The sequence below is a fragment of the Pholis gunnellus genome (genome assembly GCF_910591455.1).
Source record: "Pholis gunnellus genome assembly, chromosome: 10".
In the NCBI taxonomy this organism is placed as follows: domain Eukaryota; kingdom Metazoa; phylum Chordata; class Actinopteri; order Perciformes; family Pholidae; genus Pholis; species Pholis gunnellus.
Window position 1 is genome coordinate 14015817 of NC_136537.1, and position 72089 is coordinate 14087905.

The 72089-nt window shown below is 43.0% G+C and overlaps 4 protein-coding genes across 5 annotated transcripts; 1 reads left to right on the forward strand and 3 right to left on the reverse strand.

Moving 5' to 3' along the window:
- Positions 1-204: 204 nt before the first annotated feature.
- On the reverse strand, positions 205-11225 carry LOC306702625 (uncharacterized protein; the record flags this gene model as incomplete). The annotated part of the gene is made up of 17 exons (XM_079168265.1): positions 205-1311; positions 1511-1729; positions 1813-1866; positions 1948-2078; positions 2607-3267; positions 3441-3659; positions 4502-4831; positions 4937-4990; positions 5102-5224; positions 5412-5528; positions 5737-5892; positions 6263-6352; positions 6496-7923; positions 8037-8525; positions 9216-10022; positions 10604-10745; positions 11089-11225. The coding sequence occupies 16 exons, from the start codon at positions 11223-11225 to the stop codon at positions 1601-1603; spliced, it is 5067 nt and encodes a 1688-aa protein (XP_079024391.1). The 3' UTR covers positions 205-1311; positions 1511-1600.
- Positions 11226-12529: 1304 nt separating this feature from the next.
- jakmip1 (janus kinase and microtubule interacting protein 1) lies at positions 12530-33436 on the reverse strand (the record flags this gene model as incomplete). The annotated part of the gene is made up of 22 exons (XM_079167063.1): positions 33135-33436; positions 27557-27888; positions 26574-26906; positions 25864-26025; positions 24268-24480; positions 23546-23659; positions 23096-23242; positions 22780-22950; positions 22022-22081; positions 20730-20858; positions 19499-19627; positions 19207-19290; positions 17534-17596; positions 17119-17217; positions 16134-16235; positions 15994-16047; positions 15834-15899; positions 15572-15640; positions 15257-15334; positions 14029-14238; positions 12794-12859; positions 12530-12580 (listed from the first exon to the last, which is right to left on the reverse strand). Exons 2-22 carry the CDS (start codon positions 27710-27712, stop codon positions 12530-12532), a joined length of 2556 nt encoding a protein of 851 aa, XP_079023189.1. The 5' UTR covers positions 27713-27888; positions 33135-33436.
- Positions 33437-38192: 4756 nt separating this feature from the next.
- Positions 38193-45776, forward strand: wfs1b (Wolfram syndrome 1b (wolframin)). Its single transcript, XM_079168105.1, has 10 exons — positions 38193-38331; positions 39155-39550; positions 40612-40688; positions 40886-41030; positions 41135-41308; positions 41477-41557; positions 41651-41823; positions 42100-42336; positions 42494-42612; positions 43050-45776. Exons 2-10 carry the CDS (start codon positions 39157-39159, stop codon positions 44593-44595), a joined length of 2946 nt encoding a protein of 981 aa, XP_079024231.1. The 5' UTR covers positions 38193-38331; positions 39155-39156; the 3' UTR covers positions 44596-45776.
- Positions 45777-49091: 3315 nt separating this feature from the next.
- LOC306702097 (serine/threonine-protein phosphatase 2A 55 kDa regulatory subunit B gamma isoform) lies at positions 49092-67201 on the reverse strand (the record flags this gene model as incomplete). 2 transcript variants are annotated; one of them, XM_079167604.1, is made up of 9 exons in its annotated part: positions 49092-49386; positions 50360-50451; positions 53128-53297; positions 54299-54463; positions 55287-55464; positions 56132-56244; positions 57102-57267; positions 57582-57679; positions 67126-67201. In XM_079167604.1, 9 exons carry the CDS (start codon positions 67199-67201, stop codon positions 49092-49094), a joined length of 1353 nt encoding a protein of 450 aa, XP_079023730.1. The 2 variants fall into 2 exon arrangements, with proteins under 2 accessions (XP_079023730.1, XP_079023729.1); XM_079167603.1 differs by lacking the exon at positions 67126-67201 and adding an exon at positions 63855-63936.
- Between the last annotated feature and the right edge of the window lie 4888 nt (positions 67202-72089).

Sequence of the window (72089 nt, forward strand, 5' to 3'; positions counted from 1 at the left end):
AAATTTGGAGACATGTTTTCTGGACAGGGACGCATTATCCAAAATGCAAAATCTCAACTCTGGATTGATTTAAACAAGCATTTGTAAACCAAAGCTGTTTAAGTGTTTTAGCACAGTTCACAAACACACACAGACACTGGAATGACGGTCAATATCATAGAAACATTTATTCTCTGCACAGTCGTAAAGGAATCAACGGGGGAATCAATATTACTGATAGAAAAATACCTTTGCTGCACCATGATTACTGCACACCTGTACATACAGTAACAAAAGAACATTGTGTGTGTTGTGAACATTGTATAAAACAATACGAGCGTGCAAACGTGACATCAATTAGGTATGAAAAACAAAGTGTCACTCATTCTAAAAGACATACAGTTTGTGGTACATTAGCATATTTATATAATATTCTCTACAAAAAATATCAGTGATAATCTCTTTTAATTTCATCTTCCGATATCAGATATAACAATAACTGTGTGCAAATGTCAGAACCTAAACAACTCCTGTGTTTGGAGTAAACGCGTAGACCTCTGAGGAGAAGCAAACAGATAAGTCTTTGGAGTGAATCTTTTTTTCCTCATATTTGGCTTCATGTGTAAAAATCAAGTCAGATGTTATACTGCACACTTTAAAAAAAAAAAGGCTTTTGATACAGTACGTGTCCCTTTTAGCCAGCTGTTGATGTCACAGAGTCAAGAGAGGCAGCAGCATGGATCTCCGATGAAGCAATATGTCACGTGATCTCTCGGTGTTGAACACAGTGTTAAAACGTTCAGCAGACGTCCCTCCAACATGTTCTGTCTTGGTGGAACAATGTTATAAAAGTTGGTGTCACAGGCAGCTTTTGACAACGTGATTGATCTCGTCCTATTGTCTGTGATGAAGGATCACTTTTTTTTATCAGTTAATCTGGATTTGTTTGATTAGCAGCCACTCTGGCTTTTCACCCAGCAGTCGCAACATCCGAGCCATTGAAGAGGTGGATCCACCGGGTGGCAACTATGAAACGGGAAGTTCTTCCAACAACGATCAAGCACCTGCTTTTACATGCAGATTAACTCTCAGGGCCGAGGCAAGAGTTTTATTTTGTATGACATCTTCAGTTAATCTTTTTGAGGTTTAGCGGCCGGCCACAGGTCAACATGCGTGTTCGTAGGCTGGTAAAGTGAGAAAACGTGAGACTTTTCTGATTGGTTGACCCGAGCCTGAGGGTATCCAAGCAGCGTGACGGTGTCTCCCTCGCTGTCTGCTGAGGTGGAGGTTAGGACGGCCCCTCGGAGAGCTGCAGCTATAGATGGCTGTGCACTGAAGGGCGGACACACAGGACGAAGGAAAAAATAGATTGTCACACAGAACACAGAGGAGAATGAAAAGTGTTGGTATGAAAAAGTATCTTTAAGCCCTCTTTAAAATATCAACTTGATCAATTTCACTTAAAAGTCATAGTTCTTTTTTTTTAATCACAAGACAAACACTGTTTCACAGACATATACAGACAATTTACCATTCAAACTTTGGCCTCTGGCAGTGAAGGTTTCCACTGAGAAGGTGCAGTAATCCTACACAGCCACCAGTATGTGTGCTGCACTGAGACTCAGTGGAGGTCGATCCTGACTGAAGGCCTGTACGTGGTGTGGACAAAGGCTGAACTGACACCATTAGATCCCAGCGTTTGGACACTGATGTGAACTGGGACACTCAGATCGACATTCTCCAGAATACACTGTAGAAACAAAAAGTTGAATATGAATTGCTGTTATTAAGTTTCATTTTAGGAGTGATAACAGCTTTTAAAGAGCCTGGTACCTTGGTGCACGCTGAGCTCATGACAGATTTGTGGAAGTCTCCGTCTACAAACACCTGAGAGGTGGAAGGAAATAATAAGCACAAGAAGAAACAAATAATAAAGTCCACGTGTCAGTCGGTGTAGTTTCTGCCTACCCGGTATCCGTACACAAATGTGCCGTTACTGCAGCCCAGCTCGTCAAGTGGCGGCCTTTCCCAGCCAATCATGAGGCGGCTCTGGCCCACTGTTTTGATTACGTCAACAGATCGAACCTCAGCTGGAGCTTCTGGAGGTGATCGGACAAAAAAAAAAAAAAAAATCAAGCACAGTGCTCTATCTCTTTCTTGTACAATTCAATGCTTGTAATGCTGTGAACACGAGGTATAATACAGCCTAAATGCACTCTAATCTATGTATCTCTTTGTTAATTGGCAAGTCTCTTTTACTTTGAAATTCTACCAGAATAAAGTAACATAACGAGGACTCACAGCATACTGAACTTACTAATGAATCCGAGTGATTTAGTAAAAGTTTATCATAATGACATTTTTCCAATTACAAGAAACAGAAACAAAGAATGGTCCTTATCTAGACTGGGTATAATCACATTGCAGCAGTATGCAGTATACAAGCAAAACAGTAATATAACCGCAAACTGCAATAATATGCACCGCAGCTATAACACGTACTCGCACAAAGTTTTATTGTCAAAAAGAAATCAGAAAAACAAGAATGTGTTGAACCAGGACTTTAAGCAATGACGTGCGTGTTCCGCCTCTGTATAAATAATCTCAAACATTAAATAATGCATTACCTGGTTTGGGTCTTGCTGTCTTGGCCTTTTCTAGAGCATCAGTGGATTTTCTGTCAGACTTGTTGGATCTCTCAGGAGAGCGATGAGCAGGTCGAGTGCAGGATGCAGCAAATACAGGTCCGTGATATGCAGGTGCAGCACCATCCGTTTCAGAAGGCATGTGAAAACGATGAGCCTCGGGAGCAGTTGTGTCTGAGGCAGCGGTTTTTGGCGAAGTGTCGGAACATGTCAAGACATCAGAGTCAAAGGTAGTGGTCCTCAGAGTTAAAGGAGTAGAAGCTGTGTGTTTAGCATCAGATTTAGCCGGGATAGCAGTGAGTTTCTTTGCCAGCTTTGGGGATGTTACATTAGTGCCACAGCTTGAGATGGATTTGGCTTTGCAAGGTGCCATTGTGGCAGAAGGAAAGTTAGAAGAGCCAGATAGAGCAGACGATGTAGTTTTAGATGCGTATGCTTTAAAGTTAGCAAACATGTTGGGATTCAATGTAATATTAGCGGATCGAGAGGCGACTGCATTAAAAAGTGTTGTTGACTTATTGGTGGTCGTCACTGTTGGAGTGCGCTTAGCTTGGCTCGAAGCAGCGGTGACTGGGAGAGAGTCGGTAGCTGAGAATGAGAGACTTTTCCTGGGCTGCTGTGACCTTCCTCTGCTCACTGGAGCCTTGGAATTAAGAGAAAAGCGTTTATTAGACATGTACTAACAACATTAAAATCAAACCTTGTAGGTTTTCACAGACAAAGGAATTTGTTTTTGTGCATACAAATATGAATATATAGTCTTCTGTGCATACATCCTCATGTCTGATGATGAGAATGTTCAAAGCTTCAGTGTACCTGAGAGCTGCTCATTAGAGTCTTCTGTAGTTGCTCCTGCAGGTTAATAATCTTCTCAGGACTACTCAGCCTCCTGCTTGGACTGAAACGTGTGCTGGAGGAGGGAAGAGTCGGACTCAGTGAGGATGCTGTTGAACTGGTCGGATCTGGGGAGGACTTCCCTTTTGTATCTGAGTGATGAGATCCAAATTTCTCTGGTCCACTGGCAGAGGGCGAGGGCTGTGGTGGGATTGAGAAAAGGCAGATAGTAGTCTTTCTCCCAAATTAATTTACAATTTAAAGTACAAACAATTTAACACTAATCTGTTAATGTCAAATTAACTGAGATAACTTGTAAAGATGGCTGAGACTGTGGCAGCTTCGTGCTCATATGTACATGGGAAACAAGGGGAATTATTACACCAAGAACAACCTCTTTCAATAACATATGGGCCCCTGACTACTGTTTTAAGAAACACTTGAAAAACTGTGACCCGATCTTTTCATGCTAACGTTCTTATTAGGACGTCATTTCCCATAAACCCAGTTACCAACAGAATATTTGACCCTTTACTGATAATAATAAATATGTTGAAAGTGATTGTCAGGATTTTTTTACAATCTGCCATTTGTGAAAACATAAAAGAACAAACTATTGTAATTAGATTAATTCAGGCATGGTAGCGGGAAAAAAACAGCATACTATAAAAGCCAGGAACTGTGCCTATCTTGTTTATGTGTGAGAATGATTTCACAAAATTAATGCAGTAATAGTTTACTGTTTTGCTATCAAAATGCTACATGAACAGCCTTTAAGTCGAAGTCAATTAAAAAAGGATTTTTGAGCATCACCTCACCTGAGCTCTATTGGACATGAAGCTCTCTTTTAGTGCAGGAACAGGTGACGGTGTAGCTTGGACGCTGGCATGCTCTTGCACTGGTGAGGTTGGCACAGGTGAGTTGGCATTTGTCTTTTGTATTTCTGTTGGTGCAGGTGTGACTCCACTACGGCAGTCTTGACAATTTGTTTCAGTGGTGACTAAAGGTGTGTGTTTTTCACTTTTTACTTCACTACATTTTACCCCGGACTCCGGTGTGAATCCGTTTCGGTGTGGCTGCTTTACAAGTGGGGGTATAGTAGAGCACGTCTGATCAGGTGTGAATCCACCGGTGTAGTCTTGGAATTTGGAAATAAATCCCCAAGTAAACCCGGTGGTGTAATCTTGGGTCTTTACGTTGCTGCATGGTGTGAATGCTGCGGTGTAGTTTTGCAGAGCAGCGTCACTGAGCAGCTGCTCCACCTGATGGGTGAGTGTGGAGTCCACACAGCCGCGTCTGTGCATTGCCTTCATCATCTGAACCAACAAGCTGTTCCTCTCCTGACACTTCCCCACCAGGCAAGACAGCTTGGCCTGTTATTGGACAAAACACCTGTCAGTCAAACTCAACTGCTCAGAGCAGTCCAACAGAAAATGTGTAACATGACAATAGGAAAAGCTATATCCGTCTTTCCTCACCTTTAGAGGAGCTATTTCCAGATCATTCTGGCTCCTCATTTTCAGTGCGTCATACTACAGTTAAATAAAAGAGAAGAAACTACAGTTTATCAATCACAGTTAAAATCTCATCCGCTCACAACATAGCTGCTTAGACCGCAAAGCCACAGCTGACTGGTTACCCACCTTAGCTCTGATGTCGTTATAACGTGACCTGAGTGAGATGAGAACAACGCTCAGATCATCTTTGCTGCCCTGCCCTCGTTTTAGAGCAATATACTCTGAGTTTAGCTCCTCTAGGGCCACCGTCTGTGAGGTTTTACACACACACACACACACACACACACACACACACACACACACGCACAAACGAACACATCTGTAATAAGAACTCTCATTTTTATGTATTATCTATTACTGCTCACTTTTAAAGTGGTCTAAACATTATCAAAAGTGTAGAATGTGAGTGTGAGTACATAACAACCTTAAACTATACCTTAGCTTTGAGCTGAGCTGTGAATATTTTGTATTGCTCCTCTATTTGTAGCTTCAGTGACAGAGCATCAGTCCTCTCCCTGACCAGGCCCGTCACTTTGCTCTGCAGCTCCTTCACCTGCGGCAGACACAAACACCGGTTAGGTCTCACGGATGAATAGGAGACGGACACAGATGACAGACGGATAATGTGTTTATCTTAGTTGGCACCTAGAAGTAAAGTTAGTGAAAAGCAAATCAACCAAGTGTCCAAACTACGAGACATATTTACAGCTTAAACCCTACGTGTGTTTTTTTAGTTTTTTGCTGTCTATATGGTTAAATACCTGGGTTATGAGGCTGTCATTTTCCTTTCTGGTTTCTTCCATTTGATCAGCTTCATCTGTCAACCTCACCAACTTTTCATCTGCTTCGGCCGCCTTTCTCTCCGCCTCCTCCCTCGCGGCTTCTGAGTGACACAATTCACTGCGAAGCCACTTGGTCTGAAAATGCCACAAACATTAACATGAACACGTTGAGTTAGTGAGATCTCCAATGATGCAGCGCTGTCCTGTAAATAGGAAACAGACAGCTAAAGACTAAAAAAGATCTGTTACTAAGTGACACCTGCATTTCAACTTCCCATGAAAAACCAAATTCCAAGCCAATAGGATGCCGTGTCTGCTCTTTAAGGTTAAGATTAACCAACTAAATGCAGTGAAAATGATGAAAAGAAAAACACTTAAGTGGACCTTGAGTTGGGAATTCATATTATTTAGTTTAATCAACGGAATGTCTGAAGTCAATATTATCTGGAAACACAACAAACATCCACAAACGTTACTGAAGAAAAGATAAGTTGTGTAAACTCACGTCTACATGGCTCTTGTCCAGTTCGTCCCGTGACCTCTTTAGTTCTGCTCCCAAAGCTTCAGTCTCCCTCATCAGATCACTTTGCTCCTCCTTTCCATCAAAAACATGTTGCATAAGTGCACAGTGAGCCAACATAACGACACACTGTGGGCAACAATGCTTAAGGATATTTAACTTGACACAACAGGCACTAGCACAAAGCACAACGGCATGAATCACACCACTCTTAATACCTGTACAGAGCTTCCCCTGTGGTCATGAGCCAGACATCTTTGTGTAGCTCCTGTTCCAGCAAGGCTCTCCGTCTTCTTTGTCGTAACGGCACACTTTGGATTCAGCAGATGCTGCTTCTGATTGCTCCCCTCTGTTTGTGTTTGGCTGGGCAGAGCAGCTTGGAGGACGTTTCTCTCCTCTCTTAGGCCCTGAAGTAATAGCTTTATCTGTTCTTCTTCCTGTTTCAAACAACTGATTGAACGTTCAATTCTTTCTTTATCTTCTCTCAAACCTGATTGTATTAACTTGTCGTAGTCTTCTTGGGAAGTGTAAGATGATCGTTCTGTGTCTCTCTGCTCCTTCAGACACTTAAGGGAATTGGTGAGCTCATCTCTTTCTTGTTTCAAACAGAGCACCGCCTGGCTTAACTGGGCACTCTCTGTCTGTAAACTCTGTAGCGACTGCATGATTTGATCTCTCTTTTCTTTGCCACTTGAGAGAGATTCTAACAGTTTCTCTTTCTCTCTTTTGAGACCTGATAAAGACGCTTTCTCCTCTTTCAGGCCACTCGTAGACCTTACGAACTGGTCTCTCTCATCCCGCAGCCCACAGACTGTCCTGGTAAGCTGCTCTCTCTCTTGTTGGAGACCAGCCAGAGATATCGAGATGCCGTCTTTCTCCTCCTTCAGTCCCCAAACTGTCCGAGTTAACTGCTGTTTGTCTTCTGTTTGTGTTTGGACTGACAGAGCTACTTCTCTCTGCTGCTCTCTGAGAGCAGTTATGCAGCCTGACAGTTCCTCTTTTTCTGTTTTGAGGCTCTGGACCGACTTGGCGAGCTGGCCTACTTGATCAGTCAGTGAACAAACATGCAGACTGCTTTGCAGGCTGTGCTGCAGAGGATCATAGTGATTATCATGCCGAGAACCAGGTGCAGTCCAATCGTCTGGTTGTTGACTGGACATCAACTGTGGTTCTTCCCCATTTAGCACACTTTCCACCAAACTGTCCACACATTCTTCTACGTTGTTCTGTTGAAAACGTCCAGATATTGCAGCTGTATATTCACTTTGCAATTGAGATCCACACAGTTTCTTGGCAACCTGTGATTCCTCCGTACGCTGCTCACTCTCCACTAACCTTTGCTGCAGATCCATGATGGTATTGAGATCATCCTCAGTCTTCTTGGTGAGTTCTGTAATCAAACACTCGTGCTCCTGGTTCTCCTGCTCCAGCCGGACTCTGTTTCCCCCTAGCTTGGAGATATGCTCCGTCAGCTGTGTTTGCTCCCTCTTGATCTCCTCTTCTCTGAGCTCAATGTGAGCCAGAAGCTCCTGGATCCGGTCCGCCAAGGCCCGGTTCTCCTGATTCAGGGCCTGGACAAGATCATCCTGGGCGAGGGTGAGAATGACGGTATCTTCATCTCCATTACTGGCAGGTAGTGGGTTAATCTGAGTATACAAAGAGGTAGAATTTGGGATATTTTGGAAAACTGTGTAACTGAAAGTTCATCATTTCAGCTGAATAAAAAAAAAAAGGGAATATTGCAACACCTGTGACATACCTTTTCTCTTGAAGTCCCCTGCTCCGCCTCTGATTCTTGTCCCTCTTTCCCGAGTTGTAATTTCAGTTGAGCATTCTCTTGAGCCATCATCTGCAGCTGCTCCTGTGCGTGCTCCAGGGCAACCTTCAAGCTGTCACGTTGTTCTTGAAGTGCTTCGAGATCCTCCCCCAAACCCAAGCTCCTGTAGGCTTCCCTCAGGGCATCAGATTCCTCACTGGGGATTTTCTCCAGGTTTAGGATCCCTCTGGAGCACCAGGTCCCCAGTTGGAACTCCTCTAGTGTCTCTGTAGTCAAGGAGAGTGACTGGAGGCTGGGGTTGGTTTTGGAGCCGAGGTGGGAAAAGATTTTAGGTGGAGTTGATTCAGATTTGGTGGATGAGGACCGATACTCTGTGTTGTTCTGCAGTCTCTCTGGTTCCTCCTGGTGGTGAACTGGTGGACCTGCAGATGAATGAGGCTGGCTTGTTCCCTCACTCGACGTTAGATGTACCTACACAGAGATCAGAGTTGAGGGACATGAGTTCAGAATCATTCATGCGAAAATTGAAATGTCAAAATAGTTGCAGACACAAAACACAAATTCATGTCTCAGTCGGCTATAGTGATATATTTATATTTAGATATAGCTGTATAAGCATTTACAAAAGGGGAGGTGGTTATATAACACCCTAAATCCTCACAAAGGAGCTTTCGTTCTTCTGAGCTTATTTATGCCGTAATACCTAAAAAGTAACAGAAAGGAATTTACAACATTGAGCCAATGTTAACACCAGATCTAATATTAATGGAGCCTTCAGATATTTGTATTGGACCTGAAAAACTGGTTAAATGAGACACGTAAAACTCCAAAATCTACATTCAAAATAAGAATCGATCAGTTGAACAGTTAACTGTCTTAACGTTTTTTGTTATCAACGAATACAAGTTGAACCAATAGTTGTTGACTGTAAATGTAAATACTGAACTTGGGAAGACTTCCACTACTTCCAGTACTTTGCACCTTGTTAATCAAATGAACGACAAATCAAATGGATGTCTCATCCTATTGGATGAATTTAAACTTTTACTTTTGGACCTTTTAAGAGACGTCTGCATTTTGTTGTTTGTACTCAGGTCTTGATCTCAATGAGACTACCTGATTAAATAAATGTTAGAAAAATAATCATCATGTCTTACGCACCTCTCCAGAGCTCTCCATGGCAGTGGTATATAAGAGGGTGTTGGACCCAGGACTCGGGCATGTGGACTCAGGCACCGTGAATGACTGACTGGCTGTTTGGTTAGCTGGATCCCTCAGCATCTGCTGGAGTTTGTGGTTCTCCTCTTTCAGCTCTTCAACCTCCTCCATCAAGGACTTTTCAGACAGCGTCAGCTGCTGCACCTCTGCTTTCATCTCCTCCACCTTGCAGCCGAGGAAGTGTCTGTTCTCCTGGGCCTCCTGGAGCTGCTCCATCAGTCCCCTCCGCTCTGTCGTCCCACCCTCCTCTCTCTCCAGCAGCACCCTGAGATCTTCTTGCAGGCTCAGGATGAAGCCTTGCAGCCTGGCTTCATTGACTCTTTCTCCTTGAATCTCTTTCTCACCTTCTAGCCCTCCTTCTCTCTTATACCCCACACTTGGCTGCCATTGCCTCCTCCTCTCCTCCTTTCTCTCCTCCTCTCCTTCACCCTCTCCTCTCATGGGAGGCAGCCTCTCTTGTTCTTCCCAGCGTGTTACAGTCCCGGCAGTAATTCTGACTGCACTGATCGTTGCGATGCCAGTGGCGGCACTCACAGTCATGTCCAGCAGCTGCTTTTCTAAAGTGTAGATCCTGTTCTGTAGGCTCTGCTCTCTGTCCCGGGCCAGGCTGAGCTTGAGCTGGAGTTGGGTTTTAAAGTTCTCGAAGTACTGCGACTGGCGACTCATCTCCTCCTCTTTGGCCTTCAGCTGCCTCTGACAGCGCTGCAGCCTGTCCCTCCAAACCTGCTCCCCTCGCTCCTTGTCCTGGCTCTGGGTCGGTGGGAAGAGAGAAGGTTTGAGAAGGAGAAAAAATATTAAAGACAGAGCTGCCACAGTGTGGCCAGCGAAAACCAACTCCTGAGTTGTCTTTCCAATCCCAACACAGTTACTCAGAGCTTGCTTTACAACATGTTTAACCCTGGTGGTCTCCTGAGCACCGGCGTCCTCTTAGAATATGGATTAGTTTGTGTGTCAGGGTTAGCAGTGTAGTCGCAGACCTTACTGTAGATGTTATCTGTTGTGATCTCTGTCTCTTGTTTTTGACTGTGCATGAGCAAACAAACCAGAATTAGTTAAGTTATCTATCTATCGAACCACCACAGTGTAGTTACTTAAAAGCAGATGTGTACAATGAAAAGGTATCCTTCACACAGAGAGTTAACTGCATACTATACATAGTATCATTTCTATAATTTGACCATTGAACAGGTATTTTAGTCCAGACCTGTTGTAGGTAAAAACCTGTGTAACTAAAGTCAACCTCACAAGACTCAAACAAACATTACAGTCTTCATGTTTTACAGTTTGTACATTCATGCCTATTGATGCATTCAGAGATCCTGAGCACTCACCATGGTCCTGACCTCCTCCCTGAGCCTGTGTAGTCTCTGGTCCAGTCTCTGGGAGTGTTGCATGCTGGGGAGGTGAGAGGCAGAGGCTAGCTGATAGAGCTGTAGCACCAGGTTCCTCTCCGACCTCACTAACTCTCTGATCCTAACACCACAACACAAGACAGCCGAGCTCACGTTACATCGTATTCACTACGTGAACACCAATTTGGACATTGACATAAAGCTGGAAGGTTTACTCACCTTCCTCTTTTAATTTGATCTCAATATCTACAAATTTCATTCCGTTTTACCTCCCAATGCGAGAACCGATGAAAACATACAAATAAAATCTCCTACGGCGAGTAATTCCAGGATAGATGTTAGCGGCAGCGTGCTCGCATGTGCAGTCAGGTGTGTGTGATATGTGATATCACCGTGGCCAAAAGTGAGTATACAGTAGCAGGTAGGTGTGTGTCACTGGATCCCCCTCTCCCCCAGCCTCTCACCTGTTCCTCAGGTAGCCGTCAAACTGTTGGGTTGAACCTGCACTCTGCTCCAGGTCACTTCCCGTGGAGTCTGTTGCCACGGTAACAGAACTGCTTCCGGTACCCGTCGTGTCTGATGAGGTCATCTGATCCTCCATTGGTTAGCCTGTGCCCACTAGGTGAGTGTTACCTGTGGGACAGGGAGTGATGGTGTCAGACTTAAGCAAAACAGGGAGATCTGTTACGTATCTTCTCTGTGATGCTTGTTTAGTTTTTTTATTATCTACACGTCCGTCATCACACACACTGACGAAGATAAACACGGACAATCCAAAAAAAAAAAAGATACACAAGTACAAAATACAGTCATCTATTATTCACCACGTCAACAGCTTGGTAGCAAGTTTGAGGTATCGCTCGGGTTACCCCGCCTCCTAATCATCCCGTCTCCTCCTGCACCTCCGAACACATCTCACACATCCTCCGACCCCAAAAACGTAGCGGACAGGTTCAAACTCTTACTAACCTCATATGTAATTACCTAATAAGTAAGCTAGCGAGCAGGTCTGACTAATGCATAACTAGATACAGGCAGGAATACAAAAGTCAATGGATAACAAAGTCACATTCGTATCAGAAGAAAATCATTAATTTGCAGATTTTGTATTCTAAAAACAGTTTAAATCAGCTGCTGTAGCGATTAATGTACAAAGGAGTAAATTCTCAAAGGTAAACTGAAAACACAACCTGTTTTTTGCGTTCCTTTGATTGTAGTTTCCTCTTCTTAATGCAGCGACGAGCCTCCAGTAAGTTCAGCTTCAGCTCGGAGAACTCCGTTGCACTGTTGTTTCCTTAGAAACGCCTCAGACGTTGGTCTTTGCCAGAATCCTCCATATCCAGTTGGCACTCAGCTTGCCCCCCCCCCCTCACTCAGCACTTTCCCTCTTCTTCTCCTCCCTCCATCCATCTCTCCTTTTCTATTGTCCAGCTGGCCCGTCTTTCAGCTGAGGCTGTGGCTCTTGTCTCTTTAAAAAAAATCCTCTGATTCAGAGTTTTCTCTCAGTAAATCCGTGCGTTTGCTTCTCACAGAGGAGTTTTTATGTTCCAGGTCCAAGAACCACGATAGTAAATGTTATTCATAAATAAATCTCACTTTAATCTCATGTATATCTGGTTACTTATTACAGTTTCAAATATGTTTGCATTCCAGGTATGGGTCAAAAGTGCACATTTATCAAAAAGGCAATGGGGTTTCCATGAGCTGTCTACAAATGCATAAAAAACAACTAGGTTTAGTTTCGTCCTCGCCTGCTTCCAAAGCACCTTAACACCTAAGAGAAAGGACACAGTTGTAGATTCTTTCCTCATCATTATTGTTACTAGCAACACTATAACTGTCATAAATACTGACATGATACAGAGAATAAAGGTGCTACCTGATGTGGGTCCACGGTCACTTTCATTAAGGCCAAAGAATAAATGCTAAAGAGAAAAACAAAAAGAGGAACAAAAACTAAAGGAACAAAAAGGGGTTTAATCAACAGGTGAAAAAGGGGAAAGAGAAAGACAATCAAGAAGTTAATATAACAACACACATCATCAGTACAGAAGATGTAAACTCCTTCACATTCTCTCTTGATAACCTTTCTCTTGTCACGTCACACACAGACTCTACCAGCCACAAGAGAAAGCTTCCAAGATCGAAACAAATAACGTGAATATGTACCTTTTCCTCTATTTCCTTTACTTGTCTCTTTTGCAAATCAAGCCTGTCCTCCAGCTCTCTAATTCTCTGCAAGGCAAACACAGACGTGGTTAGTGTTCACAAACTCTGTGTGAATACAGAACTAAGACCATTTGGCCAGATCTCATACAATCTAACAAAAGAAACAATTGTTAAACAGTTAATAAGACCGGAATCCAACTATTCCCGCATATGCTCCAAATACTCTGCCTCCTTCCCATCATGCCTTCTGTCTCCATGGTAGCTGCATTGGGTAAGAATGAGCTGCCATGGCAACCGAAGAGCAGATTTAACAGTGAACAGTGGAAGTGACTCCATCAGTGAGACTTGAAGCCCGAGCAGCTTGTTCACTGACTGCAGAATAACATGTTGGTGTTAAATCTTTCATCTAGCTAGAGTATATGTATAAGATACAAATTCATTGGCAAACACACAAGGACAGACTTGGAATTATAAAACTAAAAACAGCTTTTTAATTAAATACCATCCGCTCCAAATGTATCTTTGGTGGAGCTGATGCTAAACGCTTCAACCAAAACACAGCTTTACCATTCTTTAAGGTAAGAAAAACAAGCAGCTTCAGTCTTAATTACTGGAACATCGAGTCAGCCAGGACATATAAAGCCCAACTGTGGGAAAGAGGAATACATTTTACAGGACTTTTGGATCAATCTATAAACTGAAATGGTAGTTTCCAGAAACATATTTAGTTAGTAAGTATATTTCATGAGTAGCTGATTGTGATAAGTGTTCTGTGGTTAGAGATTAGGAAAACCATGTTAGTAAGTTACAGTACAACTGATCCAAATCAAATCTAAGGTGCAGTGGTTGTTGATGTACTTGATGAATCACATATACTGTACGAGCCATGGGTGTAAAACTAATGTGAGGACTGCAGAGTGGAGGGACACAGGAGGAGTGTGTGTGTGTGTGTGTGTGTGTGTGTGTGTGTGTGTGGGGGGGGGGGGGGGGGGGGGGGGTATTCAGATCACAATGATATACACACACTCACACACACACAAAGTCATTCCGTCTCATCCTGTCACTCCTCTACATAGAAACGTACAGCTAGGGTTACAGGTTGCACACACAGGGATACTGCATCTTTCTCATAGCACCAGAGGTCTGGTGGGGTCAGACGTTTCAGACAGGTACCAGGGGTCAGATTGAGGGAGGGCAGGACTCAGTAATCTGACTTTATTGGTTTTAAGCCTTACCTGCTGGGCCTGCTGTAGGAGCTCCATGCGCTCCTGTAAGATCTGACTGTCAAACTGCCGGCTCTGCCGGAGAATCTGACGCCGCAGCTTTTCCACGGCGAGCCTCAGCTCCTCCCTCTGCCTGTCTGTCAGCGACTCGGCCACCGCCTGGCATGCCGGCTGCTCCTGCTGCAGAGCGCTATACAGCGTGGCCTCCAGCTCCTCGATCCTCTGCACAGCCAGCCACATACGGGTACACAAACATACACACACACACATGGACGTGCACATGCGCATGCAGAAACACACGCAGGCATGCACAAGCACACACATGGAGGCACGCATACAAACGGATACACATATGCACACAAACGCACACACACACATACACCACTGTGACCATGGCAGATATGAGGAACATTGTTCCACTTTATATTAAGAGTTATTTAGGCTCACATGGCAACTTCATTATATCAACAACACAAACCGTGTTTTTATTCTGTCCCCTACAAATTAACTCAAGTTGCCTGGCTGTTCCAGCAGAGTTACCATGTAAAAAAAACAAGCTTTCACCAACACAATATAAAGTGGAACCATAAAGACAAACCAAAATAAAACTGACCAAGTCAGATGGTTAGAATTATATAGAGAGTGACCTCAGTGTTCACTTTTGTTTTCTGGGTGCAGCGTATTTAAGTCAGGAGGGGGAGAATGTTTTAAGATCATGCATGCTAACAAAATCTAACTTTAAATCTTATTACACCCATCCTGTCTAGAATATTTATTCAACTTCACCAGTTGTCTACTTGAATCAAGTTACACAGGATATTCATGCAGGCATTTCAACTTCACATGTTCTACAATTTTAGAGGAAGTAGATCAATGACTGGCCTTCTCAGAAGATAAAAAGAGCATTAGACCAATAAACAAGAAGCCAAATATCAATTCAGTGCCTAACATTGTTGACAGGATTTAGACTTCAGAGGTAAAAGATGCAGTATCCCGACACAATTTAACCTTTATGGAGGACGTTGCATTCATGAAGTTAAATGGGGTTCCAAATGTTTATGTCATGCCAATGATAATGTTGCACCTATGCATTCCTGAATCATTTTATCACGCAGCTTTATTCCTTGTATACAACCTTGGTTAATGTTGTAATTAATGTAAATGAGTGCATTTTGTCTATTTGAGAGGCTTTGGTCAACTTTTGTTTAAAAAGGGACAGATACTGCTCCAGGCTCCGTACCATGTAGGACTGATCCAAGGCCTGCTTCCTGTAGTCCAACTCTTCCTCGAGGAATCCCTTCTGCTTGCTGAAAAGCTCCTGCAACAAGATGTGATAATATTTAACACAGGACATGGTGTCACAAGTGAACAGAAGAGAACAGTACATACTGTAGAATCAGGAACATTTTACATCTGGGTGCTTTTTGACATTAGAACAGCACAAAAAAACAAGCTTGTTTTGTTTATACAATAGTGAATGGACTTTTGCATCGTAAAGTTGGACCGTCAAAACAAAGACTGTGTGCTCTAAATAAATGGTAAATTGATTATTCACCTTTTCATTTTCCAGGTCGATCATCTTCTGTGTGAGGGCGGTCTCTGTGCAATCTATCTGCTTCAACCACTGTACAGGGAGGAAAGGCGAGTGATTCGTGCGTTCTCAGAAGCTAAGCTAGCTGTATTATTATCATCCATCTTTAACTTTCCAGTTCACTCGAATATAGTGGCTGTTTTCAGAATAAATGAAGTATTAGAGAATATGTGTGTCCACTGGGTGTCAGCAACAACCCAACATGTCTGAGAGGCCTTTCACTCACCTTTTCACACAGTGAGATCACTGTCCCTGCTTGGATCACCGCAACCTGCTCCTCATTTCTGAGATTCTACAGAAAACACAACAGAAGTTATAAGAGTCTGGAACACCACAGATTAAAAAAATGTGTTTTTATTTCAATCCAACAGTGTGTTTGAACTCACCCCGTTATCCCCCAGGATATCCAGTTTCTTCATCAGCTCAGGAATGATTACATCCTGCAGGTCAAAACCAGACGACATGTTGACTGCGCGTCGTCTCAAAGGGAAAATAGTTTGTGTTTGTTTTAAGTGTGTTTTATCACCTTGACTCCCTCCTGGTGACAGTAGATCTGCAGGGCACTGCTGCTGTTCTCAGGGAACGCAGACATGTGAAGATTGAGGGCAGGAGATCTACGCTCCCTTTCCTAAAGAAAGTGCATACCATGTGAATACTCACACACACACACACACATCTATAAACTTCATGGCATCAGCCAGACTACAAGTCCAACTGTATTGCAATAGCTCATCTTAACATTGATGGAGGCGCACTGCGACTGACAGATACTGAATGTAACTGAGTGTGAAAAGGGAGTGAATGAGGGATTTACTTACATGACACTGAAAACATGGTCGGGATCTGCCAAAATGAAACCCATAGATTTAAATGGGAAACCAAACCACAAACAACTAGGGAGTTTGAAAACACATGCTGAAACTCAAAACTGAGAATGTGATCTCAAACAGATGCCACTCCGTCTACATTCAGACACACCCGACACATGAACAGACGCAATATCAACCGATATGAATGCCTTTCAACCTCTAGATCAGTAACCTAACTTGTTTATTAACACTAATACTAAAGAAAAAAATATGAAAATCTGTAAATTACACTTCACTGTTCATCGTTCCTTAACTATCCATGGAGATTAGCTGTAATCGTATGGAAAATGTAAACAAAACGTAGGACATACATGCAAAAATGAGAGACAAAATGAACATAGATGGGATTTAATATTAAACTTAAATACATTTTTATTCAATTAAAAATTACATTGATCTTAACACAACATACTCTCATTAAAAAAATATTCCAGTTCAGTGGAGGGGGTGGTGCACACAGCTGCCATGCAAAACAATGCAAAATACAGATGCATAAAGCGGAGGACTCAAGTGTGTGTGAGTGAACAGTGCGTCTGTCTGTCTCTCCGTCTGTCTGAGTCACTGTATGTAGGTCTTGCGTCTGGAACTGACATTGTTGTTGTCGCCTCCAGGTGACAGTTTGACAATGGTACAGTCTCTTACTTCCAGTTCAAGCACCCTGAACTCCAGCAGCTCATTCTGATCCCGGGCATCCTGAACCTCGGCCTGCAGCTTCGACTCCGCCTGCTGCAACACGCACATCTACACACACACACACACACACACACACACACACACCTTTGTTATAATGGTTTGACAAGGTTTACAAAGCATTATGAACACTAGATAAGGAATGTCCTGTAGATATCATAGTTTAGATAACTAAGAATCATCCCAAATGATCTCATAATAGCATTGAATCTTCTGAAAATGAACTTAACTTGTATGGTCAACTCATATTACGGGTTTCAAACCTTTTTGGGATCAACGTATGTACAATTAATAGAAAATTGTCAAATGCTGACAGCCGGTATTGAATACTTGCCCAAAATAATGAGTATGGACTAATGCAATCTACCTTCTCGCGAAGTTCCTGGTTGGTCCTGAGCAAGTACTGCTTCTCCTCCACCCACTTTGAATCCTGCCATGACAACCAAACACAACATCAGCAACAAATTACACTGTCAGGAAGAGGAAAGGAAGGGAAGCATCCACAACACCATCACATATACTTCCAAATGACACATGCAAATGAGACACCAACACACAGGAACAGCGTGGCAGTGGCAAAAGTTTATTGATCCAGAGAAATAAAGACCTCTCTTTAGATAACAAGTAAAGGAGCTGCATTCACAGTCATCAAGAGTTCACAGTAACAGAAGGCAATCCGAGGTGAAAAACAGCAGAGCAGCAAATCAAATTCACAGATGGATCAAGCCAGTGGAACAGGCAACATGCAGAAAACGTGCAGTGACAAAGGGAAAAACTTCACAACAAAGAAGAAACAAAGAGTAGTGATATGAGTCATAATCATTTTAATGTCCCTGATGATAGTCAGTAGGTAATAATTAAGGTGCTAAATTATAAAGTTATTTTAATCTACTAGCTGTATGTCTTTGGACTGTGGGAGGAAGCCGGAGAACCCAGATAGAACCCACGCAGACTCCACACAGAAGGCCCGTCCAGCCTGGGAATCGAACCCAGAAGGAGCCAGGCATCACATTCACATGCAGCAGCATTTTCATAATCAGAAAAGGTAAAACATTACTGATTCAAGATTTTGTATATATGTATTGCATCTTTTTTTTCATCTGACCTGCCGTTTTCAATTTTTGCAGAATCCAATTTTCTTTGTAGGAATTATAATTGATTGTTAAATGTATTATTGAAAAATAATTTCAACCGTTCTTAGGTCACTGTGATCCGTCAAAAAATGTAAATGTTGTCTTTTTACTTTATTGTCATCTACAGTGGTTAGTTACATAAAAAAACACAATCCAAATGATTAGAATGTAAATGATTATCTAAAAACTTTTGATAAAAAAAATTCTGTGCAGTAGTAGTTCTAACTATGTATTACAAGATGTTTAGAGCTAGTGTTAGGACGTCAAACCGGTCAAAGGCCTAGTTCCCTCTCCTACATATTTTTTATATATTGCTGTAAAAACATCTTTATTTATGCATCTTTTTCACAAAATTATATTTGAATACATCATGATAGTGTTTTAATTTACCTTCGCCTAATACTCATTTTTACTGAAGTGCTGGAACGCATCATAATGCAACCAAATGCAACCTCCGTTAACATTAGCTGGGCTGTTGTTGCTCCACGGCTTATTTTGGACTGGCAGTTGTGCAGTTGTGACAATTTGTGAGCTTTTTTCAGTCACGTTGAAGAACTTCCACACTGACACATGGCCGATCAGCTGAAAACCGAACGGTAACAATCGGCAACCGATCGATTGGTGCATCTCTACTAGTGTGTCAATGTCTTCATAGCTGGCAGGAACCAGAGTGGTTTAAGCCTCCTCTCAAGGCTCATCATCACTGAAAGGCCCAATAATAAGAAACAGTACCAACAAGGAGGGACAGAGTGTGCGGAAAGAACATGCGGAAGTGACATCAGAGGATTCTGCGGCAGACCCGGTCAGCATAGCGCCCGACTAGGAGCAGAGCAGCCAGACAGACATGCAGGAGGCCCAGCGAGAGCAGCACCAGGGAGCTCCTGTCACCATCCCCCGTCTTTGTTACCTGCCCCCTCTCGGCCAGGGCCTTCTCCAGGTCGACCATCTTGGCCTGGCAGCTGCTGAGCTCAATCTGCATCTGCTCACGTGTCTGTGGAGGGAGAGATCAGCAATCAGGGAAGATGCAACTTTACATTCCTGAAAACATATACTTTAATAATTTACTAGACTTGGACGTTACAGTACATTCACTTCCTGATGTCCAAAGTACGTATAGTTTTTTTTACAAAAGGAAAGAAAAACGTTTGTTGTTGGATCATGGCTAAACGGTGCAGAGTGATAAATGTGGTAGTACAAACCCTGGCCTCCCTCTCAGCATCCAGAGAGCCCCCCGCCTGCTCTTGGAGAAGAGCGTAGGCCCGCTGGAGAGCCTGGTACTCTCTGGTCAACTGACGGAAACGAAGCTCAGACTCTTCACGGCAAAAAGTCTTTATGCAAGGAAAATATAAATGAAAGACATTAAAGATATATTAAAAAGAGACAGGGTCAAACAAACACACAAACCTTTACCGAAACTAAATATAAGCCCGTCAGTTGTGCTCAGGTACTACACTCTACACGCTGGAGCCCCCCCAAGGTTGAGTGCTGAGCCCACTGCTGTACTCCTTATACACATCAGACTGTTTGGCCAAACACAGATCCAACACCACAATAAAGTTAGCTGATGATGACACAGTCGTGGTGGGCCAGATCTCAAATAATGACGAGGCGGCATATCTGGACATCAGTCAAACCAAAGAGCTGATTGTGGACTGTGCCAGGAAGCGTCAAAGGTCCACTGGAAATCAACAGGACTCCAGTTTGACCAGCTTCAAGTACCCTGTGGTGCATATTATCGAGGACTATAAATGGACTACCTCAGACAGCTGAGGATAATCAAAGTTTCACAGAAACCCATTTCCTTGACTGCACTGCAGTGAAGAGCATCCTGACGGAGAGATTAACCGTCTGTTATGGCAACTGCTCCTCTCAGGATGGAGACACTACGTGCACCGCACTCCCCTCCCTGCAGAGCCTACGCAACAGGAGGTGCATGAGCAGAGCGAGGAGAATAAAAGGAGCCCCACCTTCCCAGAAATGGATTGTGGACACACAGAGACTGATTTTTTCAGTTCCCCCCCCCCCCCCCCCCCCCACAGGCTATCAGAGCCTTGAAAAATGAACAATAAAGTCTCGATGGAAAATATACCCAAGGACATTCACCTATGTATATACCTGCAATACAGCCATTTACAGCCACTTCACATATTTACTTTCCCATTAACTTTAAACTAGTTTGTATACGTTTACTAATTTGTATATTTAGCTCATTCTGGTAAATCTTTTACAGGTGTTTTGTTTACTTAGCTATTTATAATTTCTTCTACTTGTTCAACATTTCACTTTAAGTAACTTACTTGCATGTATACGTGACAAATCAAATCTCTTGAATCTTATATGTCAATATTTATGCAGTACATCTTTTCGTTGTTAGAACTGTAGAATATAGTTTAAATTGATTCTTTCAATGTAGACAGAGGGTTTTCTTACCTCTTCCAAATCCTCCTCTGGAGTTGCAGGCGTGCGGTCAGTGAGGTCAGTGTTGTAGGAGGTCAGAGAGGAGGTCTCAGAGTCTATCGACTCCTCATCAAATCCAAAATACGTCTCCACAACATGCCTCTGCAAAAAGGAAGAGGGGAAAACAGAGAACAAGCACATTGTTAAAAAAACAAACAAACATACATTCTGTTTGAATTCAATAAAGCTTTGAAATCCACCACACACAAAAAAAAAAGCTTCATTTTGTACAGTTATTGCTTATTCACCAACATTTTAGTAAATCTGATCATATCAGATCAGGTCTCCGGTGCTCGTTTACGTCTTTGTTTCTATCAACGTTTTCAAAGCCCACCGAGTCCTTACCATCGTGTTTATAAGTCATCTCCTGGCAACCAGAGAAGTACAGGCAGACGAGGGCACAGAGGCAAATAAAGGCCGAGAAGTAGAGGATGAGTAGGATGTACTCCGTCATGTTGCTACTTGGCCAAAAACAGCAACACAAACCTATAAAGAATATCCCCAAAATACGTCTATCGTATCTTGGGCTGTACCAGCTGATATGTACGGAGCTCCGGGGCCTTTCGTAACGTCCAGAAAGTGCAATTTCTTTCCGTTGCACTCCCACACAAAGTGAAAAAAACAGACAACAAAGCTTCTGGTTACAATCAAAGTACTCCTACAGAAAAATGCCAGCTTCTCCTTTTTGTCTCCAAGCTCAAGTAAGCAGTCCAATAAAAAAAAGCCGCTCTGCCCAACCCTGTATCCACCTCGACAAGGTGACAAACTGGTTCTAGCAGGAGAGGTGGGAGAAAACAACTGACAAGCATCTACAAACTCCTCCTAGCAACATCAGAGAAAATGTCCCCTGGTGTTTTAGCCCAAACATGCATACACCCAATTAGTTACCAGAATCCCTTTTCTCTCTTTATTCACACACAGGGAAGCACAGATAACAAACTGTTGCACACAAGTTAAGTTAAACACGGTCGTATGATACATAAAAATACATAAAATAAAATAAAGCAACATCGAAAATAAATAAATAATTGTCCTCTAGCTGTGGTGGTTGGTTCATGCAGGAGCTGCATGTGTGCTCAGCGTGATGCTCCCACCTGTGAGGGATACTGTCATCACCATCTCCTGAGCCCAATTAAACACAAACAGGCTCAGAGACACACACACACACACACACACACTCAATTAAAAACCTTTCTTAAAGATCAGTCAATCTCAGATAAGGTAGTTGCTTAGTTATGCACCACTGGCCATTTGACGACACTTACTTTAGACAGTTTGGGAGGTTTCCTCCGGTTCTTTTTGCTCATCACCAATCGGTCACGTTCCTGAAGGCAAACACACAGTCGATCAGCCTCACGTCTGAGCTTTAGACGCGGTGAGCTGCATAGGCTTCACACAGCTCCATCAAAACGACAACCATAATCACAACATAGTATTTCATGCAGCAGTGTCTGCAAATAAGAACACAAGAAAATCAAAATCAAACTGTACTGATAATTGAGATGAAGTGATAACGGTGGACAGCAAACAATATTATCAGAAGAATGAAGCATGGAGGTCGACTCCCTTGTGATGAGTCGGGCTGTGATGAAGGTACAGAAAATAGTGTTGGAAGATGAATAAATGAGACATTTCTCTGCTAATTAAGAGATTGTGTAGAAATGTTCGGACACCAATCATACACTGCACCAAACAACTGCCTCTTCTGAAAATATATAACCTTTTCCTTTAATCCACAGGGATCCAAAAGGCACAGAGGAAGAAATGATGGGCTAGTGCTGGTAGTCCCTGATAAACCAAAACGTCTTATGGAGACAAACTCACAACACAGATTCAGATAATCCTAATATCTGACAGCCTCTATCGGCCAGTCCTATCCCATTATACGACAATCTTTGATTCTCTTCCAGAAAATCTTCCAGGTTATATGTTAAAAACAGCAACACTTGACACACATTAAAGCCAATTAGAATTCTGATTTATTTCTTCACAAAATATAATGTGGTTTGAGTAAACTCCGGACCTGCGTGAGCTCATCAATGATGCCACGTTGCTCCGAAACCTGCAGCTTCAGGAACTCCACTTCCTGTTCCTCGTGGGCATGACTCAAGTCTGTCAGGGAGCTTGGCCGCTTCAGCTGCGACTGAGTGGATTGTTGCTGTGGGGGGGGCCGAGAGGAGGCGGCTTTTTCCTTCTGAAGGAGAGAGACAGAGAGAGAGAGAGGCGTCACGTAATGATGCTTCTCCTCAAATAGCTAGCTAGTACCTTTTTGGTGATAGAGAGAAGAGGAAAACAACCGATGGGTAGTGGTAGTAAAAGATATTCTGAATGCATCTCACCATCTCGGCGTTGTCTCGGCTCAGGTTCTTCAGTTTCTCCTCCATGCGTTGCAGCGTTTGCATGAGGTCGTCATTCTTCTTGGACAGCCGCTTGTTCTTCTCAAACATGGGCTTCATCTGGCTCTCGGCCTCTCGCACCCGCTTCAACTGGACGGAGGAAGGAAACGGGGAGGGGAACCAATGTAATCTTAAGTCTTTTAGTGACAAGGAATTTACAGTTTGAGCAGGAGAGGCAAGATGAAGGCTGGAGGGCTGAGAAAATATGTTTTAAAACACATTTCATAGGCATGTATGTTTATTTATGTGTGTGTTTCTGTACTCTTAGTGTAACAATGTGTGTCCTATAATCACTGCATGTATTTATGTCCGTGCGTGTGTGTGTGTGTGTGTTTATTTGCATCCCTATAATCACTGAATATGTGCTCTTCTGTGTGCGTTAGTGTTTCTCACTAGCTCATTCCTCTCGTCGGCCAGCAGCGCATTTCTGTCCTCCAATTTCCTGATGATCGAGTGGAGCTCCGCAATCTTCAGCTGGAACCTCCTCATGTCCCGCTCCTCCACCTCCTGTGGAGCGAGGGGGAGAGGAGAGGAGGAGGAGGATGAAAACTAAAAAAGGGAGTGCATGCAGGCAGGAGGAAGGCAGGTAATCGAGGTGGATGGGAAAGAGGAGGTGATGGGATGAAGGATGAGATGCCATTTCACTGTGAAACTGTGGACCCGTGTGTGCAGTATACACAATATACACAGTATATCCACATGCTTCTCATGAATGTATGAGCTGTGTGTGCAGGTGAGACTTAATGTACAGGTTTACGATATTGTTTATACGACATATGATTGATGTTTTTCCTTGTAACTAGGGAAAAATGAACAGTCAAAGTCCCGGAGATTCATTTTAATGAAAATGGTGGGGTGGGTCCTGCCATAAAGACTTGCTAAAGAAACAAAAACATAATTTTCAATGTTTTAGAGCCCAATTAAAGGTTAAATCAAGGACTAAAAAAAGTATAGTTTTTTTCTATGATGAAAATAATATCTAAATCACCAGTAAAAGAAAAAAGCCTTCAAGAATTCATGTTCGTCTAATACTGTGACATAACTTTAATTCCTGTAATTTGGTCTCATGTGCACATTTGAGAATGACATGCACCTGTACAGATGCATGTGTATACCTGGTTGTTGAGCAGGTCCGAGTTGTCCCCCAGCCCAGGCACCAGCTCTCTCTTTGGGCTGCCGTGGTTGTGTCTCTCAGCCTCTCGTACGTGACCCAGCTGCTCGTCCAGAGCTTCCTTCTGAAGCTGAAGCTTCTGGGCGTAGCCGGCCTGCAGCCCCAGCTCCCTCTCCAGGGCACACATCACCCGGTCCTTCGACTTCAACTCATCCATCTATCAGAGGGATGGATAGGGACACGGTGGTGGAAAGACATATTAAGATTACTGGAATAAGGTGTATTATATAGTGCACATACTTCCGAGATCATGTTGATGGAAATACATGAAAAACGTTTATGAAATTCAGCAAAAAGTGTGTCTGGTTCATATGAAGTACATTGTTCTTCTGTTTTATTTATGTGCAAACAATTGGGTTTAAGTCCCACACTGGCTACACCTTTAGTCGAACAAGATGCATGCTCCGTTGGCTCCGTGAACAGCTTAAGAGAGCGACAGTGTTTTAACTTTTTATAAAATATAGTGCTCCAGCTGTGATTCATTTATGAAGCTTTGCTCTTGCTGTGTGTGTTCACGCAACTTCTTCTGACAAATGTTCCCTCTACTTCCCTCTGTATTATATTCTTTAACGTTGTTTTTTTCTGCACTGCCTGGTCTCCCTCAATGAGCCATGCTTTACTATTTTACTACTCTGATTCCAAATATTATTACGTCTCCTTGCTCAAACATTCATTTACAAACAATAATACATGATGTAGTCACACTGTATGTAATGGGGTTAATGAGTAACTGCAGCATGTATACAGAGTTCTATTTTTGCAGATAAGAACCACATGTTGAGATAGACAACACAGCAATTAGCCTCTAGCCTTCATTCAGGGTCAGTGAGATAAACTTCAGAAGCAGGAAAACGGATGATGGTGGACTCTTGGTGAAATTGTTGTTGAGGCAGACAAGGAATAAATAACAGCTGCAGGGTTTGTCAAGCTAACCTATCCCAGGAATAATATGATATGGTTTATGGAGTCATTTAATGAAGGTTAGCTTATTGTGACGGTGTGACAACAGGACACTCTGCAGCGAAGGCCCAAGGAAGTGATCATATACTGTATGGGATTGAATTTTAAAAGGCCCTGAAGACCAATTTTCTCAATGAGCTTCGTACTTATTGAGCATTACTGCAAACATTTTATGACAGAGATAGAACAGTTATTTTAATTTCATTTCAGAGATGTCTGTCAACAACCTTTTAACGACAAACTAACTTACTACTTTAACTACATGTTCATTTAAATAGGATGACACTTGTGGACGTTTGCCTGGTTTGCTTATTTGGGCCCGGGCAAGTAGATACTGTAAATATAAATATGTGAACTAACCTACGAAGGTAAATAAAGGTTAAATAGACTAAATCATTTCGAATAAATGTAAATGATTTGTAACATATTTTATGCTGTAAAAGAATCACCAGCAAGTGTACTGTCAACTGTGTCTTAAGGCCATATTTGAATATATTGCTAGTGGCCTTATCCGTTAAAGATAAGACGTACTGTATGCAGTGTCTCTAATGTGTGTCGTCCCAGCAGCATGAGGCCTCACCAGTCGGCGGATGTCTCTCTCACAATCACGTTTGATGCGGTGCACCTCATCCTGGTGCTGCTGGTAGGCTGTGCGGAGATCTGCTGCTTTGGCTTTATCGGCCTGCAGAGCATTTGCATGCGCCTCTTCAGCTTGCTTCCTGACTGTCTTTTGCTCCTGGATCTTAAAAAAAAAACAAAAAAAAAACAGATAGAAACACATAGACAATAATATTAAGACACACAAAACCCAAAACAACAAAGAGAGTGACACTCACACATGTATAAACACACGTCCTATCCCATTAGACAGTTGTAATGATAGATGTCCTGTTTGTCTGGAAAGACTGCATCGAAAACAATAGCTTGGCAACAGGCTTTTCCACCCTGTTTCCTGTTTTTCAGCAGCAAATTCACAAAAGTTGACACAGTCCCACACCAACAAACACACACACACACACACACACACACACACACACACAAAATACACATGCCAACAAAAAAATGTCTTATATATACAATGCCCTCAGAAAATATCCAATCTGCAAAACTCATTCTATAACAAAACAAACAAACCACCGAAGTGGACCGAGCTCTAGTTTATTAGAAGCAGAACATACTAGATACGGTTTGACAGCAGAATTACAGTTAATACTTACCACGTTCACATTAGTCTCTATTGAAAACATAATTAATACTGCATTACCGTCCCCTATACATGCTATGACCTACCTCCTGCTGGAGCTTTATCCTCTCCCCATCAAAAGCTCTCCTGGCCTCCTCCCGAGCCTCTCCGAGTAGAGCGTTTTTGAGCTTGTCGGCGGCTCCGTCTCTCAGAGCGTTCACGAGCCCCTGGAGCCTCTGCGCCTCGGCATCCTTGATCTTGATGGCCCGGGCCAGCTCCACTTCATGCTGCCGAGCGAGGGTCTCGCGGGCGGCCGCTATCTCGCGGAGCTTTTCTTCGTGGAGTTTGGCGCGCAGGTCGGTGAGCGCCACAGCGTGCTTGTGCTGCTCAAGCTCCCGAGCCTGCCGCTGCTCCTGGAGCCGCTCACGGAGCTTACATACCTGCGGAGAGTGGGACATTTTGCCGTTAAAGTTGCATTGGAATTCAATCAAGCAGTCATTATCATACAAATCACAGGCCGCCAGTGTGTTCATCTATTTGCCCCCAGACCAAGTGCTGGCAGTCTAAAACAAAACGGATGTTTATTCCTAAACAGGGAGCAATAGACACATAGAGAACAGATATAGCTGAAATGAATGTTAATTCAAAAAGAATTTTGCTTGCGTGCACGTCCCAACATCTTTGTCTGCTTATCTTATCATGAACATCTATTCCATTCAATGCATCTGTATACTTGTCCCACCTTAACTGCCAATATTATACTTTATGCCCTGCTGTTGGCATTACATCCGTTGCTCCACATGCCCTCTTGCAGATGTTTTTTCATGCTCAGTGCATACGTTTAAAGCTTGCCCCAGTAAGAGCTGACTCCAGGTCCTGTTACTGCTAAGTACAACCATGACGGATGCAGAGAAGTGAACAGAGGCCCCAGAGAGGTGGTTTGTGTGTCAATCAGATGATACAAGGAGAGGCAAACCGCCCAGACAGCTTTTCCAAGACTATGTACAGTGATAGCCTGCACATAGTCAGGCCTAACAGCCACTGAATAAATATCATGCTGGTTGGCCATGTGGCGTACGCTCCTCCTCACCTTGCCCCGCTCTTGCTGCAGCTCAATATGGGTGTCCAGGACTTTGCTCCTCAGTTCCTCGTTGGTGGCCTGCACCGAGTCGGTCATCGCCTCCGATTTGTCCAGCTTCCTTCCCTTCTTAAGGGGCGGAGCCGCAGAGGGCGTGGTTGAGGACATCGCAGTACGGCCGCCCAATCAGGACGGACATGGAATCCAAGGTGTGGCGAAAAAAGGAGGAGAGAGTCAATCGCTGCTCCACCTCCGTGCGTGGCCCTGCATCATCATCATCATCATCATCATCATCATCATATCGTTGTCAACTCTACATCATTGCTGGAGGTTGCTGAGAGTTTCTGTTTGAGAGAGAGAGAGAGAGAGACGGACAAACAGAGAGAAAAAGAAAAAGTGTGAGTCCGTGTTAAAAGCAGGGTTACACCAAACTACTCTGCACAATGCACTGGACACAAGCCACATGACGCACTACAGCCTGGGGAAAACAGACTATTTTTGGGACTACCATTTACACTCTCGGTCACCCTCCTCTCTAATATACACATGTGGCGTGGGCCATTTATTATCACCTTATTCCAGTCCCTGGACTGTACTTAGGAGCCTCATAGTGCATGAAAATGTGTCTGATGGTCTCTAGCCTCTCAAATCACTTCTCTTGACTAATAAATGAAATAATTAACCTTCATCCTGCAGTCTGTTCTGTACCTGCTCACATATTATACAGAATAAAGAGCCGTCGTGTCACTGTAGTCCACTTAGAAATAAATGACTGTTTCAAATAGATAAGAGATTGATTTTGTCTTGAATCTTTGGACCAGGTGAATGTAGAGCGCAGTTGCCTCGATTGCTCTCATTTGATCCTTCCACTTCATCCATCAGTGCAATATAATTGCAAGATTTGTCTCCACCTTTCCTTTTCTGATCATACAGGATTTACTGCAGAGAGCGTTATTTTTCTCCTTATATGAGCCATTATACAAAACATCAGCAGCCGCAAATCTTCTCAAATGAAAGCTAAACAAGAGAATGGTCACAATTATTTGATTATCAAAACAGTTGCAAACAATAAGGTTATCAAAACAAGGCAAATACATGAGGATCTATGATGACTAGAAGTTCTCTCTACTCATTCTTTTTTTCCCCACTGACTACCGTTGTGTGATCCGGTGTATTTTGGGCGTATTTCGTTATGAATGACACACATTCCCTGAGGTAAACGTAGACTCCTTTAATCTCTCCCTGGAATGAATTGTGACCCAGTAACCTTCCAGTTCTTTCTGCTGACTATTAAATGAATAATGCAGCGATAAGGGAGCTAAAGCATTAAGACTGCGTGCGTGCGCCTCCATCTTTAACCACACGCACACACACACACACACACACGTTACCAAACATTCATACAACATACACAGATGGCAGCAATAGTTACCAAGGCAACCCTTGCTCTCAAAAACTCCATTCCTCTCAAAGGATGACGGGAAGGAGGAGTGTCACGGTGGATTTGAAACAAACAAGAGATACACACAACGGCGTCGTACAGGGGCTGAAAAAACACATGTACACACACACACACACACACACGATTTTGTTATCTGGTTCAATCTCTGAGGTTGACTGAGAGACAGAAATGCAGTGATGCTTGAGGGCGAGGAAGCTTTCTTCCACATGGATTCTTACAGAGCACACACAGTCAGACATTGGAAACCCATGGGGATGGATGGAGGAGGATTAAGCCTATAGGAGAGAGAAGAGCAGGAGCAAAGTGGAACGTCTACCAGAGAGGGGAACCAACCTTCCACCATCTCCCCCCCCCCCCCCCCTCTTACATCCCTCCACCCCCAATTGCTGGAATAGTGATGGTTACTGAGCCGAGGCAATCAGTGATCTCGCTCTCATTCACAGAGACAGAGAGAGAGACAGAGAGAGAGACAGAGAGAGAGACAGAGAGAGAGACAGAGAGAGAGACAGAGAGAGAGAGATCATTCACACACAGAAAGCACTGACACAAGCACACACTCTCTCACACGGAACAACTAGAGACGGATACAGCTTTACATCTATGCACACAAAAGCTCTCTACACTTATTCTCATCACTGACAAACATGTCTTTATTTACAAGACGTCAATAGAATTGACTCACATGTGTAGCGGAATTTGCGCACGTAATTTACAAGGACAAAGAATTGTTTTGCGTCCACTTTCCACCCTGATACTGATTTAAGCATGTTGAAGCATGTTGAAGCATGTTGAAGCATGTTGAAGCATGTTGAAGCATGTTGAAGCATGCCTATGCCACCATCAGAGACCAAGTGTACCCACGCTAAGATGGCCAAGAGGCCTAGTGGATGGTTTCACTGTTTTTTCTTTATCTACATGTTTCACTTGATACGAGTCCAGATTCGTATATGCCGTCAACCACACACAGTTCCCACAAAGTGCTCTGCAGCCACACATGTTCCCAAGCTGGCAGCCAGAACCAAACTCTAAGAGTTTATAGGGGAAACTGGGACATTTTATAGATACAAACACCTTTAATGTTAGTTCACGAAAGCCAGCACAGGCCACGTAGCTTAAACTACTTCATGTACGCCAACACATAAACAATTTTATGTTGCACTAGAAAACGCAAATGTTTAACAAAAACCTTTCAACAGATAAGATCAAAGAGTCACCATCGACCCCGCTATCACCCACATGTAGCTGATGTGATCCAATGTTCATAACTGCAGAAAATGATGACTCATCAGTTCAATCACAAGTCATTTTGTGCAAAGAGTAAAACTGAAAGAAGTGCAGCTAAATGCAGACAATCAGCTCAAACAACGGAGCTACATCAGTCGATGGTGAGTGCAAGAAAGAAGTAATGAAGAAACTCTGCAGCAGCTGAGCAGTTTCACAATCAAGCAAATTGCAGCTTGAGAATGAGACTCTTAAAAAAAAAAAAGAGTCTGCAACAAAATGCGTCGATCAGCATCAATACAGGAGCGTAAGAATATTAGTTGGAGCTCTGCATAATCAAGGTTTTATCCTGGTACCCGGCTACGATGTTGAAATCTTGATCCCCTTACAACTGGCTGAACAAAGAGTGACAAACCTATAGGTAGGTAGTTTCATAACCGCCTCAGGAAATCCCTGTTCTCGCTGTAAAATGGCGTGCCTGTGGTGTAACGGGGTTACAGCAGTACACAGGAAGATTTAGATTTTGGAAAATAATAATAATCATAAATGAGTGGTTGCTGAAGAATGTCACCGTGATGAATAAACACGCATACTGGGATTAGATTTAGACTTCCATAAAAGGCATGATGAGGAGATATTTGTCCATAACTGGCTACAAAAAGAGAAAAAACCTACAATTCTTTTGCGTAAACACAACATTTAATGTAGATTTAAATGAGTGATTTGATTACACGTCTGTGTTGTAAAAATAATATGTAATAATGCACTTTAATAAGGCTTTGTTCTTTAGCAGAGGTTATTAATAGGTTATTTATATAAGTATTGTATGTATAAGTTGTTTCATATGAAGTAAAAGCTGTTGGGTACACAGATGTCTTTGCAATGAACACAAGTTTATTACACACACTCACAGATGGACCTCCTTGAAGCTAGACAGACCACACACACACACACACACACACACACACACTCCCATAGTGTCAAACATTAACTAGACTTCAGTGAGATACAGAGGCTCAATAAATAGATAAAAGAGCTGCAAATGGGAGCTGAAACAAAGACTCATTGCTTCTCAATCTAGGTAACAAAGTCAACATATATATACTCCTGTTTATACAGCACATTGGTTACAATGCCTCATAGGCTCATACGTACATATCGACACACATGCATTCTCATTGTAGTCATATTAGCATCAGCAGAAGGTAGACTGTCAGAACACTCCAGACACACACACACACACACACACACAGCAGTCTAGCGATGCTCCAAAGACACTGTAAAGATCCCACTGAGAGGCTGAGCAGCCAAGTGCAGCACTAGTGGAGCATATGATCTACAAACTACTATGTCGGCAGAATTATTGACCCCGATGACTAGTCAACCCAGACATATCAACACGAAGAAGTCTCTCTCGCTCAGTGTCTGTTTCACATACATACATGCCACCGACTCACCGTTATGCTATCGTTAGTCTTATTGCTCAGGGTTTAGATCTATAGCACCTACTAACCTGTCATTCATTGCTGGAGGTGTGCCATTATGGGCCGTGCATCTATATATGTGCACGTATAGGTTTGCATGCGTGGGTGCATCTATGTGTATGTTAGCAGTAATAGCCTCTTTCCCCTCAGGAACACATGATAGTGCAGTCAGTAATGTGATTAACCTTGCGCCTCTCTCTCTCTCTCTCGTTCTAACTACACAGCCAGCACATTAATCAGTACTGGCTGGTGACGCAAACATTAATACACAGACATTTACCTATCTGTACCACTCTTTGCATAAAGAATACCCTCTTAAGACATGAAGAAGTAAGATGTGGGCATAGCTCACAGGGATTAACCTGGTAGCAGCCCCTTACTCAGGAAAGCATGTGTGTGGACGGTAAGATTATGAATGACGAATAAGTTGGATGAATTAAATTAGGGAGAGGAATGTGGATTATAGGGCAGCGGTAAACAGGACTCCTGTGAATGTCGGCATTCACTGATGTTATACCTCTAGAGTAGAGAAGTCGGTTGAGGTCAGGGTGAAGAAAACAACATGAAACCATCATAAATAGACAGTAAGAATAGCGTCCTGTCACAATAATAAGCATAGATGTGTTCCAGTGCCTGCATGAGAGCGATACCCCTACTTTAAAAAAAGACACATCATTAGCACAGTATGTATGCATCATAGTTTTAACAGGCTGATCAAACAGAAGTGAGTGTGCAACACATGTTGTCTGTCCACTGGGGCGGATTTACGAGCCCCTGGAGCAGAGCTGTTATCACAGACAGGCAGAGTCCATGCACGGCAGAGGACTGGTGTGGTATAAGGGGACATGGTGGCGATGTTGGCGATGGTTTAAATGCCAAGTGGCCCGCTCTCTAATGAGCTGTCAAATGGGGGATTATAGGCTAGAGGAGCGCGTCTACACTGCTGACAGCCTGCCTTGTCCGGCTTGCCAACCACACCCCACGGGGACATGCATGGGGGCTGCAGCTGCAGCAGCATCCTCCAGAAGTCCCAGGTCGGATGTCCGCGTGCACTCTGTAACGTGTTGATGTTTCCGTGTGTGTGTGAACCGACTGTCATGTAGCATTTCCACCGTGCTGCTCCCGGTGTGACCACAGACTATAATGTGATCCACGGGGGGGGGGGGGCGCTAGCTGGTAGAGTCGGCCAGAGACCAGAGAAGTCCCACAGGTTCACGATGCAGACAAAAATGTGGGTCGATATGAGGCTTGGCAGTCAACGTCACTGTCGGTAGACCCACAGCTCTCAGACATGATGTCGGTGGGTCTCTCTGTGTCCGTATCTAGCAGATGCAACGCGGATGTCGGATACATGTCACAGCAGCTAACACCCTGTCAGAGTCTACGCGAAGTTATCTGCGATTACAGACCGAGCACAACTTACCTGAAATGGAGGTCTGGTGGTTCACAAGTGACCCGATGTTGAAGCGTCGCTGCCTGGCGTTAATTCGCTTTACATCCAGGAAGAGAGGCTGGATGAATTAACTCGCCTCCAGCTCGTAAAAAGATGCCGGGCTCGGCTAACTGCTAACAGCGACCCGGTTACAACTTTATTCCTCGGATATTACACACATTTCCCAGCAGTGAACAGTGGACTGAAGTTGTATTTCCACCACTGATATTATCCTCTAGCTACAAACTGGATTCAGCTTCAGGCTTCTCCTCCTCTCGCGCCGCACGTTGACATTTTCCTCCACGCCCACACACACACACACACACACACACACACACACACTTGAGTGCACGCGCGACGTCATCCGTTCCTATACATTTCAAACACACGAGTAGAAAAATAAATAAATAAATAAAACAGTTTCGTTGCCCCGTGTGTCGACGTGAACATGGGGAGGGGGGGGGGGGGGGGGGGGGGGAACCGCCGGGCGGGCGTCGCCGGTATCGTGATAGAAGCGCGACACCTGACTGCGTGTTCAAGAATGACACCGCGCGCGGTTAATGCGTGTACACGCAGCCAGTGCGGGAGAAACGTGCGGCGTCAGGGCGTCACGGTAGACCGAGCATGTATGTTACTAAACATGATACAAACACACCAACACAAGAAGACAGTATTTGAAAGACATAGTGAGGAGACAGAATTAACAAAGGTTTGGAAAAAAGGATTTGTCAATACAATGTTTAGCTATTAAAAAAATAAACGTAACATTATTTTCTTGAGATACCCACTGAAACAAAGTATTACCTTATAAGGCTAAAGTTGCCAATAACAGCTTCTTTTTATATATTTCCTTTCTATCTGCAAGGGTTTGTTTTACTTTTTGGTAATATTTAAACGTCTTTCATTTCATGAATTCATCTTCTTTAATATTGTATATGTGCATTTTCACCATAATGTTTAAAATGTTATTAGTACTCTTGTATCGTGGCTCATTGTTTTGTACCTGATGTAACCTACACTTGCTGTACATGAGATGATGATGATGATGATGGTGATGGTGATAGCCAATATATTATAATATAATGGTCACTATTATTCTTGCCAGGGATCGTTGTAAAAATAACTTGTTTTTTTATAAGTAAAAGGTATTAAAGGTTAACCATAATCATCATTGTATCCTCACTGTATCTTAATCTATAACAGTAATGCATTGAAACTAAAAAGCTTCACATAAAGGTACCGTAGGCCTCCTAATTCTGTATATTTATTCAGGACAATGTGACTCGTCAAATTATAGAATTCAGTGGAAAAAAAATCTGACAACATGAAAGCGGTGTGTGTGACCCAGATTCTGGAGGATGCATTACTTACGCACAGCCGCCTGTCGCTGCCTCTCCACACTGTGCCTGTCTGTCTGCCATTCAGCGCACCATGACGGCTCTCTGCGGCTGCAGCATATGTCCATTGCTGCAGGGCAACGTAGGTCAAAGGAAGTGGAGGGAGAAGAGCAAACAGTCAGTGATGAGTTGTAATTGTCTAAACATAATGTCCTCTCCTGCAGTGGTCATTCACTCATCCAGAATTGGTGTACCAGCGGGCATTTTCCCAGGTTGTGCACTTTATATGTATATGGAACATTATTTGAGTGGTAAAACAGACAAGCTAAGGGGGCGAGTTTGGAGTATTAAGCTGCACTCCATTCAGGGTCCTGCTGAGGCCAGCAAACAGACATCCAGATGGAGAGATAAAGTGAAAAAACATTGTGGTTGCAGGCAGAGAGAGACGGGGAGAGGGAGGGATGTGTATCCTGCTTTGTTTTGGTGAGGGATTGACTCAAAGAGTGAATGTATGTCAGAGAGCGGTAATGACTGTTTCTTTTAATTGTTTTGCCTGAGGTATTTTTACTGTTTACCGCAGCATGGTATTTTGGGGGTCTGCAGTTTTTGTACCACACTCTCTCTCTCTCTCACTCTCTCTCTCTCTCTCTCTCTCTCTCTCTCTCCTGGAGATTTCACAGAAAACGGATAAAGGAAACTTTATTCTATTTTACGTCACAGTAACCTTGTGATTAAGCCATGCGATAACTCTTCTGCAGATAATAGAACAACCCCAGGTGTTATTAGATTCAGGGTATAACATTGTTGATATTAAAGTGTAAAAGTGATGGTAGGTACATGCCTCTAACAGAAGGTGTAGTCACTAGGCTGGATGGTCAAGTTATAAAAGCAACTCAATCACGGATTACTTCATGGAGAGAAAGAAACAACCTCTAGTCAGTCAGCCTATTTCCATCCCGTATGCCCAGCTATGAGTAATATGAGGAGTCACTGTTTTTATTAAGTTAACATTATCATCTTAGGATTTCCGCATATCAATGAGAGCTGTCCATAATAGGCTTAACATATTCATGACTGCTGGCAGATTAAACTTATTAGCTTTATTATAGATGGCCATTGGTATTCAGAGAGGATTAAATGGGGACCATATCTGGCTAACCTTCTGTCTTATACAGCATTTATCTTAAGCACGTAGATAGAAAACATTAGACACTTTTGCATCCATTTACGAAGCCAGCCACCTAAACTGACCTATTTTCCACAATGTAACCCCCTATCCCCCGGTCTGGAGTGCTTGTGGTGACGTAAAACTTTCATATGAAGGTAATTAGGCTTCACAGGGCATGAGTCACCACTGTTAGTCACAAACAAATCTGAGCCTGATGTTCCATAGTGTACCCCAAAAAATTTAATTCTTGAACATAACAAGATGACAAACGTGTGTGCAAAGTGAAGTTTCTTTGATTTGTAAAAAGCTCTTCAAACATAGTAACAGGGTTTTTTCTCTGTTTCTGACCTTCTGGGTAAAATATGAGGCGTTTAATGGAAATGCTGTAAATGTTCCATTAAACAGTCCAGTATTTTGCTCTCCAAATACACCAAACTGGCCACGCCCAGAATCATAATACTAGTTCTCCACACAGGCCTCACAATAGCTTCAGATCAATACATAGAGGGCTGGCAGCTGATGAAGGGACAGAAACCACAGGAAGGAGTTTACCCCACTTAAAAAGTGTAGGAAGTGCCAATGATTTAAGCATTTTATAAGAGTTTATAATCAAAGGCTCATATAAAAACGACATTACAAGAGATTAACTCCTTGTCTGAAAATCTCCCCAAAGTGGAATCTGTAGCTGATTGTATGATAACATATTGTCTGTTCTTATATTAGTATCACAACATAAACAAGCTGATAATTACAGAGTGCATAGTGTATAATTAGAAGGAATTTACCCAATGTATCATCTATCACATCCCATTCCCCTGCAGAGAGAAACTTCAAAGGTCAGAAGAGCTACTGGGCTGCAGTTGTGATGGAAATACTCATCCTCACCGCAGTCAGTGTCCGTTCTCACACAACCCTTCTGGCTGCTATAGTTACTGACCATACGTCTTCTCCTCCTCCTCCTCCTCCTCCTCAGGTCTCTCTTCCTGTGAGAGTCATTGGTCATGCCGGGGGAGACCGTGGGTGAGGCCTGAATTGCAGGGCCCTGTTACCTAGACGCTAGGAGACAAAGAGGGAGGTGAGCACATTTTAGACAAATGGTCTCTATTCTGTTGTGTCATGTAGCCCCCTCTTACTGTAATAACTTCAACTGGCATAGATATGAGATTAGACAAGATTATGGGGAAGTCTCCATCACATGAGCTCTAGAATTGGTCATGACTACCTTGAGGGGAGACAGAGAAAGAAAACAAGCTCACGAATATCTTGTTTGAGCAGCTTTGCCTAATTTAAATGGGAATTGCGTCTGTGAGTGCACGTGTGTCCAAACCCATTTAAAAGACAGATTGCCTAATATAGATTGAAGGTGTGCACGTGAAAGACCAAAACCCGTTCAAGGGTCATGCTTATCCTCTCAACTGGATTGCGTTAATCTACTAATCAAGAGCTATTTACATAACTGCTTCAATGCAGCTGCAGTTAAGCAATTGCTGCCCCCATTTCCTTTTTCCCCACAATGTGGTATCTACTCTCATTCCCAGACTGGAACTTTAATCTCACTCCCCCCGAGTCCTGTTGATTATTCTCTCTTTAAATCCTTTATTTGTCTGCTCTCCTTTCTTTTTCGCCTGGGTCACCCTCTTATAAACTTTCTTTCCTTGTCTTTTTTCCGGTGCTCCTTACAGCAGTTTGCATTGCACATGTATGTGAGCAAAAATCCCTACTCCCAAGCATCGTTACAAACTCTTATGTTTGGGCACAATCAATATTTTGTTGTCACAGAGTAAACCATGCTAATGAATATTACACCTAAATCACAGATTTAGATGCAGGCTCAAAGCTTGTTTTGATGAATAAATCACTCAATGGCATTTGCCTGTACTGCAGATCATACTCTCATACTGTGGAGGTTGGATTATGTGATTAAATATAGTTATATCGTGAATTCTAAAGAAAACGAAATGACATGGATGGTAAAGGTTCCAGCACCGTATTCCTTTGATAATTAGGGCACATAAATGTGCTTGTACTTTATTCCCCATTCAAAATGCCATGGTGTCTTTTTGAATGCAAACCTCATTGACTGTAATATTTTCTATTCATCATAACAATAAGAATACACAATCACAGCTTGCGTCACATTTGTAATTTAAATTAATGATAACATGTCGTGTAATGCCATCTCCTGGTAGACAACTTGTATTACGTTGTTGCAACCACAAATAATAAATAATAATAAATAATGATTTATAACAAAAAAAGCAAAGCTGAAATATAGAAACATAAATATTTTAAAATGTAACCCATTCAAACGGGTGTTATATGTTTTAATCAACTGTAATAACGAGCCCTGATATATTTCGGTGTTTGATTGCTCTTGACTGAAAGACATTATTTCGACTTCCTACCTTTACAACCAATCAAATCGCATTTAGTCGTCAATTTTGTCCAATCACAACACGCAGAATTCAAAGTGGGCGTGGACGCCCAGCGGAGCAGCTGACAGACTGAACTGTACATTGTGTATTTGTTTTAGTTTGACCACGGAGAGCCAGCTGACTCACCGGGGACAGGCTGCTATTTACCAAAACGAAAGAGAAGAATGATTTGCGACACAGAATAGTAAAGAAACTGAGTTATCACTCGCGGCCTTGTCACCTGGAGGATTTACGTGGCCGTGGTAAAGGTGAGCGGACAGTAGTGACGTTAGCATTAGCAACAAAACCACCAACGTTTGTTATTTTAGTTATCTGCCACATCTTTCACTGTCAGCTATATGTCGGGTACATAACAAGTGTGGCGCTGTAAATACACTGCATTGCATTGGCTGCGTTGAGCTAAATGTGGATTTATGCATGCCCTCTCCACTGGTTGACTGGAACCCACAGCTTGATGGCCATGGGGGGGGGGGGGGGGGTTCCCCTAAAATACAACAGGACGTTTCCAGTCAGGACACTTTAAGGATGTCACCTTCTCAATATAGCTGCTCAGGGCTCACTTGATGATGTCTAAAATAAACTGCAGCCCACATGACAAAATAAGTTCCACACAGCTTGACCACACTAAAGTCAAACACAACATAGATCTGCAGATATTAACCGTTGAGTTAATTAAAAGGAACTGGGCTCAGGTCAATACTTACATGTGCCATAGAGACAGATACGTCAATAGTCCAGTCTGATGACTCATCTGCTGTCAGTTGTTGTTGGCACATGTTGGAGAGCCACAGGTGTCTGTTGCGTTAAAGCTGAAGCTGTAAGATTATTGTCTATACAGTAAATCATTGCAGCTTATGTCAAATATTCTAAAGTCTAGTTTACATCTTCATTCTTTTTTTGCAGCAAAATTGCAGCTACCTTGATGTTAAACATTGATCAAATTCACCAATTGGAGTATTTTTGTACCTTCCTTCACCTTCTTTCTGTCAGCCGTGTATCCATGAACATGTGCTTCCTTACACACTCTTTAAACCCTAGAGTTTTATTGTTGTCTGGTATGTTTTTTTTCAGCCATGGAACCATCTCTGACCGGCAACCCAGCCACCCCGAAACCCAGCCCCTCATCTCCTTCCACCCTGAGGCCGGGCCCTTTCTCTGCCGCCTCGTCTTCTACAACAACCGCACCGACCTCAGACCGCCTTCAGCCTAAACTCACCCTGCCAACACCTCAGACCACACCCTCGTCTTCTCCCTCCACTGCCTCCCCTCGAACTTCTCCATGCCTTTCCTCCCGTTCGTCCTCCCTGTCCACACCGCCTGCCTCCCCTCTACGCCAGCCCATCAGGAGCCCCTCGCAGGTGGGCAGATCTCAGCTTAACGCAGCCTCCACGGGGAGTCAACCGACTGCATTCACAGTTGCTGGAGCGGCCGCCGTGGCTCAGCAGCCTCCTCCCACACCTGAATCAGGTGAGACTCAAACTCTGAGCTTTGACCTTTTACACTTATAATCACAAATCTTTACTCTACTCTCTCACTTTTCTCTTCTCCACCAATCAGTGCAGCCAACACTCCCAGTTTGCTTTGTGTACTGTAGTGTCTCCATGACAATCAAAGTCATTCACCACAACATGTAAAGCAGCCTGTCGCTCTCTGCTGACTTGAGGAGGGAAACCCCCCCCCCCCCCCCCCCGTCTTTTCAGACCATTTCCATTCTGAGTCATTAGTTCCCACTAACAAAATCCTGCAGTGAAAGATCACATTGTAGGAGATCCGTTAGCTGCTCCGGGAATATCACATTTTCATTTCTTGCATGGCTTTGTAGTGACGTCTAGACATGTCAATATGGAGTATGTGAAATCCAACACCTCAGTCATTCAATTTGGACCAGTTTGAACTCGTACTCAGTCCTGTCCCCTGAAAAAGACATGCCCTGTACCATGTGTCTAGCTGTTAAGATTCTCACAATGTAGCAAATGAAAGTAAAAATGGGAGCTGGATCGCATCACTGTGTCAGCGGGTGTGTTTCATCAGGGAAGCTAGCAGCTGCTGGTATTTTAGGGCCAGCAGTATTGACCGGCATCTGATGGAAGTTACCGGATCCCATTGCATTTTCTTTTGCTTCCAGAGACGGGCAGGCAGAGACAGACCACCACTTCACTTATAAGTATCACTTACAGCCTGCGGGGGCGTTTTTAATCTTGTAATGTGTTTCAACATTTGCTTGAAAAATAAATGGTTTACGTTTAACTTGAAGCATTTCCACATTCATATCATGTGTGTCAGTTGTAGACATGAACTTAAAATGGAAACGGCTCGGTCAGCAGTTTCAGTAACATGGATGCTCTGCTTTCACTGCACTGTGGTGATTTGACAGCTGGGTCAGCTGTGTGTTATCCACTTTACTAACTCAGCCACACATCTTACACAATAAGGCTTTTTAATTGACACAGTTGTACTAAGAATGTGTTGTGTATTGTGTACCTTTTGGTTGAGGACCCATGAAGTCTACTGTGTTCTGTTTCCTTCAGAAGAGCCAGAGGAGGAGGTCAGTCTTGAGGATTTGGAGGAGAGAGCAAAGTCAGGCGATGCTCGAGCACAGAGCAAGGTCGGTGTCAATGAACATATTGCAAATACTATTGACTTTAATGACCATATGGTGGGCACAGAACAGATCCGCCAAGTAATGATAAATGTTATTTTAAGAGCGACATATTAATGGGAAGGACAGGTCACGAGTCAACAAAGTCACGGTGATGCTTGCCTCGCAAATGTGAAAGTCTTTGTGTGTGTGTGTGTGTCCAGATGGGACGTTACTTCCTGGCTCTGGCAGAAGAACGAGATGAAGAGCTGAACAACTGCACAGCGGTCACTTGGCTAGTCCAGGCTGCTAAGCAAGGACGCAAGGACGCCGTCAAACAGCTGCAGCGGTGCTTAGCCTCCAGGAAAGGTACCAAAATGTCCCACTCCTACCCTTGATCTTTGACTTTTAGCAAAGTAGCATCATTGGTTTGATGCTATCAGTTGTCCAGTTACACCTTTTGTGTTTGTCAGGCATCACTCTGGAGAACATTGAGGGGGTGAAGAAGTTGTGTACAGAGACACGCTTTGAGAGAGGAGTCAGGAAAGCAGCTCTGCTGATGTACTGGAAGCTGAACCCGGAGAGGAAGAAGTCGGTGGCTGTTTCTGAGATGCTGGAGAACGTCGAACACGTCCACACAGAGCCAGGTACGGGAGGGGAAATAGTGTCATTAAACAAGCTGACATTCTAAAGTTCTTTTGTTACTTAATAGCAGTATACTCGACATGCTGCAGATTGTTCTAAAGAGGCAAAGAAATACAGACTAGTTGCATGTTTAGAATAATTTTTTTGTGTTATCTCTTCTTGATTTTTAGGCAAACCAATGTCGCCAGGCCCACTAAACAGTTCTGCCAAGAAACAGAGGAGAGTCCTGGAGACTATGGTCTCCAGTGAAGGTATGTGTGGTTTGAAACAACTCATAAAAGGAACTTTCAGATTAAAATTTGCTTGTAAGTTAACATCCGTGTGTCGTCTGTATGTCTTTGTAGCCAGATGCCAAGTGGGTCTTGACGACTTTGTTGAGATGACTAAGAAGTACGCTCAGGGTGTCGCACCTTCACCAGTCATGGCTACAGCAGGAGGTGACGACGACGACGACGACGACGACGACGATGACGATGTGGTGGTGAAGAATCCAGATAAATTGCCCTTACACCAAAAGGTAGGAAGCTCCCAGAGTCTGGAAGGATGTGACTGGTGACTGCTCTCCATTAGACTCCATGCTGTCCTCTTTATAAATCACACGCCACTCAAAAATGTGTTTGCTTGTTACTTTACTAACATAAAGGATAAAGAGAAGCATCAAATTCTCACATTGCAACTAGTGAATGTTCAGTATTTCGTTTGATATTACAGCTCTCTAAATGAGTCTTTCCTAGGAGTAGTAATCAGATTTTGGGACCTTGGTGACCCCACCTTTTTCTCGTGGTTCCTCCAGTTGCTGAAGTTCCCTCTGTTCGCTTTGCTGGAGATCAAGGAGCACCTCATCGACTGGGCGTCACGGGCCGGCATGCAGTGGCTCAGCACCCTGATCCCCACGCACCACGTCAACGCACTCATCTTCTTCTTCATCATCTCCAACCTCACAATCGAGTTCTTCATCTTTCTCATCCCTCTGCTGGTTTTCTACCTCTCGTTCTTCTCCATGGTCATCTGCACACTGCGGGTGTTTCAGGTTGGCGATTGCTCCTTTTCAAGACACGTAGTTTAGAGCTCAGTTGTATTGTTTTCTTATTGAACCTGTGTAACTGTAAATGGATTCATTTTTGTATAGATGTACTTATCTTAGGAGATAAAAGTAAACTGAAATGAATTAGCATATTTTTCGACAGAATTCAAAAGCTTGGGAAAACTTTCGGGCCCTGACTGACCTGCTGACGCACTTTGAACCCGGTCTTGATCTGGAGCAGGCTGAGACCAACTTTGGATGGACGCACTTAGAGCCTTATCTGTAAGAACATCTCTATTTACATGACTCCATGTGGACAACGTATTCAGTCCATATTTATTCCTTTCCTTTTTATTGTTTAATCTGGTTTGTTTGCAAATGTTTGGTTTTGTTCAGGTTTTACTAGTTTGACTACGAAATGTCTGTTTAGCATCTTCTTGTAGATGTAGTCATGCAGTTTCTGCTTAGGCTGATTTATTTTTTAAATCGTTTTTTAAGAAGTGAACTGTACGTTTTTATATCACTTCTTTAACCTGACCATTAATAAAACAAATAGTAAGAACACACAATGAAGTAGAAAAGATGTAACGGTCGAGTAATATACTCAAATGTAACAGTGAAATGACTTAAATCAAAATGATGACAAATACAAATATTATGCAAATAACTAGAAATGCTTCTGCAGCTAAATGAATACATCCTGTCTCTTTGTGTTCCAGGTACTTCCTGCTCTCTGTGATCTTTGTGGTTTTCTCTTTCCCTGTTGCTGATAAATCCTGGATCCCCTGCTCAGAGTTGGCTGCCGTCGCTCTCTTCTTCACCGTCACCGCCTTCCTCAGCCTTCATGCCTCTGCTCAGCTCTTCGCTCGTAGGGCCCTCTTTACAGAGGTCCTCTCCGGAGTGTGCTCCCTCACCCACCTCCTGCCGGACTCCCTCCCCTGGTTCCTCAGGGTCTTTGGGATGACGTTCATCACCGTGCCTCTAGGGGACAACGTGGTGTTGAACCTGGGGGTGCCATGTCTGCTGTATGGACACCTTTTCTATCTGCTCTTCCGCATGGCCCAGCTCAAAGGCTTCAAGGGCACCTACCTGTGTCTGGTGCCCTACATGGTGTGCTTCACCTGGTGTGAGCTCAGCTTGGTGTTCCTTAATAACGCCACTGCAATAGGACTCATCCGCACCTCCATCGGCTACTTCCTCTTCTTGTTCGCCCTTCCCGTCTTCTCACTAGGCCTGGCTGCAATGCTCATCATCCAGTTAATGCAGTGGTTCCTCGCTCTGGAGGTGACCAAGATGGTGGTCACCTTGATCATTTGCTTCGTGCCAGTAGTGCTGAGGCTTTGGACTCGCTTCAGCCTCAACCCCATCGGGGTTTTTCGGTCTTTGTCACGGAGCAGCGTTGTGAAGCTCATCCTGGTGTGGCTCAGCGCGGTGGTGCTCTTCTGCTGGATGTACGTCTACAGGTCCGAAGGCATGAAGGTTTATAACTCCACCCTGACGTGGCCCGAGTACAGCAGCCTCTGCGGCCCAATGGCCTGGAAAGAGGCCAACATGGCCCAGACACAGATTCTCTGCTCTCATCTAGAAGGACATCGCGTCACGTGGACCGGACGCTTCCGATACGTCCGTGTGACCGACATTGAGAATGGGCCACAGTCGGTTATCAACCTGCTGCCTGTATTCGTGGGGAACTGGATGCGGTGCCTGTACGGTGAGCCGTATCCTTTGTGTGAGGAGGTGAAAAACGTCACAGCCGAGCCCCAGCCTCTGCCTGCCCCGGCTCCCCCTCCAGAAGATCCCCTCTGTAAACTCAAAAAGCTGGCCAAGCACGAATGTCACATCAAGCGCTTTGATCGATACAAATTCGAAGTCACAATGGGCATGCCGCTGGAGAGGAAGACCAGGAACGGCACCATCGTAGAGGACGAAGATGCGACGAAGGACATAGTACTGCGGGCCAGCAATGAGTTCAAGTCCATGCTTTTATACTTAAACACAGGAAGCCTGGTGGAGTTCAGCACCATACTGGAGGGCCGTTTAGGCTCCAAATGGCCCGTGTTTGAACTGAAAGCCATTCACTGCATGTCGTGCGGTGATGCCCGCTTGCCCAGCCGCAGGCAGTACAAGATTGAACACGACTGGAGGCGCACGGCTCAGAGTGCCCTGCAGTTTGGTTTTGACTTCTTCTTCAACCCCTTCCTGACCGCTCAGCTACAGCAAAACTCAGAGACTGATTTAGAGACTGTGACACAGGAGGAAGGGTAGAGACCTGGCCAACACACCTCTGGGAGAAACAAGTTGTATGATAATGATATTACTAGTGAAAGAACATTAATGATTGTAAAGCACTCTTCTCAACACTGTCAGAGGGTGAACACATACTCAGAATGTATGGTATCAGTCCGGTTGTAGATCTGGTCGTTTGCATTCTAATAGCTTTTGAGCCAAAATCTGTCAGAACTCAAAATATAAGCACAGCAAGCACTAGAACGCCACAGACAAACTGCACCAGAGTCCGCTTGGAAGTGGACCGAGACCCACTTCTTCAGGCGGTCTCGGTTTGGTCGTTGGGTCCGCACCAGGGTTTTCATACCAGCCCAAACGAACCGTACTAACCGAGCAACCAGACCTGAGTTTATTTTAACCGAACCAAACGGGTTACGTGTGAAAGCACCCTTACAAAGAGGAGAAACACATAATAAGGAATTTACTGCCGAACACTAACGATAGAAAAACACAATTAAAACCACCTCAGATATGGTCAGTTGTGCATTTCATTTGATTTAAATCTATTAATTAAGTCATTTTGTTTGTTGATTGTACAAACACTGGGTGTGCTGAACCAATTTCTACCCAAAATCATCAGTATTTACATTTTACAGAGTCCTTGTTGAACTGAACTGTCATTGTTGTGTCTGGACGACGAGTTGTAGAAGAATAGGTTTCTTCTTTACAGCCGGTTGTAATGCTGATGAGAACTTGAAAGGGTTTCCTTTGCTGTTGATTTTTAATCATTTAATATTAGACAGTGTGCTGTATGTGCAGTGTGTAATTGTAGTGGGAGATTATTTTTAAGTGCCTTATAAAACATAGTCTCAGTTAAAAAATAATTTAGAAGAAAATACACTAAATCATGACTTTAATCCTTAACCTTTAAAAAGCTTAGACGTGTATCTCTGCCTTCTGTTCTCCTTCCTTGTTCTCTGCTGTGCAGAGATTTAAAATATTGAACATTTGCAGTCCCTGAGTGATGATGTGTTCTGAAGTTAAACTACTACTGTTTTCTTTACTGTGATCGATAAACATAATGAAAACATTTGCTTGTTGCTGTTTTTGTTCAACATTAACTGCATTATATGTTTTTACATACAACATTTTAAGGTAGGAAGCATTCCCTTTCCTGCCTTTATAAGCAAGTGCTAATAGTTTCCTGTTGGAGAACACGATTTTAACACGGTAGCAAAAGTACAGCTGGAAATGCTCCTGGCGTGCTGGTTTATACAACTATTTTAATTAGCGATTAATAGTTTGGTCTGTAAAATGTTAAGAAATCGTGAAAAATGTCTATCCTTGTTCAAAACTCTAAAGTGATGTCTTAAAATATCTTGTTTTCTCAGTAAAAATCCCAAAGATATTCAGTTTAATATGATATAAAGGAGAAAAGCAGGAGGAACTACTTTTAACGATCAGTTGATTTTCAAAATAATTTGTCATTGTTGTCCTGCTGTGTGAAAGGCCTACAGTGTCTTTATAGGTTAGGTTTGGGTAGCAGAGACATTGCTAGGGGCCATACAAAATGAGTTGTGTGGACCTTATTCACAACATTTGAACGGGTCAAGTATCAGGACCATTATTAATTCATTTGCGCACTGCAATAATTGTTGGAATGGAGGCATCGTTAAAGCGCCTATAAAAAAAAACACGCAAAACAATGTGTATGGGGTCACTCATAGTGTTATCACCTGAATCTGCTGCGCCCCTCTGTTTTATTGAGCTTTATCTCATTGTTTAGCTGAACTGTTCTGCCCTCATCAAAGTCTCCTCTTCCTTAACTAACCAATCAGATGACTCCAACATACTGTCGTCAAACGAATGATGGATTTATTGCGCATCACTGTTTGCTACAGACACTATGAGATTAGAGCAAAACTGAAACAAAGAAAGAAAATAAAGGAAACACTGAGTACGAAAAGCCTCACTGATATTGATTTCCATCATGCATTCTGTTCCTCATAAAGCATATCTGATATATATGGCTACCAATATAGCTAGCTGAAAGCAGCTTACAGGACAGACTACATGGTGCTCAATGAATAGTGCATAACACAAAAAACATGGCCGAACCTAACCATCCATAGACCAAAAACAGAGTTGAAAGAGAGTTAAAACTGCACTTACATTCATAAGACAGCCAGAAACACAACTCCAAAAGAACAATACTATGCACTCTGCGATGCAAGTTCGTCATTATCAACGTCCAAGGTGATGATATGTTAGTGCTGTGTTCATCTTGTTTCCGCTGCCCCCACATGGCCACAAAATCAAGTGCAGGTTTAACGTGATAAGTTCCACTTGTGCTTTTCCTGCTATGACGAGACAAAATGTCTGCTCGGGGGAAAAGAAGTCTGTGAATGGGATTGGTTTGGGAGCAACAACGGTTATATTATTATATTAAAATCATATTTATGAATAAAGATGTATTCAGAAAGCAGTATGGCATGAACATGGAAAAAGAAGAAAAAACTGATGCTCAAAGACATTGGTGAAATCCAACATATTAAAGTCTATCTAGTTCACTGTCAGTGTAGCAGGAGAGAAATGTCTTGTGTGTAGAAACTCAAATCTACAATGTGTGCAATAAGTATGTGATGACACTAGGTGGTGCCTCAGACTACATGACTGTAAATTATGACCATAACAGGCCCATTTAAATTGAAGCGTGCCCATTTCCATAATGACTCTGGCAATTACTATCAGTCTTGTATAATTACATAGCAATAAAAATCACAGATGTGCGCTCATTGGATGCAATTTCTTTGAAATCTTTATTCAGAAAAAAACATATTAACATTATTTATAACTGTCCATTTGACAATTTTGTCATCAACATACAATAACACAAAAAAATGTGTGAATCAACATTAGTTTGGTCAGGACGTGGTGGAGTCAAATTGACAACACAAAAAAAAGGAAAAATAATAGAATAAACTGTTCCCTAAAAATAAAATCTGCAAAGTAATCAGTGAGGAAGGCTGAGTAGATTTAAGTACCATCGCTCTGCTGTGTATTTGGAGGCAATCATCGATAGGTGATCGAAAACGCAGTCCGTTTAAGGATGTAAAAAAAAAAAAAAAACTCATACATGTCAAAAACAGAGTTGATATATACAGACACCATATAGGCCCTTTGTTTTTTGTCATTTTTTTCTTTTAGAGAACAACATTAATGGAAACATTCCCCATTCTTCTTGGTTCTCAGTTTCAGTTTAGTAGAAACTGATTCTCGGACGGCTTCATTCAAAATGTACATGTAAGTGTATGAACCGAACACTGGTAAACATGCTTCAATGTCCGAAGACACAAATAAAGGTAGGAGAGCTCAGTCATCTATGGTTACTCATCCTGCATGGGGCCCCCGGGGCCCCTGAAGCCTTTGTACAGCTTGGTCTAAATGGTTAAGAAGGCAGCCAAGTCAGTCAGTCAATTTATAAACACCTAGGCTAAATTGGTTTTACATGCAGCATCTTTTTTGCTTGATTGTTGAAATTATTTAGTTCATTTTTTTAATTGCTTTTTTTTTTTTTGCTTGATTTGAGTTGTACTGAATGGCAAAGTAGCACACCACGTAGCCCCAGAGCAGAAGCAGAATCCACAATCAGAGAAGTTGAAAGGCCAAAGACGACATTCATGACTGAAACACACAGTGTGGAGCAGATATGAGTGTGTGTGTCCTCATATTATGCCATGGTGTAACTTTTGCTTCTATCTGCAGGACCGCAAATGTTTGACCTCGCTGAACGCGGTCCAGTTGAGCTCAGAGGCGTCTGGGTGCACTTGGGTTAAGGGGAGGGTCCTGAATTCATCCTTGCACATCACCTGTACCATCTTAAATTGTCATCGTCATCATAATCACCCATCAGACACATCATTTGACAAGAAGTTACAAAAACAGAAGATGGGTAGCTGATTTGGATCAAACAAACAGCCAGTTACATAAATGCCCCAATTTTCATCAGTGCCACTAGTTGACAACCACGAAGGGTTTTCTTTACATGAAACAGTGGGCAAGGGATAAGAATAGGCTTCGCCCGAGCACACAAATACAGAAAGGAGAGGAGGAGGAGGTGGAGAAAGCAAAAGAGCCTGAAGAACAAACAAAAAAGACAAATATGTAAACGTCTCTCCAATCTGAGGGGGTTTATTCCCCTCAGAAGCTGAGCTGTAGCAATGAACACACCATCAAGCACAATCCAGAGGTTAACAATCAAGACATCCACAGTTCGGACAATTTTGCAATCCATAATCCATTATCCGTAATCCAGCATGTTCCCTTTCTAGCCCTTTCTAGGTCCTTTCAGGTCTGGGAGGCTGGGGAGGAGGGGAGGGAGTGTGTCGAAGAGTAGACCTAGATGTGTGTTTTCTGATCGTGTGTGTGTGTGTTAGGCATATTCCTGTGTGTGTATGTCCGTAACTGTGTACATTCTGGCATAGCTGTGTGTTCAGGGTGTAAACTGGTTTGCATCCACCACTGTAATCCCTTCATTAATGCAACTCAGAGTTGAGTTTGTCCTGGAAGATGTACAGGTTGTTGGTGGCGGCGATGGCGATGATGTTCTCAGTCGGGTGCCAGGCTGTGTGGAGGATCTTCTTGGTGAAGTCCAGGCTGTCCACGCTGATGTCGTCCTTCCGGCGCTTTCCCCCGGCGGCACAGACCCTCCGCGGCTTCAGGACGGCTCGGGGTTTGCTGCTCTCCCGCGACGCCTCCAGGGTCACGTCGCGTTTTGTGTTGCGGTCGAACATGCGGAAGAAGTTGTTGTAGGCTCCAGTCATGATCACACTGAGAAGAAGAGGAGGAGAGAGAGGATCAGTTACTACGGTCTGGACATTAACATCCTTAACTAACCTTATCCCCTCCACTACATGCATACAAGTAAAGGGTCACTTCCTCCAAACTACAAAGAGACCACTTAGTCATTGTGGTATCAGGAAAAGGAGATGATAACAGTTATATCTGGATAGGTTTTAAGATACTTTAAGATTACTTTAAGGTCATCACATCAATGGTGGAGGAAGTATTCAGATCCATTACTTGATTAAAAGTATCAATACTTAAAAATATCCAGTATTGCATCCAACTTTTAAAGATGTATAATTACAAAAGTATTATCAGCAAAAGTACTTATGCAGAATGTCCCCCAACTGCTTTGTGTACTGTAATTTAATCTGTAATAATGCATCATAATTTATAAGGTAAAGTTAAAATAACGAGTATGGCTGTTAAATAAATGCACTGCATTAAAACTGGTGAATTGTGGTAGAGGAGCAGTATAAAGTAGCACACAAATAAAGAAAAAGTACCTCAAAATTGTATAGTATTTGAGTAAATGTAGTTAGTTACATTCAGCCACTGACTCACAGTATTAGCAAAGTAATTTCAAAAAATCAAAAGTTAGTCTTTTCAAAAACAATATCCTGGTTACGCTGGATAAACCAGATAGAAAATACTATCAACAGCTACCGGAACTACTTTTTAGTATAAATAGTTCCTATGCAAGCAGTTAAATAATGTGTATTATCCAAAGCAACCTGGCATCTCATATATTCATAGAGGGATATCCCAACATCTTAGCAGATCAAATAGTAACTGCACCTTTATGGGTAAAAAGAAAAATATGCCTTTTTTTATCATTTGAATCTACTGACCACTTATAAACCATTCCAGAAACATATAAGAGCACAAGTTCTCATCTTGGTACATTTAGTTGTCATAAGTATAAAAACACAAGAACACATCCAGACACTTCAGGTACCTGTCCGAGCCGTTCCAGGCACACTCAAACTTGTCAAAGATGCAGTCGTTTTCATAAAGGGAACACAACTTGCTGCGGAGGTAATCGTGAACCTGGAGGAAAACACACACACATAGAAATGATCGAAAAGAGTCCAGTTAACAGCTGCTTCACTACCAGGTATTGGCTCTCTATGAAACTATAAATAGAGTGAGCAGAAGATGCACACACACATACACACACACGAGAAACTCAGCACAGACAAAACACATTAAATGTGGGCAAGTTGTAACACAAACCTCCCTGAAGGCAACTCTAATGAGACACAACAGCAGCCCTGAGCAATATGAGGGCCAGGAGTACATTTTAATCTAAACTCCTTTTCCATATCAGTAAACCCATTAACATCCAAACCCACCAAGGGCATGATAATAGAGACACACATGTGAACACACACACACACACACACACACACACACACACACACACACACACACACACACACACACACACACACACACACACACACACACACACACACACACAGACACTGACTAATAACGCTTTTCCCTTGTGCTTTCATTGCACCCGCCTGTGTCAGCACTGTGATGCAAGGGGTTGAAATCTACACCTTCCTCCAGTCTCCGTGCTCCGCATTAAGCCCCGTATCTTCACATTCTGCATAAAGTCAGCAGTCAATAGTCGCCCCGCGATCAATAAGTAGTCATGCTGAGGTCAGCTCATGGTTGTACATCAAACCAGGTGACATTTTTGTTTTCTCCTGTGGGTCTTTCTGCTGAGGGTGAAATGATACAGTGTCAGAAGTCTGCACAAACTCTGATTTAGAGCACAGTGCCTCATCTCTCATGGATTTGTGCATATTTTTCATGTTCCGGGAGGAATAAGACTGTAAATTTACCAAAATAAGAGCAGCTTAGCCCCGATATCTCTTTTCTCCTCTCAGTTTACTCCATTCACTCTTTGCCATCCCTCTTTTTCATCCTCCCCTCATTCTTCTCTCCTCCTCTCATCACACTCCCTCCCAAACCCTTACCCCTCTTCTCCCTCCCTCCCCGCTCTTCCTCCCTCCCCGTGCTGCATTGCAGATCTAGGTGTCGGGCCCTGTGCAAGGTATCCCTTCTTCCCATTTCACTTTATGAGTGGAGGCTCGGACTATAAATAGCTCCAGTGCGTCTTGGCCTCCCACTCCTGGCTGCCTCATAGGCCCTCACACGTCAGGCAGACACACACAAACACACACACACACACATGTTCACCCACACAGGAATACTAAACACACGCTGAAAAAAGGAGTTGTACTTCTACTGTACATGAATACATAAAGAGAAGCTGGTGTGGCCTTCACACAAAATCTACTTAACACAAGTGACATGTGAGATAAACTGAGTGTGGATATGACAAGGATAGCATGCAAAAAAAAAAGCTCTTTTTATCAGCGTAGTACTTAGTTTTGTCCGGATACTATTCAACAGCATGTCAAGCCCATTTCATCTCTATCCCACATACACGGCATACTGACAATTTACTGTTCTCACACATGTGTTAATCTATCAAACATAAGTTAAAAACTTAGGACAAAGTGAAGGTTTCTGGTGATTCTGCACTGACAAGAAGAAGAAGTGCTTTCTCTGGCTCGTAATCAATCCAATTATCCTTAAAAGGTTTTGGAAAAATCGAATAATCAGGAAGCACTGTGATTCTGTGAGTCTTCCCATGATTTATTTCTGTCTCCAGTTATTCGTATTTCCAGGATAATAATGCCCTCTTTCAGTAAAGGGACAGTGAGTCACCTTCTGTGTCGTGTTTCATTCACAAACCGGACAAAATTTGATACAAACGAATCAACATACAAATGAAGGAAGAAGAATAGAGCGTAGTGTTTGAGTAAGGTGTCGTCAACGCTACTGGAGAGAACTCTTCAGGATTCTCCTTCCTGCACAGTGGGATACACTTTTATGGGACACATTTCTAAACTATATGCAAGGAAAGGTTTGTATTCCAAACAAAGGGACCTAAGTTAAGTTTATGTGGGATTTATCTAATATACATGACTGAATCAAATATAGACAAAAATAATATGGTCAAAGGGCTGGTCCAAAAGGGAAGAGTCCAAATGTGCCATCATTATAGGATTCATTAATTAATCATATCAAATATTATTAAAACATTCTGTTACACGTTAAAACAAATGTACTTTAGCCAATCTGTATATCTCAATAGATTATGTTTGTGTTGGCCTTTGGATTAAATAAACAACACGACAGATGTGGACAAATGAATTGTAATCCAGGTATAATATATAAATAATATTAAATATAATTTTCAAGAGAGAACAGAAAGAAATGTGTGTTTTTGTATAACTGATCTGTTTGTTTTCACGTGGGTGTCTTTTTATGTAATAGTAATTTGTTGGTTTATGTATTAAAATAACAGAATTATAAATAATGCACATAAACAGGACTTTATGGCAGCAGCATGTGGTGTTGGGATGAGTAATAATCTCAGGTTGCAAAGGCTATTGGCTATGACTGAATGTTATCAGCTGATGCAGCAAGAATATAAGATTGCAGTGACTCAACAGATGAGTGCATTCAAAAAAGAAAATGTGTCTATGCTTCCTCGACTACTGATCAGTTCAACTTGCCCGGAGTCAATTTGCCAGAAGGAATCTCATCACAGCAGCTGAGCCTGAGAGTAAATATTCATCCTCATGTTTTTGTATCTTCACTCTCCCTCATGATTTTCACATGTGGTCCCCGGTCACACACCTGGTATGTCTCCAGGGGCTTGCTCTCCATGTTGAGGTCCCAGACTTTGGCAGTCAGGTAGTCTCTGGTGAGCAGGTAGCGACCGCTGTGGCTGAACTTAACGTCCGACACAGAGGAGATGATCTCAGAGAAGAAGGAGCGGGCGCTGGGGTCCTCGGGCTCCTCGAACACTGGAGAGAGGGCAGGAGAGAATAAGGGGGAGGGAGGAAGAGGAGGGGGAGTGCTGTCAAGCCTCGGCTGAAACACAGTGTGTCACATGATGATCGTATGTGTGTCTTTATCTCATGTACACAGATACAGAAACCTCACCGATGAGTCTATGAGGCAGATAGACCATACAGGTGACTACTGTATGTTTGCTTCTGTGTATAAACATCAGCACATATCACAAGAGATCCATGAGAGAACAGAACAGCTGATTTATGGGTACACTAGCCGTATTCTATATTAATAGTACTGCATTGGAAAGAAATATTATTAAATGGGGAAATAACATTTGACTTTCCAATAACCTCAGTTTTAGTTTAACGTTCCTAATTGAATACACAGTGTTTAGTGCCAAATCACTACCACAGAAGTCCCCGCTCTTAACTACATAATCATACACTAAATGAAGCAAACTAATCATGATAATCCAATATGATGGATTAGGGATCTTGAGTCTCTGCAAGTTGATTTTCATAAGCTAAATGAAAAGTCAGGGGATCCCCAAGTGATTAAAATTTGTCCTTTAGCGGCCATGAATGAGTGTAGCAAATGTCATGTTTATTCATCCAACAGTTGTGAGAGATTTCACTCACAACTAAAATGTGAACCTCATGGTGGCACAAGAGGAAAAACCAGGGGATAATCAAAGTATTTAGGATTCATCATCTGGAAACCACAAATGTCTGTACCACATTTCATGGACATCCATTTAGTATTTCAGTCCTTGCAAAAGCGGCGGACAAATCGACTGACCAACATTGCTATCCTGAAGCTGCTAACATATCTAAAACCATAGACTGTATGTTCTGAAACTTATGGCTGCCTGAATGTTAGGACATTCATCTCAAAAGGCTAAAATGTGCAAAACTATCAGTACCAGTTATTTGTACCTGATAAGGATGCTTCAGGAGATATAGTAAAGAAAAAAAACACAATGTGTAGGTCTCTCAGCAGCTTCACTCACATTTGGAGTGTTTGTCGCACAGCGCTGCTTCTCTCATGTCACAGAGGCGCAGGGTGCCTTTGCTGCTGCTATAGACAAACAGGTTACAGTGGTGGGGGTGAAACTCAGCCGCTGTGATCACTTCTGTCAGATCCTCCATGTTGGTTGGTTTGATGTCCACGATGTCTGAGAGAAAGTGTCGCTCAGGGAAACAACAAAGACAGTGTACTTCCCAAGAAGGCTCTGCAGCTTGTTTTAGCCTGAACTCTTTTTACCTGCTGAAGTCAATTATGCTGTATGCACATATTCATTCATTCATGCATTCATGCATTCATCAATTCTATTCAATAACTGTCTCAATGAGAAAATAATGAGATTATGTTTGAATTAATGTGGAAACCCACACACGTCCATAATCTACACACAAAATAAAAACACAAGTGCATGTAAATGTATAAATAACCATCACAATGTAAATAATGTACAGAGGAAATAAAAGCAAACCAATTTAAATGTATCTTGGGGGGATTGTTGGGAGAAAATGAATTCCATATTCAGATAAATTGCAATATCATAAATCCTGCCTGGGTCATGGGTGTGACTGTACTGTGTCCTATTGAGCTGGATTAGAACTCAGAAAGGGGGCTGAAATATTTATGCACCCTTTGAATTATTCATTAACTACATTTTCATTCCTCAAGAATAATATTCCCCTCCCCCAACACTGTGTGTCTTTGTGCATTTATTTTACAACAAAGTGGGATTTGCGATGTGGGAGTTTGTTGTGTGTGTGAGTGTGTACGTGTGTGTGCGTGTGTGTGCGTGGGCAGGGATTGATTATTGAGCATGTGTAGGCGTCTTAGTGTTAGTGTATGCATTCATTATCTGTGCCCGTGTGCTTTAATACATCTATTCCTGCTTTTATAAGAGTTTGTGCATGTGCGATGATGTATGTTTGTCTTCTCGTCTCCTCACGAAGAATGCACTCTACCAACCTACGAAAAGATACTGAAGCTGCGGTCGGTGATGTCCAGATGCCAGAGGTTGATCCTCAGATCATCGGCTGACATGTAGGTCTCATAGTCGGAGTTGACGGAGATGGAGTTGACGTGGTAGGTGTGGGCGTTGGCAAACACTCGCCGCGGGCTCACCTCCACCATCAGGTCCATTGGCATCAACACCGGCACCTTAAAAGGCAGAAAGAGAGAGAGCCGTTTCACATCCCATGTCACTGATTAGGATAAGACAGATGGTGACGATACAGACAGATTAGATTCAATTTAAATAATTAATATTTAATGAATTACTTCCTTTGACATCAATAATACATTATTGCTGGAACCCTAACGTGCTCGCTTGACAGCAATATCAAGAGCCATCTTAGGTCATGAGCTCATTTGGGTGCATTTTCATATCTTTGCATTTGCATCAAAACACAATTTCTTTGTCAAAACACAATTTACATATTTATACACGCCTTAAATGTGTGTCCCTATTTGCATACAGCGCAGTGAGGGCACCGCCACCGTACAAATACATGTACTCATACTATACATGCGTACCCACACACACACGGGCACACTCAGCGTACACATTACCAGAAATTCACAACAGTAGTAGTAGTACTGCAGATGTCGCGCTTCTCTCCTGTACAGCTGGAAAGCGAGTGTTTCTCCGCCCTCACTACTTCATGCACACATGTACCACTGTGCCAGTGACCCATTTCTGCACATGCAAACACATCTGTACCCACTGACCCAGTTATGTTGCACAACCAATCAGCATGTGTGAATGTTTTAGTGTCTATAAGAGACAGACAGGCAGACAGACAGATCTCAGATAGATAGATGTTACCTGTAGGGAGGTGACGGTGGACATGTCCTTAATGCGACCCTCCTCATCCTTCAGGTTGTACCCCTCCGGCCGTTTGTCTCTTTCACTCACCTTCCACAACTTAATGGTCTTATCTGGGGATTAAAAAGGGCTGTTAAGCAATCAGATAAGAACAGATTCAATCTGAAAGAGTCACACATGAATAAAAGGTGTTTGTTGATATGCTTTAAGGTTAGGAAGCTATCTAGAGAGCTTAGATTAGATGTGATTAAACGAACCAGAGCAGGCTAAATAGGGAATCTCAAATTGATACATTCTCAAAAAAGAGCTGTTTTAAGATTTAAGCATAAAGACCCACATCATTGCAGGCACATGAACCCAAAATGAATGACTTGATAGACAAAATAATCCAGCGCACACTCCAAACTGTCTCTGAAACTCCAAATGAGCAAACAGCGAGGTTTTGTTTTATCAACACTGACAGACACAGAAGGTCTCTGTATTATATTGAAACAGCAAGCTTTCCAGCAGCATTACCCAACTGCTGAGGCAGGTCTTACATTTTTCATACCCTCAATCATAAATAATATAGTACTTAAATAAATCAATAACAGGGCGCTCAGGGAAAATCTATAGATCTTCCGATATAGCCATAAACTCAGAATGTAAGCTAATGATAGGAACTCTTATCCAAGGCAGACAAACTCCTAATGCACTACAGAAATATGATGCAACACAAGCGGCAACTCTTCTCCCTTTACGTGAAGAAAACTCTGCTTTCTGACCAAAGTCACTAAAATAACTGTCTTAATTTCAACTGCCCCAACATGCCCGTCACTCTGTCAAACACGTGTTAAGGGAGAAACTATTGTGTAACTCAGACGTGACATAATCATTCAAAGTGTTTCCCCACAAACTATCAACCAAGCACATGACAGCTTCTGAGTCTTCCTGGTCCCTATAAGATGCCTGTGCGTGCGGAGTCTCTCACCATTGGTGGAGAGGAGGAAGTGAGCGGCGTTCTGCTGAGGCAGCCATCGGATCTTATTGATCTTCTCCTCGATCTCCAGACTCTTAAGGTAGTCGAACTCGGGCTCATGGCTCTGGAAGGTGCTGTAGACGTTGTACTCTCCCTGTGAGAAAGGCTCAATCTTGCTCTGTGGAAAGAAAAGGACGTCCGTGGAAATGTGGGGGGAAAGATCTGCATCTCCTCACATATAAAATCACGGTGGTGCAATGTAACACGTCGGGCCAAAGCCAGCTGGCAATCACCTTGATCACTCAAAGAAAGAGCATGGCACGAAGCCTGCTCAGCTATAACGATACAAACTGTGACACATCAGGAGTATCAACTATTAATCATTCAATCTGGACTGTAGCTGGAGGGGAACAGTGTGTGTTCATCACTGTTCTCACAGCTGGAATGAAAAATTGTATATTTGTGTGTGTATAAGTGTGTGTGTGTGTCTACCTCAGGTTCCCTCTGAAAGATGACCACTCGGCCTCCCTTGTCCCCTGTGGCCAGGAGCTCTCCGGTGTGGTTGAACTCAACAGTGGAGATGATATCAGCTGAGGGAGGGACAGACATAGGAGGCACAGACGGAGGAAGAGAAGGAAAGATGTAGCATGAGAGGAAAGAACGGCAGGCAAAGAGGGAGAAGGAGTAGCCATTAGCTAATTGACCACACACATCATCAGTCTATATAATCTGTTTATCTGGCAACAATCAATGCATTAATATGTAAGTGGATTAAATATGCAAATCAAAGAATAAAACAATATTTGATCACCAATTACACAAATATGCAACTGTGTGTAAACTTTCAGGGAATTATAGATTATACAGTTCATATTTGCCCATCAAAACACAGAAAACCAAAGACACACACACACACACACACACACACACACACACACACACACACACACACACACAGCTGTTTCACACTACACACAGGTGTTATCTGTGTTCCAGGGTGACACATTCCCAATGACTCACACTATGACACCAGTACACAGGATCACAGTGTCGCTTGAGTTCATCTTGTGTGTTTGTGTGTGTATAAGAGTAATTATGTACTCTATCGTCTCTTCAAGTGTAAACACAACTCAGAGAGCATTTGCATCAGCGACTGAATAATATTCAAAGATCATTGTTCAGGCCTTTCATTTGCATCATTGCAACAACGTCCCCCTCACTAGCTCAGTGTCCCCGAACACCAACACAGTCTGACTCAGTGACAACACCGATATGAGGAGTAAGCACGTTATTAAGCACTCAGCATTTACTGGCTTGATGCTTTCAGTGGACCTTCCTGCATCACACGACACACAGTCTAATGAAGAGCATGCTGGTGTGATATCTGAAGCTTGAATTTGGTTTAACGCTGCATGTAATCTCCTCCATGCCCTTCTGCCTTCTAATCCTCCTTTCACTTTCCCTTTGTACAGCAGATTACAGAAGTATTATTAAGAAATATATATTTGCAGACGGAGCTGATCTGGAGGGAGAAAACATATTGATGGATACACCTCTTTCAAAGTAATTATGAGCTTAGGTTCAATGAAAAAGAGGTGCTATAGTATGAGGAGATGTAGCTAACCTAAATTATTTGGTAGTCTAAATGCCACGGTCATGACTTGATCAAATAAAAAAAACAATTTAAATCATATAAATAATTAATGTAGGCCCATATTTTGACTTTTTATGTCATCTTCCTACATTCATGCTTCTCATTCACCGCAAACCTAATGAAATCCTAATTTATTTGAAGGAAACAAGTAAATCTGTCCAGTCTGTTTACAAGCAGCAGTGAACTGAATGTTCAGCTGAGTTGTGAAGATCCAAATCTGTGGATGGACTTCACACTTATAATAATATAATTAATATAAAGGCTGTGTGTCGCTGGTGATGCTGCTCACCATGTCGATGACTTCAGTGCTGAGTGACTGGATAACTTTCAAAACGGCCACAATCAACCACAGTCACAATAAAATGCTTCCCTATATTGTTGTCCTCACGTGACCCCAACATACTGCATCATGATACAACAGCGGTGCAGATTCTTTCAGTCTGACCACATCAGTTAACCACTACTGAAACTATTTTAAAGGAATAGTTCTTGGCCTCCTGGAGTCTTGTCATCACCTGGAGGGGCAGCAACAACCAGCAGAGACTCCGCAAAGTCACAAGAAATAGTTCCAGTCTGTGACCTCACTCAAAACTACAACATGTCATTGTGTATGGATCTGTTTCACTTAACACCTGATATGTCTTGCGGTTGCTACAATGAAAGTACAATTGCTTCCATGTAACTTGTGCAATTGACAGTGTTGTTAACCTAGCATAAAGAGGAGTAAAGTATTAATGCATATATTTGTGTCTGACGGAACATAAAAAACAGACAATGTCATTTTTTGACTGAATACTGCTCGCTGGTGACCATAAAATCACCTAAAAACAAAACCTACAGTTGTTTTTAAAATATTCTCACTGTAATGGAGACAAGGGCTGCACAACCTAAAGGCTTATAAACAAGGTGCATTATGAGTTATTAGTATTGTGGCCTCCAAAGCAGTGCCACACAAGTTTCTTTTAATACAGCAAAAGCTTAAATCTGCTACTGCACCACAAGATAATCAAATACCATCATGAAAAATGTCAGATTACATTTTAAAATAACTTAATGTTAGATGTTGTATCCCACTAAGCCTTCAACAAAGGAGTCCACTGAGCTCTGTTTTGATGAAAAGAACATGGTCCTTGACTGTAATAAAAGATAGAGCGTGGAGAGTTTATTTATTGAGAGTCGAAATGATTCCAGGCTTTAGCCTTGTCAAATTCGTGGTGGCCTTGAGAGAGAGAGAGAGAGCGAGAGAGAGAGAGATTTTATGATGAGGGGAGGCAGGGACTGCTCCTCAATCTCTACCCGAACACTATTCACTCGGTGCCTCACACACCTCATGTATTACTGGTTATTATAATGTATCTACTAGTCATTGCACTGCTCCTTGATCTCACTTCAGTACCTTCTTTATTCTTCAGTTTCAATTCCTTTCTTCTATTTCAAGCTTTCTCTCAATCCCTCTCCCCCCCACACGTTCTTTTGTCATCTCTCATCTCCTGTTCCCCAGTTTCTCTTTTTTTTTTTTGCCTCATTTCACTCTCTCATTTTGTTCCTGGTTGTCTATCCACATTCATCTCACTCTCATCCCTCCCCCACGGCACTCTGCTGCCTGGCTGTATGCTACGTCTACGTAGTGGTGGTGGTGGTGGTGCTGGTGGTGGAAGAATGGATGGAAAGGATGGAGAGGGAGGTGGAGGGAAGGGGGCGCTGGGGCGGAGGCGGTGAAGGGGGCTTTTGGTGAGCAGGGGTTGCCATGGTAACAGAGCTGAGCCAACCAGTAGCATGAGTACCCGTAACGGTTAGCCGTATATGGCACACTGGTGAAGGAGGAAGTGGGATTCATCAAGCCAAGCCTCGCAGGAAGAAGGAGCGCGGTAAAATGATTATGGCGCTGCAGTTCCGTCCACTAACAAACATGGCTAAATGAATACCAAGGGGAAGGTCCAAATTGAGGGAAAGCAGATCATTAATGCAGATACACACCTGATGACCCCTACACATGTAGTGAAATACACAAACACAGGTACACGTACACCAGGCAGCTTTCATGATGCACAGCAAATGTGTGCGCTAGAGACTGTGTGTGTGTGTGTGTGTGTGTGTGTGTGTGTGTGTGTGCGCACCCAACACATTTACAGATAACTGTGTCTCCCCACAGCACAGAGAAAGAGCAACGCTCAGCAAAACCCACAGGAGCGGCACACAATATAGTTGAATCAAATATGGAGCACACGCTCTTGTCTCTCATCCTCTGTTCTCAACCATAACCCTCTCTCTGTGTTTCTCTCTTTCACTCTCTCACACACACACACACACACACACACACACACACACACACACACACTCCACACCCAGCTGTCTCTCTGATGCTCTTTATTAGAAGAGTACTACAGAAAAATAAACCTCTAAGAACACAAACAAATACAGCAGAAACAAGGAGTATCATGAGCGCTGTGGCTCTCCTCCAAGAGGCACCACTGGCCAGTGTACTGATGTAATATGTATGTTTCTGTGTCGGTGCGTGCGTGCGTGCGTGCGTGCGTGCGTGTGTGCGTGCGTGTGTGTGTGTGACTGAGTCTGTTTTAAGCTGTCAAGCTGTAAGTCAATATAATGTGGATGTGTGTGCTACAGTATAGCAAGCTAGCAGTGTCTGTCTCCCACAGACGGTCCATTAGCATCAGCAGGCCTGTCTGACTCATCGCCACACTGCAGGAGCCGGGGAACACACTGTGACTGAAAGTCCATGCGCCCACACATACAGTATACATCAACACAATACAAACACACAAACATGAATCAACCCAATGACACACAAAAAAAACATGCACGGGTGAGAAACACCAAACACACGAATGCACTGATAGGTGTTTACAAGAACATTGGCTCCTCAATGATCAAAGCAAGTTCTAGGGAAAGCTGATTGGTTGATCAACAGAAAAAAACATTTCGGTAATTCTTTTATTGGGCAAAAATGCCAAACTGTCAAATTTGACAATTTGCAGTTTTCCTCTGATCTGATTTATATCACTGAAAATCTTTAAAAGTTTGGGGACTACATGTGAAAATAACTGAGCTGGAGTGATTAGTCGATTAATATCTTGGTTGATCCACAGAAAACGTATCTGCCACCATCTTGATAACTGATTTGATAATAGACATTTAAGAAATGGCAAAACATTAAAGCGTCTCCATTGTGTGGATTTGCTGCTTTTCTTTGTCTTGAGTAAACTGAATATTTCATGGTTTTGGATCATTTATTGGACAAAACAAGGAATTTGAAGATTCAGGAAACAGAGAATAGCATTTTTGACTATTTTGTGATATTTTATAAAGCAAAAATGAATCGATAAAATAATAGGTGGATTAATTGATCATGAAAATAATTGTTATTTTCAGACATCCTGTATTATACACATTAAGATGAGTGGCTACAACATTAGACAATGCAGAGAGGAGAAGAGGGATAGATGAGGGTGGTGGCGCAGGTGGAGGGGGGTGGATTTCCTTATTTCTTTTTGTTCAGGATACTACAGGGACAGAGAGGGCCGCAGACGTCCTACAGTCCCAATTATAGATATCTTAGGACCGGGTAAACACGGACCATTAAAGCCGAGCCAAAAACACACACGCCTCAAAAGGGAGGACAAGCCACCGCTCAGCAGGAGATGTGTGTATGTTTGTGTGCACCCCGCATTTCCTGTGTACGTGTGCACAAGTGTGTGTACTCAATTACCCAGCAGAGAAATAAATTGGTTGGAGGTATACAGGAGGGAGGACAAGGGGGGAGAGATGGCCGGAGGGAGACGTTAAATTGAACCATGTCCTGCAGTTTTGGAGTTATCTGAACAAAAAAACTGGGGCATGTGTTTGTGTTAGAGGTGTGTGGAGAGGACTGATTTAAACTCAGCACAGTAGGGAATCTGCCATTTCCCCAAACACACATCGACACAATGGAGCAGAGCTGGTGTGAGCCTAATGGTTATAGACCCAAACAATTAGAATCACCAACCAAGCCGGCTTCAGCGTGTGTGAAATACACCTGTAATCCTGCTTCGCCTCGCTGCAAAAGACATCCTCTAGCTGCATGAATGCTCAAAGCTGCAATCTGTGATTCATTTTTGACCAAAATCAATTTGTTTTTCCCGCAGATTTGTGAGACTTCAACATAAAACAGATTATGAGCTTAGTTGGTTTACACCCAATATAATCCAGATGACACTGAAAACTGAGATTACGTGTCGACGCCTCATAAATACTGCAACGTAATCCCACATTCAGAAAACTCTGAAGCCCTTCTTTTGATGCTGCCATGCTTATCTTTCTGTGCGGATGAGTGCAGAGCTGAAACGATTAGTCGTCAGAAAGAAAATTATACCGCAACTATTTTGATATTTGATCAATTCTTTTTTTTTTAGGCAAAAAATCTTAAAATTGAGGCTGTATTCTTTGGTCTTTTATGATAGCAAACTAAATACCTTCGGACTGCTTGTAAGACAAAACAAGCAGTTTCCCATATTTTCTGACACTTTATAGACCACATAATTAATCATAAATTGATCAAATAACCGGTAGATGAACTGATAATGAAAACATCGTGAGCTGTAGCCCTATTAGCCTATCAATGTCTGCACAGTACATGTATAGTGCATTTGTGTCAAGAGGTTCAGAAGAGTGTGTCTGTACATGTTCGTGAGCGTAGATGTGAGTGTCTGCGTGTGTCTTCCTCTTAAATAGAGGTAGAAGTGAGATAGATGCTTGAAGGAGCTGGGGTGTCGTCTGGTCAAACTATTTAAAGAAATCAAATCACTCACACTCACACCCACACAGACAATCCACACTGAAGCAGGTAGACTGAGACGAAAATAAAGAGGAAGGGATAAAAATAGAGACAGGATGAGGGAGACAGACAGAGACAAAGCGATGTTGAAGATATTTAAAACTCTCAGACTCACGTGAGAATTCAAACTACACACACACACACACACTCTCCGTCATGCTCAACCCCCCCCCCCCCCCCCCCACATACAGTCGCACACGTACGTCACACTGGGGTCATGTGGCACAACTGTGCGACACAGATGTGACCTTTGGGATAGAAGAGGATAGAGCACACACACCTTCAGTGTAAGAGGCAAACGGCTCGGGCTCCAGAGAAAGGGTAGTGATGTCGGAGCACAGGACCTGGATGGGGCTCAACATCCTGGGGGAAGACTCCAGGGTGGAGAGGGGTGGACAGGATGGGCGGAGCTCTTCAGGCTATAGCCAGGAGCAGCCCTGCAAGAGGAGCAAGGATGGAGGGAAGGGGGGGAGGAGGGCAACAGGGAGGAGCAGAGGGTGAGGAGGGAAGGACCGGGGAGGGTGGATGGGGTCAAGGGCAGGGACTGAGTTACTGCATCACCACATCCGGCCATGAGTACTCACCAGAGAGAGAAAAAATACTGATGGTGTATCTATGATCACTCTGAATCTATAGAACATGATGTATTCACATGTTGGGTTTGGCAGGAAGGCATTGCAAAAACATGCAGGATGGACAGAGATAGACAGCTTGTGGGACAGAGTCCTAATGTGCTTTAGTAGGCGTCTTTTCTCTAATGAAGTTTTGCAGGGGAACGCAACAAGAAGTGTAGACAGCGCTCACATTTCCCCAGAGGTGACTGACAATTCGAAAAGAGCAGTGGGAGCTGGTGAAACCTCACTTACTTACAGAAGGGCATGATGACTAATAATTGCTTTCATTATTGATTGACCCGTCAGTTGAAATGCCAAACATAATGACATCTGCTCATCACAGGTTTCTAAAGCCCAAAGCAATTTATAAACTGTCAGGTTTGCGTGAGCAACAATCGGAAAAACCCAAAGAAATACAGTTTGACATTATATGAATTAAGACTTGTAAGTCAATATTAATGTTCGGAGCCGCTGCCAACAACTAGAATTTGTACAGTTACATGTACACTTTATTGAATTTATACATATATGTTGTTTTTACAGGGTCAAATTTACCATTTTAAGGTTTTTACTTCACAGCATTGATACTTTTGTATAGGGTGCACAATACTTATGGGGGTTAGTGTGCTTGCATTATTTACGAAATGGGATCAGTCATAAATAATTCATTTACAAACTGTCAAAAATGTCAAACTTCAGAATTTTGATGCAACATAAAATTCTTGGTATTATTTCCTCATCCATCCTTGAACCCGATGCTGCTCCAGTCGGAGGTGAGCGTGTAGCAAAGGGAGACATTGAGGAGGGCAAAAGAAGTGAGAGGAAGGGATTAAGAGATGGAGGGGAGAAGGAAGGGAGGTTGAGGTATAGAGGGAGGTTAAGCATCCCTCCTTTGTAGGAGTTAAAGGGCAGGGGAATCCCCACGGGAAGATCTGCAGACACACTGTTTTGTATGCGCACACACACATATAAACACACACAAAACCCTTGCAGACAGACTCACATACATACGCAGACCCGAGCAAACAAAAAGAAAAACAGTATGCACTCAAGGACGCAGACATGAATATGAATGCAACACGGACAGAAAATAAAGAAAGATGGAGACACACAGCAGCTAACGAAGTACATCCAAGCGTAAAATCACATGCACCACCTCACTTTGTCTTTTTCTTTTACACACACACACACACACACATACATACAGAGGCACATTGTGTTTGAGCAGCCTTCGGAGCACTGTTGGATAATTGTTTGGCAGACGCGCCACTTCAGCACGGGGCAATGCTGCGAGTTGCATTAGAGGACCGATGGGGAAAGAGAGAGAGCGAGAGAGAGGCAGTGGGGGATGGAAATGGGGAGGAGGACGGGGGATGGGGTGAACATTGAGGAAAGGTGGAGGGGGTTGGAGTGGATGTAGAAGAGGAGGCAGGTAATGACTCATTTTGTTTATTTGTGATGGAAAATTATTAGATTTTTGGTCATTGGGGGAATTGCCGTGAGATTGATTTTTACAGCACAATTGTTCCTCTGCAACTCTCTATTTTCAAACTGTCCATGTGTTGCACATTCCTGTCAGACCAACAGTGTTCAGTGGTGTGTTCACCTTGCTGTGAGCTCATCAGCAATTCACCCTGAATAATTTCTGTGTCTGCCTGAGATGTGTGGAATAATTAATACTGCCATTATTGGTGGGTGGAGACGACCTGTCAATCATATTGGCCAAGCATGAAAAGGTGGCATGTTTATCATCACGGGCGGTTGCTACGGCAACAATTTATGGTTGGTGACGGATGTTAAGACTGATTTTCTGCCACTAACTCATCCAAACCCTTCTCTGAAAAGGACAAAGGCACATATTTGTCATATACTGTTTGTACAAGAAAAGAAGCGCACACGCACAGACAAACAAAGACGCTCATAGATGTTCTTCTGTCTTCTCAGCAATATAATATGCTGTATGCACACACACACACACACACACACACACATTTACACAATCAACAGGCAGCACGACAGGTCTCCCCCGACTACAGTAGCTGCTTCTGTGTGAGGGATATTATGTTACAGCACAGACACAGGAAACATAATTCCCTTTCTGCATGAGGATCACAAATGACCCCCAAATGATAATCCGCTGTTGTGGTCTAAGAGGCGTGGCGAACATGAGCCGAGTGTAAGAAACAGATTGGGGACAGACAGACAGGCAGGAAGGGGCGCACGGCGAAGCTCGAGTGCAGGTGAGATTAGTGGTGTAATTGAGATTAGCAGAAGGGTTGTTATCCAAGGTTTTAATCCATCTGCTTTATGAAACATACCAACACAACTAATTCATCTGCACAGCTTGTGTTCTGCTGGACTGTTTAAACATTCCCCCGCCTGAGAGGGGATACTCTATACATTCAATTTGACACCATGCATGTGTGTGGACTCTCTCGTGAGGTGAAAGATGACAAGCAGTGCAATGAGTGCAAAAGAACGTGGTGGACATGGCGAGCTTGCTTTTTCTGGAAATGTCTTGCTGGTACAGAAAAATAACTATTCTCCCACACAAACAGAGACATACATACACATATTCTGACACAGGCCAGATCAAGTATTCCCTGCAGTTTGACAAAGTAGCTGTTACACAAGGTAAGAAAGCATGAATAAACAAAAACACAGAAGGGAAGAAGGAGAGGAGCGCTTGCGTAAAAGTGTTTTGCTCCCTAGTTCATGTTGCTCTGTCTACAACTCTGTCTGATCAACACAGAGCTTACAGAGGATTAGGAAGCCGTCCTGAGCTTGTTTTTGCATACACACACTTTGTCACAAACACACACACACACACACACACACACACGTTCCAGAAGTCCAATACATAGAAACACACTCACATGGTGGCACACTTAAACAAACACTTTGTAACACATACAGCTTCCTCTGTCATGCTCTTACCTTCAGTCACATAGTTGTGGTCGGGGAGGAAGCCGCGGTGGTTGAGCGTCGGGGTGGCGTCAGTGTCTTCGCCCATCAGCGGGGCCGGGGGAAGTGCCCGTCTCGGTGGGGCAGCGTGGTGGTGGCAGATCGGTGGTGGAGGGGGTGGTGGGGATGCCGGACAGCACAGCGCCCATACTGTTGCCCGCAGACGCCTCCTTAGCACAAGGGCGCAGAGCCGGGCATCCTATCCTTAAGTGAGGAGGGAGTGGGCCGGTCCCGAAGGAGGGATGGGTGCGTGTAAGATTCCACACAGCTGCTTCTGGGAGCCAGATGCAAACCTGCAGGAGGAGGATTATTTGAAAACAGTTCAAAATCCACCAGGGGTGAGCTTGATTTGTGTCTCGCAAGAGCACACATCACTTGTGAGACAAGAAAAATCCAGCGCACCCTGTGTCCACTCTGCAGCTGCTGAGCCCAGGTGTGGCCTGACCGATGCTACTGTTGCAAACACACACCGAATACACAGTCCTGTGCTCTCGGAAATGGGCAAAGTCCCTACTTGTTAATGTTTCAGGAGAGGAGAGGAGATGAAGAGGAGGAGGAGGAGAAGGAGGAGGAGGAGGAGGAGAGTGGGGGGAGGGGAGAGAGGGATGAGCAGAGCCCCTGGTCGGTGTATCTGCAGTGCTGCTGCTTCTGCAGTGAACTCACACTCATGGACACACATATACACACACATATACAGCGGGGCAAACACCCACTCACCTACGCAATCGGCAGCTTGTGGGTCAGGTACTCCTCAGTGGATCCTCCATGTATAACATCCCTCTCCTCCTCAGCGGCTGACTGTCTTCTCTGGTCTCTCAGCTGTTCCAGTATGAGGAGGAAAATCCTACCGGCCCTGCGTTCTGCTGCAGTCTGCTCTCTGGCGTATGTATGAAAGGCAGACCGAGAGGTAGAGAAAGGGGGAGGGAGAGTGAGAGAGAGAGGATCTGTCCTGCTGCGCTGGTACGTGTGTGATGCATCAGAGCAGGCCCCGCCCTCTCCCCGGCGCAGCCAATCACCGCAGAGCTGAGATCTGCCTGACCACTGACTGCAGGTGATTAAACATGATAAAGAAACAGAGACGGATGAGTAAATCTTATTTTATCTTTTCTGTCTTCAGTTGTTCAGGGATTGTGTTGTTGGGTTTTCTCTGATATGGTTTTTGTGTTGTTAAGTAATTTGATTTAAAAAGGATGGAGGGACGGAGTGGGCGGCAGAGCGGAACCGCCAGTGTCTTATAAGGTTGTGACTAATGAGTGAGAAAGGAGAGAGTGCCGGAGAGAGGAGGAAATTAGCACCGTTTCACTTGACTGAGTGCTGAATATGAACCGTGGAACAGTTACTACTGGAGGATTCACCTGGAGACATAATTCAATTAGCACACCACTGACACACACACACACACACACACACACACACATTTCAAATCACAGCAGGATATCTTCCATGCAAGTGTGTATAGGAGTTAGAAATCAGTGATATCAACTCAAGAGCATCATTTCATGATATGATCTCATCAAGTTGTGGTTTCTGTTCAACTTTTGGGAAATTTGGAAAATAGGCCTTTTCGCTTTCTTGTCTCATTTCTGTCCAATAAAATACGACAATACTGCCAACAGTCTGTTAGCTTAGGTTAGCATAAAACCACAACTTTCAGATTCAGTAACGCGTTAGAGGTTCTGTTCTATCTTAGTGTGCGCATGGCTAGGCTGTTTCCAGTCTAAGATAAAACAGTAATCTGGCTCCATCTTAATACAGACCAACATGAAAGTTGTAGCGATCTTCTCGTCTAACTCTTGATAAGAATGAAAAGGTGTATCTCTTAAAATGTCAAACCATTCCTTTAGTGAGTCCGAACATTTGGTTTTTTTAGTGTAAAGAGAGCGAGAGTTTGGTCAAATGGAATACATCATAGCTGTGCACATGTTATTGCTTTGAATTAGGGGTGGGCAATACCAAAACAAGTTAATACCAGTGCCAGAATCTCCTATATTGACATACTGATACTGTTATCAATCCTGTTGATTTATTGATTTATCATTTAGTCTAAAAGATGTCGGTCACAATTTTACAGTGCCCGAGTTGAAGAGATAATAGTTATTAAGGAAATTAACTATTTACTTAGAAGACTAAGACAACTAGCAAGTGTTCACATTTCAGAAGTTAAAATCTGTAAAATGTGTGACAATTAACTTTTTAATTCATTTTCTGTGAATCAATCAATCAATCATTTCTGTTCTTGTTCGTAGGTAGGCTACCAAAAATAAGGCTTATTATCAGCAGAATAAAAACTCAAGGTATCGATTCACCCACTCCTACTTTGCACATCAGTTGGCATATTGCAATATACAGTACAACATAAGGAGACTACATATACAACATTAGAAACATATTCTTATTAAAAGCAGGATAAACCATATTGCCTATAGCACAAGAAGGGACCAGAAATAACTACAGACTGTAAGAGCATTACTTAAAATCACACACCAACACACACAGGCTTCAGTCAGGGTGGCTGCCAGTGACAGTTGGTGCCATCGCTGGTGCTGGCTGTCTGCCACCAGGCTTTAAACCCCCCCACAGTAGGGAACAAGAAGAGCTGTTTATCAGACTGCGTCCAAGACTGCCAGCATCGCCCTCCCCCACCCACTACTAACCAATGATGGGCAATGCTCCACTGCCATATCTGCCCTTCTAACTGCCCCCTGCCAGCCTAACATCCACCACAAAGCTCCCCATAAGCCCACCCACTGTTTCCCACATATAGCTACTGTTCTACCGGCAAGTGTCTACCTATTCACCCCAACCATATGCCACCAAAACCCCCCTCTGGTTAAATCTATAAACCCATAAGGTTTGGTGTTTAGCTCTTTCTGAAGGTCCCATCAGTGTGAGATTTGACCCATTTGCCAAACCCAAAGCAGAGAGGGAGAGGTGAGAGACAATACTGGTGTTTTATTGTTTTCAGTGTTCTTTGACGTGCTTCCATATTAACTAGATTGGCTAAAGCTGTGAAGACAAATTTAGATATTGCATGCAATCATCAAGGCCTGCTAGTGCTGCATAAAATTGATTATTTTGCAATTTCCCAGTTTAATTTGTTGTTCACTCAATTAAGAATGGAAATTTGTAATGGTGAAGTCGATTATCAAAAAAATATACCAGACACAAGCCGGTTCTACCTTCTAAAATATGATGATTTGCGTTTTTCTGTTATATCACTTCATATTGAAGTCAATGTATTTACGTTTTGTACTAGTGTTCAGACAATACAAGCAGTTTGAAGACATTCAACAGAAAGTATAGATTAATCAATAACAATAATAATCACTAAATATCACTTAAATATGAAATAAAAATATACACAAAGTATCATAACATGGTATGAAAAAGTAGACACAAATACACAATATATAATCATTAATAGCATCCCGATCCGCCTGCGGTGACGTCACTGATTAATGTTAATTTAGCATTTAAACTGTCCAGAGGTGTGACCTGTCTGCTTTATTTTTGATAAACCTTCTCTAACCAGCTGGTAGCGACGTCTCTGTGCGTTTGGTTGCTGGCAGGTAACCTGTGACGTCACAGCATTCAAAAATGGCCCACGGTTTGTTTGTTTTTTCTATTTATGTGAGATGAAAAATGCTCCCCTAAGAGTGTGCACAACAGAGAAAGTGTATTGAGTACATTAAGTGATACAACATTTTAAATCCATCCATACTCCAATGGAGGGCTACAAATATATTTGTATGGTAGAAAAGATTAGATCAGAGAGATAAGAGGCACAGGAGGTAGAAATAAAAGTTCACAAGCACATCAGACACCTTCACACTGTAAAACCTTCATCACTATATCAGCTTTAATACAGGAATGGCCATCATCACCCTCGCATGTGGCAGGTTTTTTCAGGTATAGAGTAAATCAACTTCAGCTTGTCCTTGTTAACCTGCCGAGCCTGACCCTGGGTCTGTGACGGCGGACTCATTTCTGTCTGCCATTCAGCCGTGAAGGCTTGGACCCGTTGCCCTTGGGTGTATCTGAGGTGTACTGTGCCCTCACATCATCTCCTGCAGATGGTGGGGACACAGGTGTCAGTCGTCATTTGGTCCTATACATTTAATTTGTACACATTATTAGACACAAGACACAACACTGTTAGTAGAGGAAAGGATGTGCTGTCCGGTTGCTGCAGTCTTGATTTTCTAATGAAAATGTGAGGAGAGAAAACAAAAAGAAAGTAAGAAAGCAAATGATCTAAAATAATAAAAGCAACATGAAAAATACAGATATACAGCTCATCTGTAGAATTAGTTGTAAATATATTTTTGGCTAATACAGCTCCCTTCATCACAGCTGATAAGTAATAAGGGAGTAAATAATGATTATTTTATATAGATTGGATAAATCTAACATTGGACACTCTCAAATTCCCCCATCTCTCTGTTAGCGGATAACAAGTAGAATCTGTTACAGTGTGTGTGTGTGTGTGTGTGTGTGTGTGTGTGTGTAGGTGTGTGTGTGTGTGTGTGTGTGTGTGTGTGTGTGTGTGTGTGTGTGTGTGTGTAGACCCTAACACAATTAAGGCCTACAGCCCGTCAACGTGATAATGATCAGCATCATTCATCAGGAGCACCGATGAATGCTTGTGAGTGTCTGTCTCTGTTGACCTGGTGCTTCTCTCCACACACACACACACACACACACACACACACACACACACACACACACACACACTCCAATGTGCAGACGCAGGGTTGCTTAGCAACCCAAGAGCAGCCTGTGGAGAAGACACTCTCATCCGTGCAGACACACACACACACACACTTGGAAAACCCAGGAACTCTGAAGGAGAAAGATAATGTACTCCCACTCCACCCTTCCATCATGCTCTGTGACCCCCAAAATGTGAAGAGAAACAGCCGACCCTTCTGTCTGGA

Coding starts and splice junctions, on each gene's coding strand:
- wfs1b (XM_079168105.1), top strand. CDS start 39,157: ATGGAACCATCTCTGACCGGCAACCCAGCCACCCCGAAACCCAGCCCC. Junction 41,558..41,650: donor GACTATGGTCTCCAGTGAAG/GTATGTGTGGTT, acceptor ATGTCTTTGTAG/CCAGATGCCAAGTGGGTCTT. Junction 42,613..43,049: donor ACGCACTTAGAGCCTTATCT/GTAAGAACATCT, acceptor TTTGTGTTCCAG/GTACTTCCTGCTCTCTGTGA.